Source organism: Lissotriton vulgaris, chromosome 11 (assembly GCF_964263255.1).
Source record: "Lissotriton vulgaris chromosome 11, aLisVul1.2, whole genome shotgun sequence".
Lineage (NCBI taxonomy): Eukaryota > Metazoa > Chordata > Amphibia > Caudata > Salamandridae > Lissotriton > Lissotriton vulgaris.
Genome location: NC_141699.1, coordinates 546324977 through 546397065, shown reverse-complemented (window position 1 = coordinate 546397065; position 72089 = coordinate 546324977). Strand labels below are relative to the sequence as shown.

General features: G+C 45.5%; 1 pseudogene across 2 annotated transcripts; it reads left to right on the top strand.

Moving 5' to 3' along the window:
* Positions 1-37620: 37620 nt before the first annotated feature.
* Positions 37621-48635, top strand: LOC147683122 (protein phosphatase 1 regulatory subunit 3C-B pseudogene; annotated as a pseudogene). Of its 2 annotated transcripts, none has more exons than XR_015300924.1 (2): positions 37621-37729; positions 46486-48635. The product of XR_015300924.1 is annotated as a protein phosphatase 1 regulatory subunit 3C-B pseudogene, transcript variant X1 (transcript). The 2 variants fall into 2 exon arrangements; XR_015300925.1 differs by lacking the exon at positions 37621-37729 and adding an exon at positions 37747-37815.
* The last annotated feature ends 23454 nt before the right edge of the window (positions 48636-72089 follow it).

The following is a 72089-nucleotide window of genomic DNA, read 5'->3' as shown; positions in this document are numbered from 1 at the left end:
CAACTGGTAGTCACCTCCAGAAGATCTTCGTCCCCGAGCCTGCAGTCTTTGTTGCAACCGGAGAATCCCCCATTGAAAATAACAGGGCACCTGACGCCAAACCAGCACCCTGCACCCAGCCGCACCCAGCCACTGTGGGTGTACTTTGGGTGCCAACTCAGATCCCCCTTTGCCTTGAGCCTAACACCAGGAGCTTTGCTCCCACACCCCTGTGGCTTGCTCGTGAGCAGCCACCAACCGGACGCCCCCTATCTCCCGTTGGATAACACTGGGCATCAGCACTCTGTACTCGGCTGCCCTAGTGCCGCTGAGAGTGTTTCAAGAGTGCATCCTTGACCTTGGGGGAACCCTGGTTCTAAACCCAGAATACCAAATCCCACAAAACAGTACTTTCCTTCCAAATCGTTAACTTCATTTTTCTCCATATGAATACATTGAATGTTTTTCCTTGAAAATAGTTTTAAGTGTGGAGTTGGTTGGTATGGAACATTGAAAAACTGTCCATGTACTAAAAGTAAATTACTTACCTTTTGTCTAGGAGATGTATCAGCGTGATATCTAGCCAAATCACACTGATTAGCAAAAGTAATCTGAAATGTAATCTAAAAAGTAACATACATAATAATCTGGAAAGTAACTGAAAAGTAATTTCGAAACATTGACTTACCTGTAATTCAATCAACTGCATTTGAACCTGCTTTCAATTGTAAAACATTGCATAAGATTTTGCAAAGCATTTATTTCACTTAACTGCACCATGCTTGACTTGGTGCTAAGAAATAAAATAACATAATAATATTTTGGATACAAACAAATTGGTCTGAGTTCAGTCTTTGAGTATGTGACTTTGTTTGCTGCCTGAGTGTGTACAACAAATGCTTACCACTACCCTCTGATAAAGCCTTACTGCTCGCCCACACTACCACACATTGAGAGTAAGGCGCTGTCTACTTTTACCTCTTCCTACCTTTGGGGTTCCACTGGACTCTGTGCACACTAAACCTCATTTTGGTATAGTATATACAGAGCCAGCATCTTTCATATACATATGTATCAGTTTACCAATCTTACCTTGATAATATTTGTATATCATTAAGGTAAGTAGATGCAGAGTTAAGAATGGTAAAGCTAAACTGATCTTTATAAACATATAGTGGTAGTCAATAGTCTGCAGATGATATTGTTGCAATGCAATATTAAAAAAATAGCTTTTCTGACATATACCAGGGAGATCATGAAGTGTTAATATTGTGAAATTGACAACGTTTCCAATACATATTGGGTCACACTTATATTAGACACCAGAAGTGAGGCAAGATTTGTATGACTGTCTTCTAAGTATCCTGGAATAGTTAGGTAATGTGAGATTTGGTTTAGGCTACGGTGTGCGTCAAATGTCACATGTATCTAGGTGTGGTTAGTGGTAAGGTGTAAAATAAGAAACAGAGACAGAGTGCTGACGAGAGGGACAAGGTCACCAGAGTTTGCTGTCTGCTGCAAGTAGGTACGTGATCTGTGTTAAGATTAATTAGAAAGTACTTGTTTGGAAAATATATGCCTCTGGTAACTGTTTCCATGTAAAGTCCTAAATAATAATGTGGGGTGTAGCAGATGAAAGGGAGCCAAAAATGGAGGTGAGGGCCTTGAAGAAAGATCTCAAAGCACTTGGAATAGGACAAGTAACCTCTATGGGTACACCAAATGGAGGGATGACAGTAAACAGAGCATGATCAAGGGATGAAAGCTCAATTAAAGTGAAGTAGTGGCTGTAGTGTTCATCAGAGGGAAAGACAATGAGTTTCCCTTGGACAACAATTTTAAATACAACATTCCTATTTTGTGTTTTCCTTCCATCTGGTTTTATGGGAAAATGAAACCATAATTTGTTTATTGTATTTAGCTGCGTGTGGTGATGGTGTGTGTGGAGCCACTGGGGTTCTCATGGCGTACAGTGGTATTGTAACAGAGGCAAATAATGTTGTTTCCCTCTACAGTCTTGCATGCTATCCCAGAAAGCCACCACAATTTTCCTAAAACCCTACATGAAAACTGCTCTTGACTTAAAACCTCTGATTTCCACTTGCCTTTTTCTTAAGAATAACTCTCTCTCTCTTGCTTCCTTTCCATTCTTAGCATGCTCCCTCTCTCTGAGCACAGCCTATTCTAAGTTACATGCATGTTTGCCTTATTCCATATTATTGTTTCTCGCCAAGTTGCCCACACCTCATTTCAAAGATCACAATCTCTACTTTGAAACCGTTACCCCTGCAACCTGACAATACCTAATCTCCTGTAGCAAATCTATTAATATCATCAACCGATGTATGAATTCACTCATTCCCCCCTCTCCCACTTGAGATCACACCTAACTACGATCAGTTTTATCTACCAAATAGAAAATGGCTTAAATGAACGGAATAGTTTCCTTTACAGTGCACGGCAAATCCCAATAAATAACAATTACAAAAATCTCCCCCCCACCTAATAACGCTAGGTTCTGGAGCAAGGTGCAGCCCAGTATAGACTGTTTCCATCCCTCATCAGGGATAGTAAGTGCTACATGATATCAATTACCTTACTGTTAGGACTGAAAAGTCCTCTGCATCGTAAAGATGTGTACCGCTCCCTGAAGTGCCCAACTATACTGCTGTCTGGAACCTTAATGCTGTTTTTTTTCCTTATGCGAACACGGATCACACGTGTGCACCATGATATAGGCCTGTCTCACAGATTGCGATCTTATTGGACAGGAATGGGTGCCCATAGCTCTACCGTTATAGTGGTGGTAGGCTACTGCCTTCACCAGGAGTTAGGCAGCACAAGCGCATTGGTGGCAGCATACCATGTAGTGATCAGTAGTAGTGAACAGGACCTTTCACCCTGTGTCAGTGGAGTGAGGCCTACGGGTTGGCTCCCATTCTGAAAAGTTCTGCTGCTGGGATCTTAACCCCTTCGCCGCGGATGACAAAGCCAGCTCGTCATGGGCGTTACCTGCGCTGCGCGCCTGACGAGCTGGCTTTGTTACAAAAGCCGCGATTTTCAAATTCCAGCGCACAGCGGGAAAACCCGCTAGCGCGCATGTGGTTAACTCATCCTTGGCCTACACCAGGTAGATGTGTAGTGCTGCATAGCGCAGGAGTAGTGAGTCTGTATTAGTTGTATGTGTGCCGTGGAGAGAGTACAGTAGAAGGATGGAGCAGTACTGTGCAGTACATATATGGTCAGTACATGTACTGGCTGTATATATGACTGACAGGAATGCATTACATGAGAGATGTTGCGTTGTGCAGTGCGTACGCAGGAACAGCATGTGCTAGGTGGATGTGTGCGTGTGTGAAATCGAATTTCAATACATTATGGGTGAAGAGTTGTGCAGCACACAGAGTGAGTGCATGTGCTGGCAGTAATAACTCACCCCGGTTAAAGAAGGAAAAGTGTCAGTGTTGAACAGTGCACACAGACTGAGTGTGTGTGCTGAATGCATGTGTACATGTGAGGGTACAATGCATAGAGGTATTGGTGCTGAACAGAAAGTGTTATATGAATGTACACTGTGTAAATGTGCAATGGTACTTTGTATGGAGGGCCCTGACTTCCACTTCGGTAGTCCCAGCCTGCCTTGTAAAGGAATGAGGACAAGAGAAATACTATAGGGAGAAATGTGTATTGCTGCATTTCTATGAGCTGAGTGGGGACACACTGGAGGGAAAAGGGAAAGACTGATTGATCACATGGAGGGGGCGTGGACACATCTCTTGCAGTGAGATGGGGCTGATTAGGGTGGGGGGGTCTGGGAGTAATATTTTGATGCAAATATCACTGTGGCTGACATCTAGGTGTGAACTCTGGTCACTCTCATGAATTGTGTTGTGGACATTCAGCTGCAATGTTGTGTTTGTTGTGACAGACCTCGTTCATGATGGAAGTTCACAAGGAGAAGTGCCCACATCAACAGAACCACAACATAAAACGACAGAGACTCTGCCCCTAAATTACATTTGGTGTCAGGATAAGGACTATAAAAAAGGGAGGTTAAATCCCCCAAATATCTTTCATCTGCAAAGCAGCCAGACAGGGTGTGTGAGAAAGGGGAGCTCTGCAAGGCTTCTGTCTGTTACCAGGACTGAGGGCCAAGGCCTGCTAGTTTGCTTGCTGAGTGAGGGACATCACCCAGGTAAACAAGGACCTCCAGCCCTGGAGCCTGGAGCACAGATCCGGCCTGCCTGCTGTGAGAAGTTAGCCTGGCATATGATGTCCACTATTCGAGTGGGCACCTTGCACCAGTCTAATCGATCCTTATTGATGGTAGTTATAAAGTCAACCTTATAGACAAGCTATCCTAGTGGTAGCATACAAGGTATATATCAAATATATATGTATATATTCTAAACACAACCCCTCTGCACTCTTTATGAGGTCAGAGGTAAAAGTACATCACAAGTTACTCAATTAGCATACGATAAGTTGCACAAATAGAATTATGCCCTAGGAGCCTCACAAACCATATACTAAAGAAGTGGTATAAGAACCACGTGAGAGTTAGACAGCAGGCCTAGGGCCTGTAGAATTGCTGGGACTACACTAAACAACCAAAGGTTAGGCAGTAGGAGGCCCACGGGAGACGCGTGCAGTGTCTAAACACAGTCGCGCGTTACCCATGACTTATAATGGGAAACAAAGAAGTTAAAAAGTTATTGTTTAAGGACACTTCCGGATGGACTAGGATGAAACCCTTTTAAATTAGGACACTTCGAGAGTCAAGACCAACGGAAGCACCGGAGTACTCATGTTACCTCACCCAGGGAAACTGGGTACATAGGTGTCTTTTCGTGTTGGGTTTCGTTGTCGTATAGAGAACTGCAAAGAAGCGCTGCAGGCGACCAGAAGAAAAGTGTCCGGGTGGATCCAAGGGTGGATCAGTGATGTGAAGAACCTGAATGCAGAGGGGACAGAGTCTGGGTCACTAGCCAGTAACCAGGAAGGAACCAGGCGATGTTGCGTGCTTGAAGGTGAAGAAGGTGAGCTTGTCTCTTCAGCCACGAGGTCCAGGATGCATCGATGATGACCAGACGCTGGATTTGAGCAGTCCCACAACGGATCTAGTTGACTGCGGTGTCGGTATCCGGATTGGACCCAACAAGCCTTGGCAACCGCAACCCATGCAGGATGTTGAGATTGGCTCTGTTGCAGACCAGCGAGGTCTGTGGCGCTTCTCCTTTGAAGGAAAGCTGGAGCAAGCCTGGAGCAAACAGGGAAGCAGTTTAGTTCAAAAGAAAAGTCTTCAGGGGGCTGACTAGCCAACAGGCAAGGAATTGGGAAGACACGTCAAGCTGAAATACAAGAGCGGGCCCCACGCGGCACTCGTGGAGTGTGGAGGGCTGAGCTTCGGTGCAAATGGCGCTTGGGTCTGGGGCTGTTTGTACCCCAATGCACAACTGCAAGGGTACCTCTGTAGTTGAGCTGTTAGCAAAATGAAGGTTCCAGGGTGTCCAGTCCCACGTCTCTCGTGTCTGCCACGGGGTTCAGCTTTGCTGTGGATGTGGGTAGGAGTCAGAAAAGTCTGAAAGTCCAGTTTTTGTATCACTGAGTCTTCGGGTTTCGGCTGGAACGTCGACAAAGCAGACCAGCAAGTTACTGGTGGTGCCTGTGTGCACAGGGTGGTCACTCCTTGACCACAAAGGAGATGTCTTCCGTCTTCTAGTCAGAATAGAATGTCGAACGTCCAAGAGTTCTGTATCAAAGTTTCTTTCCAGGAAAATCCCAAGTCCTAGGGCCACAGATCTTATACTTATACTAAGCTAAGGGGCTGGATTACCTGCCTAGGTCCCTCCTATGGGTGGACCTGAGAAGGGGGTGGTTACACCCCTTTTCCTTTGTCCAGTTTCGCGTCAGAGCTGGGGCTGGAGTGCCCCAGCAAATGGTTTGAGCCGGGCTATGCATGGAGCACCTTGTGTGTCCCAGGCAGTGTCTAAAAACCATCTGCCTATTGTCCAGGCCGCCCTTGCCGGAGTTTTCCCCAGCACCAGGTGGTCAGACTCGTCTCTGTGGTAGCAGCATCCATTTTGTGATGCTGAGGCTCTGTTTAACTTTAACCGGGTAAAGCAGTAACATATATGTCTGTTCCTTCTAGAAGGGTGGAATGCTTACCCGCCCCCAGAATTGGCGGGGTGGGTAATATTCCAAAGGGTTTGACACCTTACATGATCATGTTTTGATAAAGCCAAACCAAAGTTAGCATTAACCGCAAGGATTATAATGCACTTAAGAGTATATGGTATGGTTATATCATAGAACAGCTATAAGGAGATGGTTCCGAAAGCTGCAGCGGGGCTCAGCTCATGCTAGGGCACCCTCTCACATAAAACCAAGCACTCTGCCTCCAGGATTGTCGAGGCCTACCATAGGAGTGACTTATAGGTGTATATGTGTCTATATGTAAAGGTAGATATAGGTATACTATATCTAAGTAAGGGGTGATTACACCACCTTACCCAAGCTGAGTGATCAGCATGTGGTGTCAGTTGGGAGGGCCAGCCTGGGGTGGCATAAAACACGCAGCAGCCCCTGGTAGGCCTTGGATGCACTTATGCCCTGGGTACCTAGGGTACACTATACAGGGGCTCACAGAGGTGACCCAATACCCAATCTGGTATGCACCTAAAGTACATGGTATCAATTTAGAGAGAGAACAGCTGGGCTGTGGGTCTGATTAGCAGGCCCACAGCCACATTAAAGTCGAAAAAACAGAGAATCACAGCAAAAAGTGGGGGTGACCATAGGAAGCAGACCCTACTCTCCTACATCTGCCATGACCAGTGTACTCTGTGAGTGAGAGGAGAGCATTGGAGGTAGTGAGGTTCAATGGGGAACCCTACCATGAGGACTCCCTGTGAGAGGATTCAGTGTGCCGATCGGGCCGAAGCCAGTGTGCACAACTGTCCAGTGACCCCCGTATGCCAGGAGTGGGCCACCATAGACTGTGCCGAATATCAAGCACTTTGTGGAGGGTGCCAAGCTCACACAGCTTTGTTGCGGTGACCTTGTGTGCCAAAGGGGGCCACCCATGAAGAAATGATGTGCCAAGACTTGTGAACACCTGATCAACGACCCTGTATGCCGGGAGGGGCCGCCGTGGTGTAGCTGATCGCACCTGTGGAGTCTACGCTACACCAAGAAAGTACTGCTGCAACCCTGTGTGCCAGGAAGTGCTGCCGGGACCAAATTATCAAAGACTTCAGGCCATCACACAGAACTGGAGTGAGGCTGTGACCGATGGGACTATCCGCACCGAAAGATCTGCCCTGACTGATCCCCATGGACCAGGAGGATGCCAAGGAGGATGAAGTACCCTTGCTGGACTCTATTCGGGAGACCAAGGACTAAATTCCCCCATCAATGACAACTTGACTTATCGCACTGCTGTGAGCTGGAAGCTGCTTGGTCGCTGGGGAAAGTGGGTGCACCACTCCGGAGAGTGAGCCTGCGCCTGGCCGTATATTGTGAGCAGCCTGACTTCTCCTGAGCAGGATTGGATCTCTCGAGTACCCGCGCTGAGGTCCCTCATTGTGCCGCCAAACACTTCTGTGCTGCAGGAGCATGTAAGACTTGAACTAGGGCGTTTTGGGCCCCGGGAATTCACTGCTAAAGATGCTGTTGCACCATAGACAAATTTGACTGAGGCGCAGCGTGAGCACAGAGAAGTGCAAGGACGCACCTGGAGCCAGCGGGAGGACTCGGGAGGCGGCGGCCACACCCCCTTGCTACCGGGGGAATACAAATCAGACCTTGCGTCTCCCGCTTCGCGGGAGGCGCAGCGTGAGCACAGAGAAGTGCAAGGACGCACCTGGAGCCAGCGGGAGGACTCGGGAGGCGGCGGCCACACCCCCTTGCTACTGGGGGAATACAAATCAGACCTCGCGTCTCCCGCTTCGCGGGAGGCGCAGCGTGAGCACAGAGAAGTGCAAGGGCGCACCTGGAGCCAGCGGGAGGACTCGGGAGGCGGCGGCCACACCCCCTTGCTACCGGGGGAATACAAATCAGACCTCGCGTCTCCCGCTTCGCGGGAGGCGCAGCGTGAGCACAGAGAAGTGCAAGGACGCACCTGGAGCCAGCGGGAGGACTCGGGAGGCGGCGGTCACACCCCCTTGCTACCGAAGCCTATTTAAGTCAGCCCTCACCTCCGGCCCCGCGGGACGCGCGCACGGGCGGGCGCCGGGCTAAGCCCGGGCAAAGGGCGGGCCCTCTGTGGCCCTCAGAGGACCCGAGGAGGACGGGACGGGCCACCCCACTTGGCCCCATCATAGAAGCAGGTACAGAAAACAACTAACCCTTTTGCTTCCAATTGTCATTTGTCCCTGACCCGTCCAGTGTCTATTTTGGAGCTCTTGCAGTCCTAACAATATGTCTATCTGGGAGGACCTGAATGCCTTGTGTGGCACAAACTACGTCCCTAACATATCAACTCCACCCACATCCGGACCTTTATTGCCTGTAATGATTCCCACTCAAGCTAACACGCTGCCCCAGGCCCTAATCACCAAAATGAACATTGAGGAGATTCCAGCTAATGTTGATCAAATGTCCTGTAGCCCCTCATCACCCCCCGCTATTTCTGTTTCCCCCTTCCAATCCACCCTACTGGCCCACATTGAACGATTGCTGAACGCGGCCCTATCACCCCTGGTCACAAAAATTCAGGATCTGGGAGAAAGGTTGTCCAGTGTGGAAAAAATAGTACAAAGGATTAATCCATCAAATCTAAACACTGCTTCTCCTTTATGTTATACGCCCTCCACCAACCATGAGAAACCTAAGTCTACAGAACACAGAAAAGCACCACCAATTGATCCCTCTTCTAGCAAACTCATCCCAAAAAGATGTAATATTACTTCTAAACCGATTTATGTCCCTTTAATAGCACCTAGGATTCCTCATGAAAGAAGGCATCGAATCAACCTACCCCCTGAAGCCGCCCCCTATGTGACTGTTCTCTCTGGGGTGCCAGAGCTTAGACAGGGCAAATTTGAAACAAACCAGGACCTGTTGAACAAAGCCATCTTCTGGCTCAATAACAATAGACCGCTGCCACCTGACCTAGATGGCGGAATTGTAAGCGTCAGGAGGGTAGGATGGTTGGGTACGTTGCCCAAAAACTGTCCAGGAGATCTGATTTTAATTAAATTCAAACACAGGAACATTGTCCCCTACCTAAGATCCTCTCAGCCCAAAACTGGAGATGGCCCTATTTGTATCTGTGACTTGTTTGACTTTTTTCCTGGCCCCAGAGTATTGAACTATAAAATCCGTTGAAAGGGGGTTCCTGTGTACCATGCGCTTTTATTCTGCACAAGACTGATTCTAGTTTGTTTTAAATAGTCAAATTTATTTTCCCTTTTTTAAACCTGCAATTAATTATTGTGCCTTTTATATATGCATGTATTTTTTTATTTTCTCTGCTGCTTTTATGGTTTTAAACTTATAACCGAATAAAGCTTGATTTGACCTTTGACTGAAATCCTGAAGAGTCAAAAGGGAACTCTTGAGTGCGGCCTGATAGTTTGCATAACCTGGTGCAGCTACCAGGGAATGGGTAATAACCCAGAACACATTACACAAAGGAGGGTAGGATTGGGATTCGCCTGAAAGCTACTAGAGTTCTGATCTCAAGGGGGATTGTGTTTTTACTACCTTTTCTTCTAAAAGCGAGTGTGTGGCCTGACATTGATTTATTGTTTGTACTGTTTCCACTTTGAGTTATGAGTCCTGTTCAACGACCTGTTTATACATCCCTCCTGACGGAACCGTGACTGTGCGGCCACAGCTACCACAGAGAGTCAAGTACAGAAGAGTTAGTTGGCCCAGTTGAGTGGGATCCATGGTAGGTCGGGCCCCGGAACAGCAGGAGTAAAAGGCCTCAACCACTACGGTTGGGCCCAGTAGCTCTTGCTTGCCTTGTGGCTCGCTAAAAGGCTGCATAACAATCCCCTTTTACTGCTTTACAATATTACACTCACGTAAGACAAATCTGCTAAGAGTCATGTCCATCACCCAGTACTGTGCCAGGTCCACAGCTATAAGCCACCCCTAGTCATCTTACCAGGAATAGAATAACTGAAGAGATCTGCCACATGCCACTGGCCAAAGGAAGACTCTAATTTAATTTACCACTGCAAGTCCTGACTAACTACATACTATGGCCACATCTTGACATCTTACAATGATAATCAGATATTGAATGATATTTTTTTTAAAATCCATCCCAGCAGGTCTCCGCCATTTTCCCTTTAATCTATGCCTGCTCAGGCCTATCAACTTTAAACAAAATATCTCAGAATGGGTAACCCAGTGCAGTAACTAACTAAGTAGATTATGAACATAGGAAACACCATAAAGGAACCTGCAGAGCTGCTCAAATCTGCCAGCTTTCAGAAAACCATAAACTAGGAGCCAGTCTCACACCTTCTTCATCCATCTCACTGTTGAACGTTGTTTCCCATAATAGTATAACTGCACCTCAATGGTCCTCACGTATGAAACAGAAACTCTTCCCACAAAGGATCAAAACAAGGACAACACACTCCCAACTACACACCCTACACAGTGTAGAATGCTACTGGTGTATGCAAGTGCTTCAGTGCCCCACATAGGTGTAGTAAGCACTATATAAATGGTACAATACAATACAATACTGTTGGGAGGATGCCCAACCTGACTCTCCTTCCATACCTCACATGGTGGATATGGGTAAGGAAAATATGCATTGGGAGGATATCCTTAAATGGGCCAGTTTTAGTGATACGTCTAATGCAGGGGACTGGTCCTTGGCACTGGTTGACAGCAGATGGCTCCACTGGAAAGCAGTCATCTCTTCCCCCACCTCTAAATGATGTGGGCAAAACTCAGGTTTGGTGCCGTTGGAGCCTTGCAGATTTGCAGTGGTGTCGCCAAACTGACAAACCCTAAACTGAGGTCCCCAGTCTTTTATAGAGGCATCAGTCCCTCTAAAGACAAGAGTTTGCAGTATCTTCTGTCGAGTACGAAAGATAATATTGTTTGGGGTATTCTGTTAGTCTGTCGTTAGTGCGGATAAGAGGTACAGAGGTGCTGTGGTTAATGTGTGTGTTCGGCTGCTTTGCTCTCAGAACCTTTCTGCTTCCCTGCCTTCTCCACTCTAGAGGTTCTAGATTCTGCTTGCCTGCTCACCTCCCACAGCATTCTGTTTTCTACATTGGGTGAGCCCTCTTAGGCTGAGGAGGATAGAGTCAGTTTAACCAACAATCTCCCCTTCCTCCCACCCCCGGGTCTTCAATCTTCTATCCCCAGACCTTCAAGCACCCCCCCACTAGAATCTTCCAGCTCTTGATCCGGAACCTTTAGCTTCTGTTCTTGAGACCATAAAGCTAATGCCCACTTCCAGCTCCTGGCCACAGAACTTTCCAATCTCTGCTCCATGAACCCTTCCATTTCCTTCCCGGAAGCTATCAATTCCTGCCACTTTAAACAATTTTTGACCCTGCTACTGGGAGCATTTCAGTTCCTGTCACACAGATCTCCCAGACTCCTGCACACTATAAACTTACAGCTGTTGTACTTCTAGAACCATCCAGCTCCTACCCTTCTAGAACCTTCCAACTCCACCAGGACATTCTAGATCATGCCAGCCAGAACCTGCCAACTCCTGCTCCCAAACATTTCAGTTCCTGATTTCCTAAGATTCATCAATTTCATGCCGTCATGAGAAACATCAACTTCTCATCCCACCGACCTTGGACCTCTACAGCTCCTGTCCCACTCAAGACCTCCCAGCGCCTGCTTCAGTTAGTGTGTTATGTTCTTGAAGTATTTTTGAGCCATGTTGCTTTAATGTTGGATGTTTAAGGGAAAATTCTAAGAGGGAATGCTTTAGGGAGTATTGTAAGAGATCAGTTGGAAGATCTTACTGCGGGGTCCTGTAATTACTTGAATACTTGTTCCAAACTTCAATAGATCATTCAATGTTATTATCCATAGAGTGGCTTCTTCACTGGAGACTTGGGTGTGCTTGCTAATAAGTTGTGTTCAGAGTTGTCGGTGGTTGATGATGATATGTACAGTGGTGAGAGATTGGTGGTGCCAGAATCCATTCAGGAAAGGCTTATGGAATTATTGCATGGAAGCATGTCAGCTGTGCAAATGCATAGCACACATGGATTTTTGGTGCCCAGGTATGAATAGGGACATAAAGAGGTGTGTAAGGAATCGTGATAGTTGTCTGAATAATGGTAAGTCTTGTGTGATCAGAGAACCGCCCATAAATATTATTGCGTATCCTGATGGTGCATGGAAGAAACTGGGCATTGATATTTTTGGTCCATTTAGTCATCAAGGGTTAAGGGGTAAATTTGCCATAGTAATGGTAGATTATTTTTCTTAATGTCCGAAGCTACATATAGTGGATGAGGTGAAGGCAGAGGTATTGATTGGTTTTTGCAGGGATGTGTTTGCAAGAGAGGGCATTCCACAAAAGATTGTCACAGATAATGGTTCACAGTTTATTTCATGAAAATGTCTGATTTCCTTGAATTTAATCAAATACAACTCCATAGAACTGCATTGTACCATCCTGGGGAAAACTGATAAATTGAAAGGTTTAACAGAGTGCTAGAAGATTGCCTGTAATTTGTGACAAAGAAAGGGTTAGATTGGAAGGAAGAGTTAAGAGCCATGCTATGGAATTATAAGCCTGCACCTCATTCAGTTACTGGTGAATCCTTTGTTATGCTTATCAGGGGAAGGAAACCCGCAACAATAGCTAGTTCAGTGTGGATGAAAAGTGAAGATGGAAGTGGGTATAATGCGAGATGGGTGGCCGAAAGCCTGAAAGCAGGGCAGACAAGTTACTGTCAGAGACACAATTGTGGGTTATGAAGCGGTGCATATTAATTTAATAGACAGTGTGTGTATCAAGTTGGGTACCTCAGTGAGGAAATGTGAATCTAAATTCTCGAGTGTCGAGAAGATAAGGAGGGTTTTTGGTAATACTGTGATGTTGGAAGACAAGGGGACTGTGAGAAGATTAGCTCCTTGTCTTGCTGAAAGAGTAAAGAGTGCACCATGAAAATGACATGAGTGCAGGCAGTCCTGTATGTAAGGAAGGCAATAAGGTATACCTTGTCCGATGAAAGGCAACCCATACATGGCTGAAGGATTATGTTAAGTAATGTGTATTGTAATATATATATATTTTTTTTGTATAAATATATATATAATATACATGTTTTTTTAGTACTAATTAATTACATTTACTTCTTTTTTTTATAAAGGGATGAGATGTGTTATGTTCTTGATGTATTTGCGAGCCATACTGCTTTCATGTTGTAATGTTTAAGGGACAATATAAAGAGGGAATGCTGCGGGGAGAGCTGTGAAAGAGCAGTTGGAAGATCATACTGTGGGGTCCTGTTATGACTTGATTATTTGTTCCAAACTTCAATAAATCATTCTGCTTTATTATCCACTGAGTGGCTTCCTGCTTTCCAATTCTCGTCCCGCAACAGAAGCCTCCTGTTCCTCACTCCCTTCAGAACCATCCAAATATTGTCCTACCATGCTGTGACCCTCTTCTGGCACTTCCTACACTTGTCTGCGTAAACCCTACTCCCATCAGTTCCCAGAACCTTCTAGTTCCTGCTTTCTTTGGATTTTTCAACTTCTTGCGCTTTTCTGAGCTTTCTGCTTGCACCCCCCCCTCCCCCATCCACTGCAACTGGCCAGATCCTTCTTCCCACTCAGGATATTCTGTCTTCTGTCTCCTAGAACCATTCAGCTGTTGTCCGAAGAACCTTCAGTCTCCCGCTCTCAAAATGTCCAGACCTTGTGGCGCAATCTTCCAGTTTATGCCACACTCAGAACCTTCCAGTACCCCACGCAGAATCTTACAGAATCCTTCATTGCATGCAGCTCTTTATTCTTGAGCCGTCCGGCTCTTGCCCAGAAAAACTTCCAGCTACTGCCCCAAAAACGTCCAGTTCTTGCCCACACAGTACCTGCCTGACCCCTAAAACCATGCAGCTCTTGTCCAAAGTACATTCCAGCTTCTGCCACTTAAAATGTCCAGCTCCTGTCCAATGAGAACAGAAACCATACAGCTCTTGTCCAAAGAACCTTCCAGCTTCTTCTCCCAGAACATTCCACCTCCTGCCCCCAGACCCTTCCAGCTGCCAACTCAGAAACTTCCTGATCCCTAAAACCATGCAGTTACCGTCCAAAGAAGTATTCAACTCCTTCCCCCAAAACCTTCCATCTCCTGCTTCAGGAACCTTTTAGCTCTAGCCCAAGCAGAGCTTTCCTGTCCCTTAAAACTGTGAAGTTCTTGTCCAAAGAACCTTCCAGCTCCTACCTCCAGAATGTTCCCGCACCTGCCCACTCAGAACCTTCCTGAACCCTAGAACCATGAAGCTCTTGTTCAAAGATCCTCCGGCTCCTGCTACCTGAACCTTCCGTCTCTTGCCTCCAGGACCTTGCAGCTCCTCCTCACTCAGCACATTCCTGAACCCTAGAACCATGAAGCGTCTGTCCAAAGACCCTTCCAGTTTCTGCCTCCAGAAATGTAGCTCCTTCGCCTAGAGAGAACCATCCTATCCCCCTATCGGAGATTTCAAGCTATTTTGGAATCTTCCACTTAATAATTCGGAACCAACCATCTCGTGTTGTCCCTCCATCTCTGCCTCAGAACTATCCTGTTAGGCTAATGTCCCCATAATATTTCAGAGCCTTGCCCCACAGAATGGTCGCTGTCCAGCCAGTGCTTGAAATGGAAAAATAGAAGTGCAGGTACTCTGTACCAGATAACTCGCTTGTGTCTGAGAAGTGCTGGTACTCGCCAATTAAAAGTATTACGTCTATCTTGAGAAGTGCCGGTACTCTCCCTCTCAAAATGAAAAAGTGCCAGTACTCAGTACCGGGCAGTACCGGCCCATTTAAAGCACTGGGTATAGCTACTGGCCCTGTTTTCTCCTACGCACCTGATTCTTCAGCTATTGCCCCTTACCCCCTCACTGTACCAATGTTGCAAACAATAGGAGCAACGTCTTCCATAGCACCACAGATACAACCGAAAGAACGAGGGTGCAGGGAATAAAAAGAAAACAAGAACACAGCAAGTACCATCACATAGAGAAGAGAGAGGTCTGGACTGTGGTAAAAGCGAGCGAGCTGGATCGTGCAAGTCGTTCCGTTGAGAAACACACAAGCTTTTGCGAAATGAGGGTTATTTTTATTAGATATGGCCTAGCGCTTGCATTAGCGTCTAACCTACAACATGAAAACACATGTTCCCCTTTTTCCTTTAGGTCTCAGTAGGTACTCAACCTCTTAGGGAATTTTAAGGCTTGAACTAGAAAAGGAATGATATGAGAAAAAAAATTCTAAATACCAGCCATTCGAAATGTTTAGTCCTTTTCTTGTTTGTACTATGTATGGTCATTTTGAAGATAGATGTGCTGTGAGCCTTTGATGTTCTTTGAACCATTTTTTAAATCCAATTCTGTATACTATTTTATTGTATTGTAATGTTGTTGTGTAGTTAAAAAAAACATTTCTCTCTGTTCTTGCGCCGTTGCCATTGCTGTGTTTAAAAAAAAACGTTGTTCTTGTTGTATATATCCTTGTTGTTTGCCCATACACTATATATGTTGTGTGTACACGTGTTATTTATATAGATGTTTGTTTGTTTCTTGCTTTCAACCCTAAGGAAGCTCTCATTGCGAGAGCGAAACGCGTTGGCTGATACTCTTAATCAACTGGTTTTTAAGAAAAATCTCTTGATCTAATAAAGAAGATACTTTCCTCATATTCCTACGGTCTATTGGACTCTTTAAGTTGTGCACCCCCATCATTGTCTAAAGTACCGTTGATATATGGAAAAAAATCTTTAAAATATACAAATGCAAATAAATGCATGCTTCCCAAAGAGCAATTTCGGAAGCCCTATCAGGATGGGGGCCACTGCCAAGGAAGGGTAAAATCGTTAATATTCAAAGCGAAATGATGAAAGAAGCAGGCACTCCTTAGCGTGAGAAAAAGTGCAGATTTGTTCAAAACACATAGGGACATATTTACAAGGGTTTAACACTGCCAAAACGTCATTTTTCCTGGCCACTAGCTGATCCTAACACTTTGTAGTGACTTCACAAACATAGCGTTAGGATTTGGCGATAGAGGTAAAACAATTGCCGCTAAGCAGTGCGAAAACTGCGTAGCCACAATTCTTGTAAATATGCCCCATAATGCCATAAACGCATTTCGGTGAACTAATGCCATGCTTACGATGATGCAATAATGTTGTTGTGTCGACCTTGATGTAGTAACATACAACTGTACAACAGGTTGCCACAGCATCGCCTACCACAGTAAGTATATATAAGTAAGTATAGATTTACTAGCCAACTCTACTATTCAGCTGCACATCTACATACCTTGACGATATAGTGGCAGTGGATATAGTGCATGCAATATTTTTGTCATGGAATATGTTATATGAGATATATTGGCTATCACGCTATTGCAGGCTAAGAGCATTAAGTCCATACTTCTCCAAGCAAAACACAGCCTGAATGTAATGCAGGAGTGACAATTATGTTGTTTAAAAAGCTGGAGTGCTGCTGGTATCATGCATGGTTTTTCGAGCCTCCTTGCAGCTGCACATAATGATGGATGAAATTGGACGGAAGGTTGTATTTGTATCAGTTTACATGAGTTCAGTGCAAACATTCTGCCTTCCAAGTCTCTCCACACAGCACCGAGGCTGAACACTAAATACACAGTCTGTTGTAAAGGTCACTTTCTCCTGGCTCCAGCCCAGATATTGTTGTATGTCTGCCCTCTGTGTATCAGGCTCCTGTGCTCCAAGACCCTTTGTTTGTTAACAGCAAACAGTTCTTACAGACTTGGCTGCACCCCATGGCATCCACAAGGCCGTCATCCTGCCGCACACATGCCGAATGTTAATCTCGTTCTAGTTGTTTTCTATCTTTAGGCCTTACCTACCAGCCACGACAAGCTGTTTGGTTGCGAAATACTTTGTGGGCTTACCGAAAACGTCCAATGGGCTTACAGCCCGCACATTTCTTATCATTGAGTGGTGTTACTGTCATCTGTCTTCTTTTCAAATGCTTTCCTTCCTCTTCCTGTGTTTCTTCCTCCCCTTGAGCATAGCTTCTTTACCATCCTTTTGATCTGCTGACTTGAATCCTTCCACTGTTCACTTTTAGGGATTTTTTTTCTTCTTTCTGGTTAAGCACTCCATGAGAGTACATATATTTTCCAGTTCTCTCCTTTCTATACTTCTCTCCCGGTAAAAACATATGCGCTCCCTGTGCACCGTATAGATCTGTCCTTCATTTGTTACTTGCTTTCTCTCTTGTGTGCCTCTCCCCCATCCAGGGTTGGACTGGGAACCCAAAGCAGCCCTGGAAATTTTGATGAAACACCCCGCAGATTGTGTTACTGGGGGCTGATAATGCAGTAATGCTGCAAAATCGGCCCCCAGTAATGAAAACTGCCCCCACCGCTGCAAAATCGGCCTCCAGCCTTCCAGCCCCTGGGGAAATGCCCAATGACTACTACAGCCAGTCCGGCCCTGCCCCGTCAGACTAACTCCAGCACCCCCGTGCGCCCTGCTGCTCTCTCCATCACATGCTTCTCCTCCACCCCATATGTTACTCTGTCGTTTGTGTGCTGCTTTCCCCCTCTCCAACCTGGCTTTATTTTTATCTTATCCTGCTAATTCCCTTTTGCTTCCCCACCTACCACCCCACTGCCCCCACCTCTGTAGTTATTTTAAATATACATTATTTTGGACAGTCTGGCAGCAAACTAACTCCGCCCTCTCCGTCTTATAAAATATAGATATATTTTGACGCTAGTGACATTTCTGTTTGTTTTATTTACCAATCCATTTGAATTAATTTTAATTTTCATCCATGTAGATTGATCAATAAAAAAATGTCACCGGCATAACTTCCTAAGCACACGTATGCCTGGTGAAAAATGCATGCGCAGGTGTGTGGTGCATGCATGCATTCTCTCTAGTACATTGGAGACGAGTCCCAGCCTCCAAGGCACTACCACCGTAGTCCAGGTTTATTTGTGGGTGTTGGAAGAAGGTTGACGAGATGGTAGGAGTTGGAGCCCAGCAGGCTGTCAATCCTACAAATCGGGGTTATCTGAAGAAAGGGATGATTTGAGGAGGAGAGCAGCTCGCATACACTATGCACTCGTGCAAAAGGAGCACTATTTTGTAACATTATGAATACAGCATAAAAAAGTACAAATTAGACTGCTGTATATATATTTTCAGGAAGGCTAATCGTGATTCATGATTTTCTTTGTAAGAAATGAGGTACAGAAATAAAATAAGCAATAAGCAAAAGAATTCATATATGTTTGCAACTGTTTCACAATCTGAATTCTCAGTTGCTGCCTGGTGCCGAAATATATATGCACCATGTACTGGAGCAAAATATGTGGCCATTTGCGATCACAAAAGCTATAAAAATAGTGAAAATAGGCATTTGCCGCATTAATGCACTATTGCAAACTGTATTTAACTTGGTGAGATGAATTGTATGCAAGTTCAGCTTTAAAACAGTTCCTCTGCTTAACCCTGGTATCAGAGTATTTACTTACTTACTGCCTGTTATGCTGGCTGACATGTAGAGCAGCAATGAAGGACCTCCACTTCTGTCTGTCTTCGGTATGGTTCTATATGGTGCCCCAGCTCTGTTTCAGGGTCTTCATTTCTGTTTCCACAGTTTGCCTGTAGGTGTTGTCTGGCATGTCTTTATTTCATAGTTTGCAGTGCCTCATCCCAGATGTAACTTGAGCCAGCTTTCCTTTGTCATACATAATCTGTACGTTCCAGAATCTGATTCTGGACTGGTACTTGGTACTCAGAACTTTCATCATCCTGTTATTAGTTTCCTTGCAGCTTTGACTAGCGTCAATCATGCATGTCTAATGCATAGACACTGGAAGTCCCTTATGCCAAGAATATATAGTGGTTCTTGCTGCTGTTTCCATAACACATACTTTTTATAGGACAAGGTTGTTAGCCTTGTGCCGAACCGCCAACTTGGAGGACCAGTGGATCGGGCCTTAGCTGGACTTTAATCTTTGACGTGTCCGGTTCGGCTACCCTACCAGGAGATTAAGCTCCTGCTGGCCCTCCACGGCACCGGACCAGCATACCTGAACAGCCGACTCAAATTCCACGCACCCCAAAGGACCCTACGATCAGCCCAGCTCTCCTACGCCGTGGTCCCCTGCACCAGAAAGACCAGATCGGGAGGCCGCTCCTTCTCCTTCCTCGCGGCCAAAGCATGGAACGCCCTTCCGCTCCACCTCAGACAGACAACATCGCTCCCCATCTTCGCAAGAAACCTCAAAACCTGGCTCTTCGACAGACCCCCTCCTTGATGGAATGGAACCTGCACCCCCCCCCCCCCCCCCCACCCCTAGTGCCTTGAGACCCTTACGGGTGAGTAGTTGCGCTTTAACAAACTCCTGATTGATTGATTGAGCTTTCCAAGAGACTGAGACATGCAAGCCCCTCAACCACTTCAAGGTGGCGATCCTCAGGAGGGAATCAGATTAGAAACCTACAAAAGAACAAAGACCTTGGACGTTACATAGAGTACACAAGTTGAACGAATCCCTGTAGTCCAAGGGAACCACATGGAGGTGGAGAAGAAGAGGAATACTGTGAACATCTGTTCATGTTTTTCACCAAGAGTTCTACAGCATGAAAAACCATTGTATGAAAGCAGCTGAATCCTCACTGCGGGGGCCAAACCATCATAGCCTAGGACAGGGCACAAGTCTTAAAAAAAAGAAGTGGGGCTGTCAACCTAGTTAGGCAGTATCCAAGTGACATCACGGGGCACGACATCACGGCGCGCGACATCACGGCACACAGCATCACGGCGCACGACATCACAGCACATGACATCACGCATTGCATCACAGGAATTTACATCATAGAAAGTGGCATCGAAAGCCACCACTTTACAGGAAGTGGCATCACAAGAAGTGACATCAGATCTAAAGCCCTCACATATATGTTTAGCAGGTTTATCTACTGTACTTTTGAGCACATTGCGAGGATAATAGCACGTGAGCTATGGAAGATGATATGTGATTTCTACACCTTGCAATCCCCCAGTTTTATGTAACACATCCTGTACATTCATTTACAAACTTATATAATGTATTGTACATGTAATGTGCGCGTGTTGATGTAAAGCGCTCTGACACCCTGCATTAGGATGAGTAGGGCTATTCAAGAAAAAATAGTGGTATTTAAATTATTTCTACGCCTCCTCAGGTGTAGTAAGCGCTATATAAATGCAACTTGCTGTGTGTAAAAACTGGGAAAGACCAACACATCTGACATTCTTACAGTGCATGCATATCTCCTGAAGAGGGATTGAACAAAATGAAAACAAAGCGAAAAGCTGCCTTTCTTAATTAAGTATGTGTGAAGTGCTAACCTTTGTGTCCCCTCCGCTTCATTTGCATCTAGGTGTGAGTCTCCTGACTGCTCCCAGCCAAGAGACTCCCAAAAAGAGGCCTGATGACCCCTCAAATTCGGCCTTTGTTATGGGCCCAACAGGAGTCTTAAATAAGAACGCCCCGTTCCTGCCTGCACATTGTTGCTTGTTGCAGATGGAAAGCAGACAACATGCAGGTGCTGCTGAAAGCATCCCGGTGTTTGGAAATTACCCCGGGACGAGTTCAGCACATTATTCAGTGAGGCCCAAATTATTGGAAGGGTGGAAGACATTCACCCTGTGAAAATAGTGGGTGGACGCTGTACACTCGTGCCCTGGGCTAGGAGGTAGCACATTGGCCGGAAGGTGAACCTTCACACACTAAGAAACAAATCCTGCTACACTAGGAATGAATCCTAATACACTGTAAGGTGTCTTCTCATGGACTGGAAAATGGCTCCTTGGTTGGGGAAGGTGAACATGGTCGGACTGGCCTACAGGGCAACGTGGTAGTGCTAGATGGACTAATCCAACAGGTCCGTGTGTGGTCTGGTATTGTGATTGTGTGTAGTATGGAAAATGTTTCTGACTCAGATTCAGATATAAACAATGCTACACTCCCTAATTTTAATAAGGAGGATTTTCGCGTTATGATCCAGAAAGAAATGAAACCCTGTTTTAGGGAGACCTTTGCTCAGTTTGCTCCTTATAAAAGACCACTTCCTTCTCAAGAAGATGTGTCTGATGTTTTTATTCATGATAAGGTTGGAGCTAAACGTACCAGGAAAAGCAACCACACTGCTACCGAGACGCATGTGAGCACGGGAGGTCCTAGCACCTCTGATATTATTGGTGTCCTTAGCACCACAAATTCTTTGGATGGTCTACGCACCTCAAATAATAGAGATGTCTTTTATGACACACTTCATTCGGGTGCCCCTTGCTGCCCAAATACCTTGGATGCCCCTAGCGGCTCATTGCTTCAAAGTGCTCAGGATTACCATGAGGGTTCAGATGAGGACGAGGATATAGACCCAGACGTTCTGGATTTAGATGATGAGGACGTAGGAATTTTTGAAGAGGAGGATGAAACCCCTTCTACTTCCAAAGATAGTATTCTAAACCCCCTGGGGGAGGAGATGTTCTCCCCCCTAAATCTAAAACATCCCCGTTCCTCACAATGGTCTCCCCAGGACCATGTCTCTAAATTTATTAAAAAAATGGATTTGTTTCCCTCTTGAAAGAGGGACAAGGAATATTGTAAGGGCTGAGTGTTCAAGACCCTCAATTGATGAGAAAGCTTGTTACGCCCCTAATATGGACCCCAAATTAATTAAGTACCTTTTTAGACTTGGGCGCGACCCTAGGAAAGGTCTCGAAAAAGCCTTTAAGGGTTGCCAAGATCCCCTATTGGACGTACTTGGTCCATTGAGCAGAATTCTTGACTCCGCTGAGGGATGTTACCGTAAAGGTACCCAGCTTGATACAGATCTAATAAGGGGCTGAAGTCAAAGAGCCCTCATTCTCCTAGGCAATGCTAATACTAGCATTAACACTGAAAGGCGTAGGCTCATCCTTTTTAAACTAGACCCTAAACTCAGAGATATGGCTGAGAAGGAATCTTCCTCGAATCCAAAAGGCCTGCGCTTTAGTGAAGAGCTTATAAGATCTTTAGGAAAGTACGTCTCAACTTTTACTGCTCTTGATAAGGCCCAAAAGAATATGAAGAGAGTATTCAGTAATAATGTTTTTGGAAGGGCCGGAAGAAGGGGCCTTCCTTCTGGCCGCTATAACCACAGGCCCTAACAGAGATCACGCCCCTTCGGAAGAGGCTCATACCAGAATAATTACTACAACACCTCCAACCGTGGAAGAGGAAATCGAGCAAGAGGTGGAAGATCTCGATCATCTTTCACATCAAACCCTCCAAGTAAGTTCCCTTCATTTACTTTCTCCTTCTACCCCTCCAAAAGTGGGAGGCAGACTGAAACTGTTTTCAAAAAAATGGGAGGAAATAACTCAAGATCCGTGGGTACTGTCCACAGTAATAGGCTTTATGATAGATTTTGTTCAAACTCAGTTTCAAACCTCATTCCCGAGGGATATTCCCATTTCAGTAGAGAAGGAGAAAATAGTAGAAGAAGAGATATCCTCTATGCTCGAGAAAGGAGCGATAATAGAAGTTCCTTTGGATTCTCTAACCTTCGTAAGCTCTTTGTTCCTTGTGGAGAAAAAAGGAAAGGGTTGGAGACCGGTTATAAATTTAAAGGGCCTGAACAAATTTCTCATTTTCAGGCACTTCAAAATGGAAGGAATACATCTCCTAAGAGACCTTCTTCAAAAAGAAGACTGGTTAGTAAAACTAGATTTGAAGGACGCCTACTTCACTATCCCGATGGTGGAAATACATCAACCTTACCTACAATTTCTCTGGAAAAATCATCTTTATCAGTTCAAGGCTCTCCCCTTCGGGCTTTCGTCTGCCCCTTGGTGTTTTACCAAGGTAATGAGAGCTTCCTTCTTAAGAGAACGAGGCGTTCGGCTTATTATTTACCTCGACGACATTTTGATAATGTCACAAGACCTGACTCCGATTTGTATAGACCTGGAAACGGTTATGAATCTGTTGGAAAGTCTAGGCTTCATTGTCAACAAAGAGAAGTCTATTCTAACCCCCTCCAAATCTCTGGAGTTTTTGGGTTTCACTCTAAACACTTCCAAGTGTCTTTTCCTTTTACCTCCTTCAAAAATCTTGAAGATCAAGAAAGAGATTTGTCATGTTTTAAAAGACAGGAAGACATCCCTTTAAGGGAACTGGCAAGACTTCTAGGCCTCTTATCTTCTTCCATTCAGGCGATCTTCCCAGGCCCCAGGCCCTCTGAATTACCAGGCCTTACAAAGGATAAAAGGAAGGGCGTTGAGGTCTGGTCTTTGGTACGAAGATCGAATCACCCTAGGTTCGGAGGCCAAAACAGAACTGAACTGGTGGTTTGAAAACCTGGAAGCTTGGAATGGGAAAACAATTTTCGGGTCAGAACCGGACTTTGTGCTGGAATCAGACGCTTCCCTTCATGGTTGGGGTGCTTGTTTCCTAGACCAGAATACAGGTGGTGTTTGGTCTCAGGAGGCCGAAAAAATCCGATACCGCCGGGATCCCCATGCTACCGGTCCGCGTTCTCAATACAAATCACGAAACAAAGACGCGGGGAACCGCTTGCAGCCGGTTTACTTTAATTGACACTGAAACAGAAATAAAGACGCCGGGAACCTTTGGCAGCCGGTTTATCTAAACTGACAGCATTGCAGTAAAGACGCTCACATCCGTGACGCCAAACCAACTAATTGATACGTGGCATATCCCAACAACTATACCGCTGGATTTTTTTCAAAGATGAGCAAAATTTTCAACTAAGGACGTTCTTTCTAACCAGCACCACCTGGCGCCTCACAGAAAAAATCACTGCAGAGTCGTTTTATACTTGGAAATTTAATCAGCTGCTTCCACCTGTATAACGGCATAATCCCGCTGTACACCAATATATGATGTTAACCGTTATTACTAGTCCATCTAGAAATACGATGGTACAGTCCTGAGGAAGACACACCTGTGTCGAAACGCGTAGACAGGAAACCATCTTTTAATTGTATTGTAAATGTATTTGATAAATGTCTGAACTTATGCATATGCTATAATGCTGAAACATTTTATCATGTATGTATATTAATGTACCAAATTTTTATCATTGAATTATGTTTTATAATAGTAATTAAAATGTATCCAATGTGCAAAAACGTTTGTTGATCACTTTTATTTTATTTTTGTTTGGCAAATGCCATTGTTCATGTGCTAGTGTTTATTAGAGATTTGCCTGGGTAGTATATTCACACAAATTGGTCTCAGGAGGAGTCATCTCACCACATCAATTTCCTAAAATTTACTGCTGGCCTATACGCCCTTATGAGTTTCAAACACTCAATTCAAGGGAGATCGGTTGTTCTGAAAATGGACAATGTTTCGGCAGTGGCCTTCATCAATCAGTTAGGAGGTACAAAGTCTGCCGACCTTTCGAACCTAGCAAGGAAACTCTGGATGTTCTGTTTAGAACACACAATTGCCCTCAGAGCGGAATACTACCCAGGGAAGTCGAACGTTTCTGCGGATTGGAATTCCAGATTCCTTTCGGACTACAGCGATTGGAAACTGAACGTTGCTGTCTTCGACTCACTAAATTGTTATTGGGGTCCATTCGAAATAGACCTATTTGTGACCCGTCTCACCTCTCAACTAGAGCGTTACTTCAGCTGGATGCCGGATCCCGGCGCACAGGCAGTGAACGCATTTCTCCAACCCTGGTCAGGGATCAATGCTTATGCCTTTCCCCCATTCGCAATGATCCAGAGAGTCTTGCAGAAAGCGAGGCAGGACCGATGCTCTCTAGTCCTAATAACTCCCTTCAGGCCATCACAGGCGTGGTTCCCCATTGTTCTGGAACTGACCTTCGAAATTCCATTTCTCATTCCTTCCCTGAAAGATCTCCTTACGGATGTAAACGGAGATCCTCACCTAATGACCCTATCAGGGAGTTTGAACCTTCTTGCCTGGAAAGTGTCAGGCGGACTAACGAAGTCTCAGGACTTTCGTCATCAGCTTCTACTCTCCTGAGAGAGTCATGGGCACCGGGAACTCACTACAGATACAACAATATCTGGAAATGCTGGCTTCGTTGGTGCATGGAGAGGGATTTGGATCCCCCTCAAGCACCTATCGTTGATATAGTGAATTTCCTCGCTGAACTCTTCGACAAGGGATTGAGTTATAGATCAATCAACTGTTATAGATCGGCGATCTCTGCTGGTCATGTCCTCATTAGCGGCAAGTCAAACGGTAAAAATGTGATTGTTTGTAGGGTAATGAAGAGCATTCGTCTAAAGAGAACCCCAAGGCCGAAATATATTACTCTCTGGGATGTGAATTTGATTCTAGATCTCTTCACTTCCTGGCCAGATAATTCATTTTTAAGCAGAAAGTTTCTTTCTTTTAAACTCGCAACTCTTCTTTGCCTTATCTCCTGTCGTAGAGTTTCTGATGTTAAAGCTCTGGAGATTTCTAATAGGTCATATAATTTATTTGGAGTTAAATTTGAGGTCTATAGAAGAACCAAGACCATGTCTGATTCAATCTTCTATCCTCGTTTCGATCCTTCTCCGAAACTTTGTGTAGTCGAATGTATGAATGGGTTAAGTCTGCTATGTCTTTAGCTGGTATTGATATTTTCAAATTTCAAGCTCATTCTCTTAGAGGTGCCATGGCAAGTAAGTCTCTTTGGTCCGTAGGTAAGTTGGATGATATCCTTAAAGCTGCTGGCTGGTCTAATGCAAGTACCTTGGCAAGACATTATTGTAAACCAATTGAACACATGTCTAATGTAGTTTTACAGGGCTACCAACATGCATAATGTAGCCTCCGTTGTTGTAATGAAATTGTGATGCTCCTATTAACATGCCTAGAGAATCTAGATTTCATTAAAGACACGGAGGCTCACATTATCCCACCCAACCCTTCCCATGGTATTGGGTATAACTTAACATGATGTTATTTATCATCCTGATGTTATGTATTTCAAAATGTTTATTATTTATTGTTTAATTGTTCATCTGGATATGAGTCGGATTCCTTTGTTTTTTTAGGATACAATTTTCATTGTCCTCTTTCTTTCAGATAACCCTTCTACTTAATCTACTTTTGACGTGTCATCATCAGAAGGTCGATTGACTGTCTTCTTCTTCTTCAATTTTGCTTCCATTCACTTCAAATCTTCTGGAATCTACTGGATCTACTTTCGCCAAATTTAAAAGAGGCTGATGGTTGCTATGTGTAATGTCTTACTTTATCTCAGTGTTCTTATTGGAACCGTTATATTGTGAGGCGACTGGCTTGGATCTGCAATTAAAAGTCATTGCATAATGTGAGCCTCCGTGTCTTTAATGAAATCTAGATTCTCTAGGCATGATAATAGGAGAATCGCAATTGTGTGTAGGACAGTCGTGCAAACATAAAGACTACGAATCCGGCAGTTACAGTGTGTCAAACTGCGTGCACAGAACAGCAAGGGGCAGATGTCTCACATGGTATGGAAGCTGCATCCTGTCATATCCAATGTTCCGTGGCAGGCAGTGCAATTTCACTGGGCAAGCAGGCTATAGTCACCTGTGCGGCGCAAACTCTGCTGAGGTAGGAAGGTAGAGATACTAACCTCCTGGCAGGTTCTGTCATGCAGTACCTGATGCAGGTGTCTGACACAGTAGTGAACATGTTCCGGAGCTAAAAAAAACAACCAAGATATTGTTTGAGATGCATTTTCTTCCTTTCATGGCTAGAGATGTTTATTGGGAGCTAAACTTTCCTCAGCTCTTTATCAATTGGTTTTTCATCTTCACTTTTTCAATAGTCTCTACACGGATACCCTTGCTAATCCATATTCAAGCTCTAAAAATTCCAGAACCATCCTTCTCATCTTCATTTTGACTCAAAAGAACATGACTACATCAGCCCTGCACTAAAGGCCCTCCAGCGGCGTCCTACAAAAGGAATGATGAAATTTCAGATTCATCTGCCTTGTCCACAAAGTCTTACATGGCCACCCTCTACATTATCTGGCAAGGTTGCTTGCCCCCTATCTACTTGCCAGTTGTCTAATGCCTTTTAATCTTACCCTAAAGTCCTTCCCTCAAACGTAATCCCAGCTAATGAGTAGTTGTTCCTTGATATTTAGCAGTGTTGACCGCCCCTGAGGAGTCTGCAGGTTGATGGAAAGTCACTGAGAAGGCCATTTCATTGCAGGTTCAATGAAAGTGAGGGCCCTGTCAGTCCAGAAGCAGTAACTTGCTATCTGATAGAGATATCCAGCTGCAGATTCCTTACCTTAGAATCCTCCACCAGGCGCAAGACCTTATCTGAAAACTTTTCCACAGGACGTCCATGCATCAGAAGAGGGCACCGCGATGGAGTTCATATAACCTCCTCCGCCCCCTCTGCCAACGCAATGACAACAGTTCCTTCTTTTCCGTGCTTGAAACGTGGATCTGGAGCGGTGAGGGGGGCGTTTTTCAGCCCATCGCTACTTTTGTTTGTAAAAAACAGTGTGCTATTTGCAATGCCTTGAGGGTTTAAACCCTGTGGATCTTGTGACAGACAGATGTCAGTCACAGATCCTCATACCATCTGTTTGTGGTAACTGAGAGACTACCATGATACAGAGAAGTGCGGATCCTGTCAGTGTCTTCGGCCAAAGGCCTTTAGAGAGCGCTGAAGGAAACTTCTGCCTATCTAAAGCACTGCAGCGTTGTCAGTCCTCTTCGAAGTCCAGAGACCGGTCAATGAACCATCCGAGTGAGGGGTTCTCTCTGTCGAGGGAGGCTCAGAAGCACCAATGGTAAAAATGTAAATCGTTTCTGATGCTGCCTCCCAACCTTCAGTTGTAGAGTATTCTTCAGATTCCACCCACGCCTCCCTACATATCCTGGGGCACGGTCGACTGTAGTCCAAATGCAGGATTATTACGTTTCCCTGCATAAAGTCCGTGGGCCTCAATTCCCCTTAGGCATGCTTTTTAGCTCCAAGGAGGTGGGCTGTGCCCCTACTGGATCCTTGAAAGCGTTTTCGACTCGGTGCCAGTTGGGCCCTCTGAATCCGTTATCGGATTTGAGGCGGTGCCGGTATACAGCCCTTCAGAGGTCTTTGGCTTCAGAGTCAAGTCAGCCTGTGGTATCGACGGTGCCAATCGACGCTGCACCAAGTACTCTTCTCAACATCTACACTGCGCCGCATGGCATCGGATGCAGCGCTGATGGAGCCGTCCCCTTTACACAACGCTTCACCTGCCCCTCTACAGCCTGTTTCTGCCCCTTCTACTGGAATGCACAGTTTGGAAAGCAAAGGGGAGACTATAGGGTGTCAATACCCTTTGGACAATACTGCGCAGCCGCCCCAGAAGGCATATTGGCTGACTAACCTGGGTGAGGCTAGTGGTCTTCCGTCCTCCCCAGTTTCAGATTTGCTTTCTCCAATTGTATGGCAACAGAGGTGAGTTCCTCATTTGCTGAGGCATTAAGGAGGGCAGCTGTTGTCTTACATTTCCAGCTCCCATCATGGAATTGTCCACAGACCTTTTGGTGGATGTTCTCCACCAGGGTAAGACGGTAGAGGAGCCCTTACATTCTTATAATGAGTCTCTCCACAACATATTGTTAGGGGCTTGGGCAAGACCGGTAACAGGAATGTCAGTAGACCAGGCTATATCTCATAGGCCTCGGCCCTGGAGACCCTGATTGTCTCTTGAAACATCCCTCCACAAAAGGTCTGGTGGTGCAACTAGCAACAGCCTCTGCGGACCCAAATGTCCTCCCTGTGGTTCCATCAAGCACTGAGTCCAGATGGCTGGAAAGTTGTGGAAGGAATATTTTCTCTTCTGTTAGTGCGGCATCACAGTCGTTGAATACTACATGTATTCTCAGCAGGTTTTACCATTCGTTATGGGACTTATGCCCTGTCTCATGAAGGAAGTCAGAAGTGAACAGCTACAGTTGGTGCATGCAGGCCGGGAGGCTGCGTAATTCACCATAAAATGTGGTATGGACACCACTGATTCTGTTGGTAGAGCTATGGCTCAGTCAGTTGTACTGTTCAGACATGCTTGGCTACATTGGACTGGGTTTTCAGAGACTGTATAGCATAGCCTGAAAGATATGCCATTTGATGGTATACATTTATTTAGTGTGCATGCTAACTCAGCTTTGCAAGGATTTAGTGCTGCACAGTGTGATAAAGACACTTAGGCATGTCTTTCTTTCTAACTAGTGCATTTATTCTACAGTACAGTTGTGTTGTTTACACAATATTCCACACTATTTGGTTTTCTGGATTACTATTACTGCTTGGTGCACAAGTGGTGCCTTTTTCCTTCAGCTGTGTCGTAAACAGTTTTTCAGCTGTTTATTTGTGCTTAGTTTTTGATTGATACCTGGTATACAGGTGTTGCAGTTTGCTTTACTCTGCAGAAGGGCTCAAGCTCAAGAGTTGATACCTTCATGGTATGTTTCTGTACTCTAGGTGGAGTACCTTTTGTATGCTGTGTCCGCATTTCTAAATATACATATGTTGAGTTGGGATTCTCAACTTGTAATCTATTGGAACCTCGTTTGAGTGTACAGAGTACTACCCGTGTCTAGTTATTTATCTGGCTTACAATCATACATTTGTGCAGTTTGGTACCCCTTGTTGTTTTTTTTTTTATATTTGTACCTCCATGGGAGTATTAGTATATATGATCATTGAGGTCACACGATTATTTTCGTGTGAGCCTTCAAACCCTCTGCGTTTTGCTTTTCAAGTTCTGTTTTGTAGCCATTGCTATTTGATTGGGTTTTCCACCCCTTCGTGTAGACATGATTGGTTTGTACATGTTCCTTGGTCAGGATTGTTTCTTTTCCTGGGATTATGTCATGTTAATATTGGTCTCCAGTGAGATGTGTCTCTTCGATTCTACTCCTTCTTTATGAAGGTTACTTAATACTCTTGTCTCTTTTCTAAGAGTCCTTCTTTCTGAAGATCATTCCCCTCTAATGATATACAGTTTCTTATCTTTGAAGGTATTTCTACACATGTCCATGAGTGGACTAGACGTTTGCCTAATAGCTTCGACTTTTTGTAGATGGCTTTTATTCTTTTCTTATTGGATCGCTGCTCTTCTAACTGACATCTCTTTTAATCATTTACTGGACTCTAGTTGTTGTTGTTAGGTTTGCCCTTGCGAGATGTGGTCCCTAAATGACATAGACATATTGATGTTTATTTTATAGATCACTCCAATTTTTTATTATGGAATCTTTTCAAATTCCCAAGTTTCAATATGGGAGATTTTTTCAACATCATCTGGAAAAGGGTCTCTATTCATATTGTAAGATTATGTACTAATCTTGGCTTTTGTTAAGCTTCAATGTTTATTTTGCATTCTTTTCATCTTATTAAACTTTTAACACTATAGCTTGCTGAAGCTGTCTCAGGGACTTTGCATTATGCTGAGGTTTTGGATGGCTGTTGCTTTCCTACTTGGTATAATGGCCTTTATTGTTTCCATACTATTTAGTCAGCCTTGTCTGGCTGATTATTTGGCTTTCCTTTCTTTCTACTTCTTATATTTATCTTTTCTATACATAGGTGGTTATTTATTTATTTAATTACTCCTATGTCAGTGTATTTCTTGGAAATATCCTAGCGGTCTTTGTATTATCTCGCTAGGGATATGAATGCTTCTATACCCCTAACTGCTATTTTCGGGTCTAGTGGCTTACCGAACTATGCGTCCATTGTAGAGCCTGTGTTTAATCTTTTGGTCGCAGTTTCATATCTCAGAGACTCAGCTTTCCTTCTTTCTGAGGTTTATAACTTAGATACCTGTTCCGTGTCTTACAAGTTTCGAACACACTGTTCGATTCTATATACGTACAACAATAGCTTTATTTTATAGAGTTATCATAGTTGTCATACTATCATGGGTAACGTTCTTCCCATGCCTTCAATGTCTTTATGACCTTTCTTGCTGCGGTTCGTTCCACAGTGCTTATGCAGTGAACATGCATGGGTTCGAATCCCCTTAAGGATGCAAATACTTCTCTATTCATCTTGTTGGTTGGCTACTACCACAGTTGTCATACTAACTTGGAACATTTTATTCTCATGCTTCTTTAATGTTTTGTGACTTTCCTTATCTGTGGTTCTTCTACAGTTTTTTTTAACTTGTAAACTTGTAAAGTATGTTATTGCTCACCTACATTATTATGGCAGTCTGGTCTTTTTCTCTGGTTGTAGACTGACATTGTTATAGTTGGAGGCTTTCAGTGGTCGCAGTTCGCAGACTCTCCTCCGGGGATGGTATGCTTTGGTATTTGATTCTAAAGTAAGGCATCTGCAGCCAGATGTCTCTATCAGATGAACAAGTAACTTACCTTCGGTAACGCTGTGTCTAGTAGAGACATTATCTAGCCCCAAATGTCTTATGCATTACCATCCTCGCTGTGCCAACGGAGTCCTTTTTGGTCTCTAAACTGTAGTTATGAGACTTCACCTACCAAACTAAGAAACAAGTGTAAAGCATTTAAACAGCACTTATTATATCCACATACTGAATTATATTCAGTGCTTTTTTGACACAATGGTATCTTTCATTTTTGCACACTTTCACTAGGCAGTTTCTGTATGTGGCTTAACGTTTTGAGTGTGGAAGACAGTCACGGAAGACACTGACGTCAGACTGTCGGTGAGGGGGTTATATGAACTCCCTTGATATCACTTTGCATAGGGACGTCGATACGGATTTGTGCTGTGCCCTCTACCGACCCGCGGACGTGCTGTGAAACAAATTTCCGGATCCAGTCTCTTGCCTGGCTGAGGATTCTAAAGTAAGGAATCTGCTGCTAGATCCTGTATCTACCAGATACAGTTACCAAAGATAGATAACTTGTTCTTCAGAGGACAAGTTAATGAAACTATTATCCGACCAGTATAGCTGCTGGGAGCAGATAAGGAGGACCTATATAATCAATAAAAAATTCCAACCCTGCCAAAGAGGGAGTTGGAAACTGTTACGCGTTAGCGTGATGCTCTTGCTTGTTAATTAATATAACACTACAACACCCAGAATGCATTAGATGGGGGAATTGATTGTGTCCACTTGCAGACCTGTTCACATGACTAACCTGGGCATTAAAGAAAGCGTGCTCCCAAGCACAGGGGCTTGGCAACCTTCTTCCTGGTGGACCACACCTCCCAGCCTATGTTTCTCATTCAGAACGCTTCCTGGATTCTTGTTTCGCTTGCTGGAATTCCTGCCTAGGTTCCTGTCGACTTCGGACGGACTCCTTCCTTGTTGTTCACCCTCATTTGTTTTGCATTTGTGAAAAGCTACTAGCGCGCGTTCGGCGCTTCCTTCATTATCCTCATTTATTTTGTGGCGAGTCTTATCAGGGATTCTTTTTAGCCTACTCGCGCCTTGCTTTTAGTGCTGCGCGCGCACTACCCTTTTGTTAGAACGCCGAGTTGGCGTTGCTGCTTCAGTTGTGGCGGTTATTTCTTTAACCTGGGCGCTTTGAGTGAGTTATTGCGCCTTCATAGCCTTTGAGCAGTCCTTGAGTTCAGTTGCCCTATATTGCCCCAGCTGAAGGATTTCTTCTCTCTCGTGTGGACATTCGTTCTAAAGGAATCCTTAGAAGCTTGAAATGTGTAAATACCTGAACGTTAGTATTCTCTGTGGTTGTGAGAAGTTACTACGCTGATCACTTGCACCTTCCTGTGTGGATTCCTGATCATCCTACAGTGCATCCTCGTTGTTGTCGATGGGGAGTCTGAGAGAGTACAAAACCGGGGAAAGGGTATAGTGCATGGGGGTAGTAGGCATAAAAATTGAGATACTTACAGCTAGTGTTATCTGTTTTTGCTTTCTGTTTGTCTCATATTAGGGCATCAACGCTTATACTTGGTACTCCTGAAGTTCCTGGGAATACCTTGCCTTTCCTTCACCCTGGTGGTCCTGAGCTGACTCTTCTCTCTCCTACAGGTAGTTAACTAGTAACCCGGTTGTAGCCGGATCTGGTGGTACCCAGAGGGAGAGTGGAGGTCCTTCTTCGCTTCCGAGGATTTGGCCATTCGCCGAGCGGATCTAGAACCGCGACAGAAACATGGTGTAGTATATACAACGTGTGATTGCCTTCGTTAAGATCAGACTTCAAAGGGCTTTTTTAATGGACAGACGACAGGTGGCTGCACCTAAAATCATGGAGAATAAGTTGCAGCAATATCCTTGTGAGTGATTTGAGAGAAGCCAAAATTGTCCAATTCTTCAATGTTTTGACTGTACAAATTGAAAGGATCATCTATCTAGATATTCAGTAGTTGGGAGACTTTGCAATCCTACAGCTGTATTGTCACATTTCCCTTGTAGTGAAATCAACAGTGCCACAGCAAGGCTGACAATAGTCAAAGTGAAAGGAAGGAATTATTCACCATAAGGCAACTACTAAACACCACACTAGACACCTGCCTTTCTAATTCCTTGCCTCACCCCTTTCTTTAGATCGCTCCTATCTTTTATATATTTTTTTTCACTCTATCCCATGTTCTTTCCCATCTTTCTATTCATCTGCCTCTCTTTATCTTCGTCTACTGTTTTCCCTGCTGCCTTATTTGCATTTATGATTGCAAAAGTGCGTTGTTTAAAGACCAGTAAAGGAAACTGAAGGAGGGAACAGGTAAAATGGTCCACTACCTACTCTCTTTTTGGGTAGCATGGATAGGGTGTTCATACCTTTGGTGTTGAAGTCCCACACACAGGAAACCTAAAGCGGGAGCTCTCCCAAATGTCACCTTTAGCTACTCCCAGACAAATACATAGGTCTGGCAACTCTCTATGAAGCATACTGGCTCTCCGCACTTATCAGAAAAAGCACAGTATTAGGAATGAGTGATCAATGAAGACCCCATACACACAGAATCCCATCTGACATACTCTGAATAGGGGTGTTTATCCTCCTGTTTCGTCTGGTGTTTCCTGCTTACTTCGCTACAATACATTTTTCCACTCAGAATTGGTTTCCTATATTCTCCTCCTATCTTTTGCCTCGCTCTCTTTTCGTCCTCCTCTTCCTAGGGAGTTTTAGTTCTCTTACTCATTTCCCCACCCTCTCGAACCTCTTTTACTCTTCTTCTTTCTTCTCCATGTTCCTCCTCTCTCCAGTTTCATGTTCTACTTTTATGTCCAGTGTATCTCTTTTCTCACACCTTTCTCTCAATGTTCCTGTTTCACACCTTGCTAAAGTTTTCTTCCCTATGGGCTGCAGCATGCATTATGCCACCCTAAGGAACCCACACAAAGACTACATGCAGACTGCCATTGCAGGATGCATGAAAGGGTGCAAGCCCTCCAGAAAGCACATTACACACACCCTGTGTGCAATGCCCAGGTACACTGCATGTCTTTTATGTAAGTCACCCCTACAGCAGGCCTCAGAGCCCTATTGCAGGGTGCACTATAATGCATGTGAGGGCACATCTGTATGAGCAGATATGGCCCTGTGATGTTTAGTTTCGTTACTAAGACATTGCAAGTTATCAGGAAGCTATCTCAAGTATATGTACTAGCCACTGGTCATTACGAGTTACCTAGCTATATAATGTCTTTACTGAAAATAATGGTGTTTGGTATAAAACACCTTGTCTCAATAAATCTATACTGATGTCAGTATCGGATCTATAGTGACAAGCACCCAGAGGGCACCTTAGAGGTGCCCACTGAGAACCTATTAGTCCTCTAGTGTGTTGACTGACTGGCATTGTTCAGTCTGCCACCACACACTCGTTGCTGACCACCAGTAGGTGACTGCCCATGCTCTCAGTGGCCAGAAACATCTCCTCCAGCAGGATGGCTAGTGAATTAGCATATCAAGACAAGAGCCTTCAAAGCGACAACCGCCTTTGATATGTGGCAAGGGATTTCCCCCAGACCTGGGGAATGCCTGCCCCTGCCCTTTGGCCCATTAAGCAACAGAGCAGGTGGAAAATGTGATAGTCAGTAACTGTGTTGCACTTTCAGGCTAGGCATACCCCTAAGTTGACCACCTGAAGTGCACAGCCAAGAAATGTCTCACCATTTTGGATTTGGAAGAACTAGAACTCTGGGTCAGGATTATGCCTATTCTCCACAGGAAGTGGTTATATAGGGGACTTGGGTCCCGTGCTCACTGCGCCACTGGAGTCAGGCTATCCTGGCTGAAGACGGCTGATAGCCAGAAACCAGTCCTAGGATGCTTGATTCCGGTCCAGGGAAGACATGGCTTGGCAGTTCGGTCTGGACTGTTCCCATGAGGCTCAGGGTCAAGACTGATTTGCAAATGGCAATGTCTGAACTGGGGTGGCTTGGTGAGCAAAATAACGATGGATTAAACCCAGATCTGTGACTGGGGGTGAATGTTTTGCCATTGTGCAACTTTCTGTCCATCAGCTTGTGTGTTTTGCTGTTCACCCTATGTGGGAAGGGTATGCCCAGACGTGGGTCCCGTGCTCACTGCGCCACTGGAGTCAGGCTATCCTTGCTGAAGACGGCTGACAGCCAGAAACCAGTCCTAGGATGCTTGATTCCGGGCCAGGGAAGACATGGCTTGGCAGTTCAGTCTGGACTGTTCCCATGAGGCACAGGGTCAAGACTGATTTGCAAATGGCAATATCTGAACTGGGGTGGCTTGGTGAGCAAAATAACGGTGGATTAAACCCAGATCTGTGACTGGGGGTGAATGTTTTGCCATTGTGCAACTTTCCGCCCATCAGCTTGTGTGTTTCGAATGTCAGTGCCCCTTACCTAACACACAAAGAGACAATACATCAAACAAATCTGTAAATCAGTGTGCAAGAAATCTTACAAAGGTTAATGAAGATTATATGGGGTAGAAGTCGCATATTGTCCATATTTGTATATATTACATGTTAAGAGTGCATAATCGAGAGAATCACAAAGTCAGGATTTAAGAGGTAGTGCAGTGATTGAGGTTGTCTGTACTGCCCAAAGGAATCCGTCTTGCAAACTTAAAATAACAATAGATTGAGTAAAAACAATAAGGCTCTCATTCTATGACTTGCAGTTTGCTTGCAGGTCCTTGATGCAGGTTCATAGCTCACTGTGCTATATTAACAACGCAACTTATGAACTGGAAATGACAAAAGATCTCTGTGCCTAAAGCAGCAACCCACTTTCCTATCTACATAAAATACAGTTCTGTGATCTGCGTGTTACAATATGTGCTTTGCAGCAGACACATTAATTATCTGTAATTTCTTAACTTGGAAGGGATAGTACCAGCACTTCTCAGTACTGCTCCAATTGTTTTAAAGGAAGAATACAGTCACCTCCCAGCAGAAAACAGGTACTCTGGGGCAAGGAGTACCTGCACCTCTGTATTTCAGTTGTAAGCACCGTGCAGCATGTGTCTTAACCCTGTGAGAGATTTTAAACGCAGCCTCTCTGGGAACGAATAAGCTGGAACAGCCAATTTCTTTTCTTTTAAATAAATGTATTTGTTGACTGTCAGACCCTGATTTCACCAGTCTGCCTCGCGAGAATCCACGCCCTTTTCTCTGCTGCACACTGAAACCCAGTGTATGGTTTTTCATACCCTTCCAGCACTGGATGTGACTCAGCAGCCCTGTCCCCTCTCTTCCTATGAGGCGCTGCGGCTCTTGCCGCTTTGTACTGATGAATTTAGGAAACAATATTACAGCAGAGATTTGGAAATGTTCTATAAGTGCTACACTCGTCACCAGACGGGAAAGGATGACGCCTTCCACTCCAAACCATTGGCTCACATCATCACTCTGTCATTGGGGTGACACGTGTGTGTTAGTGCAGGTCTTTGTGTGCATGCTTCGTGAACTATACAACCCCCCCCACCATCATCTTTTGTTTTATAAAGGTTTAGCCACCCTACTCAACGGAAAAGGGTGTAGGTACTTCGTGACAATTTACACACGTGTGGTACACATACACTGAAACTTGTCCTTATACGTGAACTATTCACTGCGTGTACACAGTGATACTGTGTACACACCCAAATGGAGCTCACAGGGGGAGTGCGCATTGAAGTTTAAAGCTCACACTGTAAGTATATTGTACAGCCTATAGGTTGTGATCACACTAATAAGAGTACAATGCTAGCGGCCATATCAAAATAGTGCACAGGAGCTAATAACTATACCCTCCGAGCTGCGCACATGCCTGTGCCTCCTGTGGGGTTTCTTCACACTAACATAAGGGATGTTTTTCTCATCCACACACTGCTAAAGCGAGTTTACAGTGCAGTGTTGTGCACAGCCATAGTTACTAAACAGCAACACGACGTCCACTATAATGATGAAGGTTACGACTTGTGACCCTGAGTTTAAAACTATCTTGGAATGTTCTGGTCGAGCCCCTCCCCCCTCCTCATAACATTGCAAATGGCTCCGCCCTCGGGGGGTCTGGATTGCTTGCTGTGGGCGCAGGCTCTGATTGGGCGGCGGTCGAACGTCACGTGACGCCTCCTCTTGAGCCCAGCGGTCCCGCAGTTCACTCTATCTGCCTCAGAGTGCGCGGCGCGGGGCGAGAGCGGGCGCAGCGGAGGAGGTGAGTGTGGGGGGGGGAGCTGCGAACGGAGGCTGGACACTGATAGCAGAAACGGGGCTGGCTTACCGGGTGTGCGCGGGGTCCAGGTATTCGAATGGTATTGTCTAATGTGTGAGAGAGACGGGTATTTTGCCTGGGGGGTGGGTGTGAGTATTTGGACTCAGAAAGAATCATTGAATCCCTGGGGCTCTGAGTAAATTAATTGTACATTTTAAAAGCGGGCACTTCACTGCACAAAGCTATATGCGTCACACCTAACGAGTTGACCAAAACCTTACTGCCCGCGAGTTAATCGAAGGGATACAACTAACAACATGTGGAGCCGGATAAGTTTTCTTTCAGTACCAGGATGAGTATTCTTTAGGGTTTGTGGTGTGAGTTGAGGTGAAGTGGCCAAGAGAAGTGCAGTTGTTTTTTTTAATCCTGTAGTAATCCGGTGGCTTCCAGTGTTAAGGAAAACGTTCTGGAAGATGACTCTCGTCGAAGCGAAAATAAGCAACTTATTTTAGACTCATATAACCCCCCCCCCCCCCCTATCGCCAAAATACGGCATTTCCCACATTTGTTTCTAAACTTTTTTTAAGTACCTAAAATCATCTATCCAGAGTTATTTGGCCATCTACAGTGAAAGATGGCGTGCTTTGTTGCCCCTATCTCTTCCGCCCGAGGACTAACCCGTATTACCGATAACTCCGAAATACCCCACAAGCCTGGAAGTGACACGAGTGGCAAGCGAAGGCCCGCGAGGTTTTCCAGAGCTACCGGTCCCTTTATTCCCCTGAGACCTGAGTTTCTTTTGAGATCAGGCGCTTTTCTATCTGAACCTCGTTAATTTTCTGCTAATTGTTTCATGCTCTGCTCCTGCCCCCAGTAAGCCAGTCGGGGTTTTACGTGTGTAATTGATTGGGGGAGGGCTCTGTTTAATTCCCCCCCCCCCCGCTAGTAAAACATATTGTGAGGGAAACTCCGTCTGAACCGGAATGACCTGCTTCCCCAGTTTGGTGCCCTGAGGTACTGAATATCACCCCTCGTAGAGATTGACTGTATGGGGGTTGTGGTTGTTCGTTTGTTTGCCCGGTTATCGGATTGCTGACTGTTAAGAATAGTTCAGAGACGGGCGTGGGACACACTACAAAACCGCCACTTAAAAAAAGCCTCCCACACGTCCAGTGTGGTCTTATCTTCAGCTTCGGCGTGGAGCCACACGGTGCCCCACCTGAGGAGCTGCCCAAACAATACAGAATTTAGTACTTTTCCAAGAAGAAGCGAGGTACAGACTTTGCTTAATGGCAGTAATGTTGACTGCTTTAAGCATCAATTTTCACTGATTGCCAAGTCACTGGGATTGGATCTGAACACCAACCTCGCCCTAAAGGCAGCCTGGTAAATGCGCTCTATTAAAAGGAAACCGTTTCCTCCAGAATGATTTCAGAGGAGGAGTTAAAGCTCACATACTCAAAAGTGTGAAAAGAAAAGACAATGTGCCTTTTCCAACCATGCATCCATGACCTGGAATCGACGTCCCCATTATGTACTCAAACGAACCACGCATCTTAGCTCTCGTTCCCTTAATGCTTGTCTTGGGTCCTCTATAGCGATCTGGGCTTTAGTTGCACCCCTGGCCTGGCCCGCCGGTTATGCTGTGACTGGATTTGGGGCAGCGTCAAGGCCTGGTCTGGTGCCCCTCTATTACCTCATCAGTATCCAGGGTGGCCGAGAGTTCTGGGCCGGGGTGGCGCATGAGATGGTTGTGATGCGGAGTTTAATGGGATACTCTATTTTGAGGGTTCAGGGGGTATTTAAATGATTTGTAGTAGTAAGGCGGTTGGTCAGCGAATAGTGGTGAGCTGTATTTAAATGGATGCAGTCAATGCTGAGAGGAGGGGTGGGGGCTCTTAAAAGGGGCTACTGGCGGAGTTGTCGAGGAGGTGTTAAATGGTCTGCGTGGCAAAGTAACCCAGGGCCTGAGTTCTTCTAACTGGGGGCTCAAGTGTTCCCATGTGGAGGCAGCAACCTCAGGACAAGAAACACCATGCTTTCGTTTAAAAGGATAAACAAAGCGGCTTTAAGACAGTCTATAATGGTCTTTCACTAATAACGTGTATGTCCTGACTGGGAGGAGTTTGTTAAAGGGAGAACAGAACTGCAATGTTAAAATATACATATTTAAACATTGCCAAAGTAACAAGATAATTGAGGGGAGTGTGACTTTTTTACAAGACGTTTGAAGACTACTGCTGTTGGCGATATCTGCGATCGGAATAAGTGGTGTCACTGAAAAGAGGAGCCTGCAGGGGCGCTGATTTATCATTGTGTGGGGGTGGGCGTCCTCCTGCTCCGGAAGGGGAGGGTCGGTGCATCCTGGTACCATGACGACTGAGTGTTACTTTTTCGACTCTGAAAAGATGGAGAAAGCACCCAGCCAGAATCCCAGCTCTTATAGGCAGCCAGTCCCTGGGTCTTAAAAAGGTGTGGGGTAGTGCAGTCCACACCCGGCACCCACGCACACAGGATTCCTTGATGGAGTAATGCGTGCCTCTCTTCCCCTAGAAGGGCAGCCCTTGGGGCCTATTGAAGCGGAGGAAGTCTGAGGCCCCAAGGGCTGCCAGCGAGGCTGGTGGGCTACTAGGTTCACATTTAAGCATAGTGCTGAATTTGGTAGAGCCACTGAGGTGCCTCATTCATTACTAAGGGCAAGCTAAGATGACGTGGGCAGTAGATAAAATAAATCTGGTTGTCTTAAGCGCTACTAACACGTTTGGGTCATGTTGGGGGGGGGGGGGGTAGAATCTGAGGTTCAGTTACAGAGCCATGTCTTGCAGTCCTCACCGAATTGGGGCAGTGACTGATTGCCTGATATTTAGAGGCATGGCGTTGCAGATCTGCGCAGCGAGGTAGGATAAGGGTCTAACTCCAGTCAAGGTCTGGTGTTCCGATGGGATGGTAGCCAGGGCCAGTTGAAAAGGGATGTCTGGGGGGCGTGTAGTAGAGGCAGCGCTTATGGTATGGTATGCAGGGCCGGCCTTGTAGGCATGCACGAGATAATGGAGTGCAGCATGGGTTTCCAAGGAGGACAATCGTGCCCTCGCTCTTCCCTGCACAGTTTGAATCGGGAGGCCTCCATAGTAGGCCATGCCCGTAGGCTGGACTTCTCCTGCTCATGTTCTTTCTGTAAGGTAAGCTTGTGTTGCTGCCCCAAGACATCGTAGTAATTTTGTGTGAGGAGCACTACTTATGCACCAACTGTACCCTTTTGTGTTGGAGAAGCTTGCACTGCTCCTGCCTGTTCAGATTGGGAGGGCTGATTGTACAAGTGCCTGTAACCTTCCGTTTGAAGGGAAAACGCACATTTTTTTATTGGCTTATTTTTAGCACCAAACACCCCATAACTTCAAATGCAACCTGGCAGCAGTATTGAAACTTCACCATTATGAACAGTTTATCTTATTTATTTATTTATTTAACTTGTAAGGCGCAACAGCTACCCAAAAAGGGTTTCCCAGCGTCAAAGGACACAGCACAGATGATGGAGAACTATCAGCTTAGGTCATTCGGGGTTATTGATCGGACAACCAGGTTTTTATTTCTTTCCTGAACCTGGAGTAGCTCCCCTCTTTGCGTATATGGAGAGGTAGTGCGTTCCAGATGGATGGACCCTGATGGGCAAAGGATCTCCCTCCCATTCTGGAGAGCTTGAATCTGGGCACGCAAAAAGTTGCTGCTGAGAGTGACCATAGGTTTCTTTTTGGGATGTAAGGATGAACTAATGCCTGCAGGTATTTGGGTGCAGTGCCTGCTTTTATTTTAAACATGTAGTTTAGGGTCTTAAATCTAATGCGGTTTTCCACCCTGAGCCAGTGAAGTTCACGCAAGTAGGGGGACACGCGGGTATTTCTAGGTATATGGCAAAGAATCCGTGCAGCCGCATTTTGTATCATCTGAAGTCTCTTTATGATTGCTTTGTTGGCACCTAGGTACAAGATGTTCCCGTAGCCAAGCCGAGATGTAACTAAGGCGTTGACTACTGTTTTCTGCGTGGAGATGGGCAGCATCCATAGTATCTTTGTTTCACCATCCTAAAATGGCTCAGAGTCCAACTACTTTGCTGACCTGTTGCTTCATGGTCAACGAGTTGTCCAAGATTACCCCCAAGTTCCTAGCATGGGAGACTGGTGTAGGAAGATTTCCCATCTGGGAAGGCCAATGTGAGGCATTCCATAGATCGGGCTGCTTACCCATAAGGAGGATCCTTGTCTTGTCTCCGTTTAATTTCAACTGGTTCATAGTCATCCAGTTGAAGATGTTCAGGAGACCTTGTTTGAGCAGAGACGGAGATGATGGGTGGGATTCTGACAGCTTGAATATGATCTGAGAATCATCTGCGTACGTCATAAATGTCAGTCCAGATTTTTCCACTAAGTCCGCCAGGTACTCCGCAGTCTGGCGAAAAATGTCTTAACGGAAAGGTCCACTGGAATTGTGTCGTTCTGCAGCTACCAGTTTTACCGCATTGGCCCCAAAATCCATCTCAAGAGTTTAAAAATACTTTCTATCTCAAATGTATCAGAAGTTACAATAACGGTTAGAGTTCAAACTTAGTGGAAGGCCCTCCCCAAAGTTTGACAAGTTATTTTCCAAGTGTTTATTGCTGGTTGGACTAGTTCTAATAAGGGAAAATCTTTGCCCAGACAATTTGTAAAGATGGTAGTTATGTGGCATACTTCTGCACAATTTGTAATATTACATAAGTCCTGCTGCTTTAATTGGTCCTTCTCTAACGCGTAATTCCTGTGGTCCTGCCTAATCTCTCAAAACCCAAGCAAACCTAACTACACTTTCTAGGAACATTCTAGAATCCCTTATGTTGGTTTTGTGATACAGGATTGGGCGTTGAGAATCTTTTTTTCTTTTTAATTTTGGGGTGCAGGGGTTGTATAAATATACATTTAGCTATGCATGACTCTGCATATAGTTTAAAGACCTGGCGTTCCGGGAGTAGTTAGATTTAGCAAATGGATCAAGTCAGAACGTGTTGGGTGGTATATGATTTAATTTGTTCGCGAGCTGGGCTGACTCAGTGTTGCGTAAAGGGTTGTGCGCGATGTGGCATGGCGATCCTGGTCACTGGGTTGACGTCCATCTGAGTCCTCTCTGTGCTGGCTGAATTCCAGTCACCACTGTACTACTCGCCGCCCAGTATCAGTCACAAGTCCATCCTTTCGGGGTTGAGAACTTATCCTCTGGAGGTCACTTATGTACTCTGACAAGACTCGCTGGCTCTAAAAATATTGGTGTTGGCTGTGCTCTGGGATGTCTTCTTCCTGAGCAGGAACTGGCAGGTATAGTCCCTCTTTGATAGCCACCAGACGCAAGCCATACTGGTACAACCTTTCTATGCCGTTTTCACAATGCAGCAGTACTGTCCTTTGGTCCTTCTTCCCATCCAGTCGAGATCTGAGTTTAAGGTGCCCTACTTGTTCTCAGACAATGTCCTTGAGCAGAATGCAGTTGGTAGCCAGGTTCCCTCCTATCTGGTGGCCATTTCATGTGGAGTGTGGCACATTCTGCCCACTTCTCGTACATTGTGTTCCCTTTCCTGGCATGTGGTGCTCCGAAGCCCAACCCAGAGGTGTGGCTACATACACTTAGAAAATCAGTTTGGCAACTAGTTTCCCCTCTCTTGTCCTAAGTTCCTGACTCTGCTCAAACAATGGAGCATCCGATCTCCCAAGCAATGAACTGGATTTTTAGCACCATGGTGCCCCTTAAAGTGGCAAGAATAGGCACATATTTTAAAGCTGGGCAAAACTCCTTTACAAGCTCGCAACAAAGCATTGAGATGATCGTGAACCGATAACTCCTTGGGTTTTGTACCATGGACATTGGGTATTGTAGAGTGGTCATTTTGCACTGTTTAAGATGGACGTGGTAAGTTATTTTATCTCTTATGAAAAAAACAAACTCAAATTGGATCAAAAATAAGTTTGCAAATACTTAAACTATCCGAAATGTAACTAAAACTGCTTGTATATTTTTAGATTTTAATTTTCTTGGGTACTATGCGTTAGCCCTCTTGTAGGGACTTGCAAGGAATTACCATTCTTTGTCATTTTGTATATTATGTATTTTTTTTATTCTTTTAAATGTTTTTTATATTATGGTTTTAAGTGATGTATACAATAAACTTTGCATTGACTTGGAGGGAGCAGCCACTCTCTCTCGAGTCACTCATTTGCCCTGCGAAGACAGCTTTTCCTTTGTAGCATGACTTTTGGGCCAACACCGTGTGGCTTCCTGCAGGAGGTTGCTGGCACCTTCCGGAGCAGGCGACTATTGAATCTTTTCTTCGGAGTATTTGGTATGTCTCCCCAGGAAGGGAGACAGCTCTCCTGGCGACATGGCCCTGTGTGAACAGTATGGGCACCGTGGACTAGAAGTATTAGTGGCAACTTTGCTAAAGTTACACACTAACTTATATTAGTTTCAGACTTGTAATCAAATTATGCGTCACTTTACAAGTTGTTTGATAACTTGGATGACCCACTTTGGTCATCCAAGTAAGAGGTCATGTTCTGCCCATGGGATATGCTGCGCCCTGCCATATGACTCTATAGACCTGCAATGGGGTTAACATGCACACATACCAGGGGGGAGTCTAGCTTTGCTATCACTTAAACTGCTAGCCCGACTTTGGCATTTAAAGCTGCTCTTCCAGCCTGCAAATGGCTGACTGGGAGTCTCCTTTTACTCTGGTCACACAACCAGTGTTTCAATTCCTGGAGGGGACCCTCTAACTTAAAAGCAAGGCTCTCCGTTTCTGTTATTACCGAGTTTGACAGATAAATACAGGCTGGAAACATTTTGTTTTCGGTCTATTTATTTTCAAAGGCAGAAAAATACTGAAAATTATGCTTCTTGTGAGTGACTCGCAATGCTGTCTTTTGTGAATTCCAGGACAACAGCTGAACAGATACACAGAATAGGAGCTTAAAACATGTTTCCCTAAATACAGGCATATATTAACATATGTTTGTGATATAATGCTGATATGTATCTGTCGGTGTAGTTGCTATATTTGGCTGCTTAATTTGCTAAAACGCGGCAGGCAACGTATTTGTGGATGTTTATCGGTTAAGTAAATGTGGAAATATACAATTTTACAACTCCATTTATTCTCAAAGCACAAAATAAATATGGATAAATACAGACCAATGTAAAAAAAAGCCTAAAACCGTAGGCACTTATAAGCCCCGTGTACCCATTTACTAGGGACTTAGTAATTGAGTAATAGCCAATTCAACATACCAGCTTACGGGTAAGGTAAGGGCGCAGGCCCGAGGGTCCGGTTAGCCTGCTCATAAAAGACTGATGTACACACGTTTATGTTGTGGTTGTGAATGTGTAATTTTGAAGGTTTTGTGTGCTTTGACAGCTTTACTGATTAAACTAATGTAAATATATACCTAAGCTTGAACTCTTTTTGTGGGCTGTATTCTGGGAGGAGTGTACATATTTATTACTCTTTAGCTCAAGCCTACCAGGCACCTCTGCTGTCTGGACGCGAAAGGCCTTTTGTTGGCTTTTTAGGGCCATAGTCCTGCAGCCGCCCGTTGGTTGGCTTTATTGTCACTCTTATTTGCTTATTTTATAGCTTGCCATGGCCATCTTGTCTGTCCCTACATTGAAGCATGCCCAGTTTACTTGTATCCTTCCACAACTTACTTATATTGTGTTAAACACAAGTGTGCATGTTTTCCAGCTGTCTTCCAAGTGTGCCTCTCTTGCACTCCAAGCTTGAATGGTTCTCACCTCTGCATTTTCTTTCTGGCCCATTTCACTCCCCACCCCTGGCTCCACCTATGGTCTCCAGTTTTTTTCCTTCCCCTTCATCCACACCATGTTTCTTCTCGCACCCTCTGTGTTGAGTCTTTGCATGTGTTTCTCTTTTTGCTTGACAATACATCTGATATGTCAATGGAAAAAGCCCACGCCATTTTGTAAGCAAGTGTAGTACGTGTGCCTACAAAATGGCACTGTTGACTGCGCCATAGACTGTTCCTTATACTTTAGTCCTGCTCACAGCATGGCTAAAGACATGTTGGCTTTGCCAATGCATTTTTTGTGTGCATATCTTTTAGCTGCAATCTGTTTTCCACGTGATCCTCTACATCCTTCATGTCTCTATTACTCCCATGTGTACTTACTTGGTAGTGTTTTGTGTTAAGTAGTCTCCAGAGAGCAAAATAAAAAGGTGGCATTGTTTCCAGTAAATGAAAATAGCCTCATCGGCTCCAGTAAGGAGGGGGGGACGGTGTCTGACAAAATAAAGCAAGACATAGTGTCTTGCAAAGATAGTCAGGCTTTTACATAGGTTGGTCCAAACTTTACAGCTTCCGACGCCGCAGAAGCTCTTTAGATAAAGCTTGTTTGACCAGTTTGGAGGGTTACTGTAGAGCTGGGGTCCTTAGACTGGATCCAGGTTTCATGAGGGGTTGGAGTTGGTAGCGAGGCCAGCCTCGTCTGTGATTAAGATGGTCTACTCTAGTTGGTGGATATGGTCTACTCTAGTTGGTGGAAAATTTAGTGATTATTGGGAGGAAAGGTTAAAAGCTCTGGCACAACTTCCTTCTGGTCGATCCAGAGTTAAGATGTGTAGCGTCTCGTATTGTTTTTTTGGTGCATTAGTGGGAGCTTGGCAGATTGCATAGTGTGCTTGTCATAAAATGCCATTAAATGTCTGTCCTATCTCCCTCCAGGTTCAGTGTTATCCCACCCTGGTTCCAGCCATGCCAGTAGACTTCGCCATGCGGATCTGCCTCGGGGGCTCCCCACCCTTTCACCGGCTGCTGGATACATATGAGGACCTAAAGGGTGGGAGACCGCGGAAGCCTCTGCGCCCCTGTCTGCACCCCAGTTCGATCACCGAGGGCTGGGGGCATAGCCGCCAGAAGAAGCGAGTGGTTTTCGCCGACATGAAGGGCCTCTCCCTGACCGCTGTACGCATATTCTCAAAGATGGAAGAGGATTTCTGTGACCTGCAGCTTGCACTGACGCACCTTCTGACACCTAGTAAGGGACTGCCTCGCTCTCCCAAACCATATGCATTGGACTTTCCACAGCCCGCCTCAGACTACCTGGCGTTTCGCAACCGGCTGCAGCAGGATCAGGTCTGTTTGGAGCAGTCCCTGATCCGGGAATGCTCACTGAGTGGCACTGTCCGGGTTCGTAATGTTGGGTTTGAGAAAAAGGTGCAGTTGCGGGTGACGTTCGACTCGTGGCACACCTTCCACGATGTCGCCTGCCTCTACATGCACCACACCTATGGGGTCGCTGATACAGACACATTCTCCTTCCATCTGGAGCTTCCTCGTGCACCAGCTCCACAGGGTGATGTGGAGTTCTGTGTCTCTTTCCAGTGTGGTCACACAGTCTACTGGGACAACAACCATGGACAGAATTATCGCATCCGTTATCGGGGAGGTCTTTGCTTGGGTGCCAGTGAAGCTCAAACGCACAGCGACAACACTGGGGTGGCCCTTGGTATGTTCTCCCATTGGCCAAAGTGGACAGGTGCTCACTGCATTGGTCCTTATTGGTAGGCTCTACCAATGCAGTCCCTGTTGCCAGGCTGAGAGGAGGGAACTATCTTACATTTGACCTTGAGGAGGACTATTCTTGAAGTCCAATAGAGCAATATTGTTATGGGTGGGTGACGCAGGTCTAAGTTGGAGTGGGTTCTGGTATATCTACGAGACACATCAAAGAGGGAACATCTTGATGTCTGTGGGTGAAGTGTATTGGAGACCGTGTTGGCCCTAAGTGCTGATTACAAAGGGAGGCGGGAGGGGTGCGGTCTTGGACGGGGCCTAGGTGTGCCGCTAGGCATTGTTTACAGGGTGGGGGTTATAAGAGTGTCCTTCGCTGTGATACCTGAACAGTGCCTTGTGTATGAAGTCGGTGTGTTTGATGTTGGTATTGAAGGGGTCAAATGAGATGGGTTATAAAAAAAACTCTCCCACCCCCAGGATTGGTCTTTATTGCAGTATTTATTCAGGGTCTGGTTGAAGTGTGTTCCTAGCTGGATCTTCATTGGGAGTGCTTGGGAATGGTGCAGGCAGCCATGTTTTCCTCAGGGAGATGTTCAGATAATGTTGTGACTGTTTTTCCTTGTGGGCATGCCTGTCGGCATGTTCTTTTCAGAGCCTAAATCTGAGACCCGACCCCCCACAGAGTGACCGTGCTCTATTCAGGCAGGATCCTGGCAGCAGTGCTTCATCACAAGTTGGTAGTGGAAAGTCTGGTATCTCTTCCTCCGGCATGGTCTGGGACCCCTTCTCCATGGAATGGCCTAGAGAAGTTCTGGACTGTAATTTCCTCAAATAGTGACGGCAGCAAGAGCCATGGGAACGATTCATGGAGGGTCCTTGCTACAATGATTCCCTATACACGTGGGTGAGGGTGGTGGGCAGGAGAGTTTCTATCGAATGTTAGGCTATACATTCATCCTTCTGGGTGAGCTGAATTCCCTGGGCCACATACTCCACTGCAGACTGCATTCGTCCACTTCGTTGGCTCTTCGATTCTGCCTTTTACATACATTTCTTTGTCACTGCCGATGGCGTTTGCTCGGGTTCCCCTGGTGCAGCAGGCTTTGTAAGCTTCTTATGGGGTGTTTGAAATGTCTGAGGATCTGAGTGAGGAGACTGTCTGCCCTGGGTTGGAAAGGGAACACGCTTTACTTGGGCATAACATCTAGAGCTGCATGCCTGCCTGTATTCACATCAAAGACCGGAGTTTTCATTTCCAAGGGGGGCTTATCTATTACTGTTGCTGGTGACAGTTATGTGAAAGAATGTCTTTTTTGTGACTTCAATGACGTAAAAAACAATAAACTGATTTTATTTTTTGTTGTTGCTTCTCGTGTTCTCTATTCCAACGTCCGCCCCACCCACATTTTGTTTGTGTGACTAAGCCAGAGTAAAATATCCAACCTTTTGGCTGGTGCCAGGTTGACCTGATGACTCTTTTCTTTCACAATACTTTTGATTCCTAGGGTGCGAATTTTCATTTGCTTATGAGTTTGTTGTAAGTGAACATGAGGGCGGGGGAATGTGTAGAGCAAATATCCAGTGTAAGTCTTGACTTCAGTTTTGCTTAGTGTTGTGTCGGATGCGTATTCACTTCAGGTTTTGTAGTTCTAAAATGTGTGAAAGCCATAAAACTCGTGATCTGTGTTTACGGAAACAGCACACTTTTTTAAGCAAAAGGGTGGCTGTTGCTCTTGTTTGGTTTTTTTTTGTTCGACATTCACAAGTTTGCTGTCCTTTATTGGCTTTTAATTTTTTTATTTTTCTGCCTGAAAAGCTCTGACATAGGAAATGAGTGGTCAACATATTCTTCTCAGTACACTTGAGTTTTTTTTATGTATTAACTTTTTTTTTTAGGTTTCTTTTTACCCTGAGCGTTAACTTGTATGTTCGGAAACATTCCAAGGTGGCAAGAATCCCTTCAAGCCAATCCCCTTTCATGAAAAGCTTATAATGTAATGTGCGTTTTCCTGAGTTTTACGTTCGTGATGGCTCTAAATGTTAAGCATGTTTCAAATGCCGATGACCAACTCCTGAATGAGTTTACATCGTGTCCCAAAACGCATTGTCCATTAAATTAGTGAAGGTTCGTCAAATGGCGCTACAGTTGAAAGGAAACCAAAAATGTTCTTATGTAGAAAGTGCTGCTGGCCCATAACTGCAGTCAGTTTGAAAAATATATCGGTGCAAATATGTACCTTGGCTGCTCAATCATGCATGAGCTAGAAAGATCCCAGAATCCTGTGGCCACTTGGGCTCATCACTTGACCATCAGAGCTAGTGGTTAGAACCTGTAGGTGAGAATGTGAACTACACTTCTCAGCATATTTGGGCACTAGTGGTGTGAAGATACTGCAGATAATACTTTATTTGATTCGTAAAAATCATAAAAAGGTGGATCTTACCACCATAAGATAAACGTTAATATCTTTGAATCCGCATAGAGGCAGCGTAAAATCACATAAAAAAATGGCACAATAAAATGACACAAAGCGTTAGCAACTTGCACAAATATGCAATCAATGTGTAGAATTAAGACACTAGTGTAGCTGAGCAAGGGGATGACTGTCTCATTAAGGCTTCAAGACAACAAATGAGTATTCTGACGAGGGGTACAGAATGCTTGGGGTGTTAAATGTAACTTGATAGATATAACACTTATTGACTCAGAATGAAGTGCATATGCTGGAAGAGTGGAAAAGAGGGTATCTATTAGGGAAATAAAGGGGAGTCCAGGGCCAGCCGTGGGGAGACCAATTGGCCCAGTTTGTCTTTAATTGCTGCTTTGTTTTCCTACTCTTGGGCAGCGAGAGCCACGAATGTTATAGTTTTGCAGGAAAGTTGTATCCAAGACCCGCTAAGGCATTTTATCATGGCCGCCCTGCAAGTTGTAACTTGCGCTTCTCTTAGGAGTGGTAACAAGAGCGTCTTCCTTACATTTTGTAGTGCCGGGCATATACATAATAAGTGCAATAATGACTGCACCCTTGCCGCAGAGGCGACAATCTGAAGTTGTCCAGGTCCGTAGTCATTTGGGGGTAAGGTCTATACTCTAGAACCAACCCAGCCTCAGAAGACTTCGTTTCCTCTTGTAGTAATCCCTGAAACATTCTTGCAAGTATGGCTGTTTAAGTTGGTTATATGTTGGCAGCACGATCCAGGCGTGGCTTTTGCCAGCCACTGTGCCGTTGTCCATTAGCAGCGATGCTTGTTTGATGGCTTTGTTAGTAATCTGTTTAAAAGCATTGTAAGACATAGGTGAGTGGGCCTGTGCGCAGGAAGGCACGGCCATATCAAACTCGAGCCAGCCTTAGATGTTACAGATGGTGGAGGCAGGCCCGTAAGCGTTATGTCATGCATGGCTCAAAGGAGGCTGTGAATGAAAGACATGCATGTCACAAAAGGGCAGCCTTCTTGTAATCCGTGATGACGTGGACAGAATCATAAAGGCTCTTCCATGCTACGAAGTGGCGGTCATTTTGTGTCTTGGCGCAGTATAATTGGTTACTTGGAAGGCAGTAACCTCAGACTACTGGGAGCTTGCAAGAATCACGCAGGCTTATAGTTTGGCACTAATCCGACAAACACCAGAGGGTAAGCAAGTGAGGTTAGATCCTATTCCTTTGCTACCGGAGCAAATTTGCCTAATTGAGTGAGCAAAATAAGCCACTCAAAGAAATAAAGGAATTAACGTACACAAAAAATGGACGCCCATGACCTGGAATTTAGACTTGTACTGGTCCCATCTTTAAACCAGAATAAAATGTAAATTACCCCGCGTTAACTAGAAGACATTATTTAAGTGACCCGACTACCTTCACCAAACAATCCAGTTTAGACTTTGACATTGGAGTGCAATCGCTTAGCATTGGTAGATGCTACGAAATAAAACTATGGCAGTCCCGTCAGAGAGCCTGCCCGACACCCCCAAATGTGGCACAAAGGGGGGGGGGGGGGGGGGCACATGGCAATCTATATGCGAGAGGTCCTTGGACTTGGTTGTAAGCCTTGAGCTAATTAATTTCCTTGAGTGCTTTTTTTGTGCCGAAGGAGCTTGAGAATCGGCAGCAACATTTTACTCAAAGGTGGTTTGAAACTATCTTAAAACGGTTACAAACCATAAGGTAATGGATGATCCTACTAGTGTGTCGTTTTCCAGAGAAACCGTGTCTGTGCAGACATCTGAACTAGAACAGGGGGATAACTCATGAATGGAAACTGCAACAATTTGTAGAATAACATATTTGTGCTTTGGTGGAGGCCAGCCATAAGCACATTAATCTGACATTTTTTTTTTATAATCGCAATTACCTTCTGTATGGTCCGTGAAATGCCGGCATGTATACTACAATCTTAGAGATACATATGGGCAGAGTGGTAATGAGGGAACAAAATCTCATACAGAAGGTAGTTTCTCCTTTTTATTCAAATCAAGACTTCATTATCTACCTTCTTCCGAACTGTTACAAGAACAATAATATATTTTGATCATACAGTTTTTTTGGTATCCATTTCACATACTTATCGGGAAATCGGTTTAAAGGGATGGATGCTAGATGGTTTGAGACAATCCTGCTATTTTACTTGCTTCCTGTATAGTTGTTGGTGCCACGGCCGGCAGCACGTTCAATGAGAACGAAGGCTGAATTACTGTCCCACCTAGCAAATATATTCTTAAATGCGGTTTGTACTGCAGGTATATGATAATCAATACACCCTTTTCGGAAACGCTACAGTATGGATATTCGAATATAGCAGGAAGTAGTAGCACGACTGACCTTTTTAAGGCATACGTTTGCAGCTATTCACAAGTTAATGTCCTGTACTTCAGGGGTGTGAAGAGCATCGGGGTACACCTGCTGCACGAAATATTAGTAGGAATTCTAGAATGGTATTCTTATGTAAGAGACTAGTAATCTGTGACTAGTTATTCAGTTTAAAGTTGTGGATTCACAGGCAGCCTCTGCCGCCGCCGCTCTGTTGAAGGGGAATAATGGAAACGTGCTGCAGTGCAAAGAGCGATATGCGCTTGTTAAACATCAATGCTAGGGAGTGGGAGAATGGCAGCCGCATGCTGTGACGTATGATTTGTTGCTAGGACTGTATGTAGGACTAATGCACTGCAGAATAGCTTCAGACTGCAAATCTATTGTTGGGAAAGTACTGAGTTTCTTTGTTATGTTCTTGTGGGCTTTGCCGATGCATTTGGTTGGAGAATCTACCCATTAGATAGGGTCTATTGGGCTGCGACATTCCAACATTCTCTGGACCTAAGCAAGGATGGGTGATGTGCTTTGTAGCGTGAGCGTTTTGTCGAGTGGTGTTTTATAGTGGTGAGTGATCTTGTGACTATAACCATCATCCATGCGAATAAAACAACCTGTCTCCCTAATGTAGTACTATAAAAGGGAATGTGTGTCTTGGAGTCCTCCACTCAACTGTCATTCAGGTTATTGTAGTCTTGCGCATGCAGTGAATCCTTTCTAAGTCACTCAAGTGGTTGTGCATAGTTTTTGTAGTGAATTATTTTTCCCCACAATGCCTTATTAGCTTTCTTGCGACAATATGGCACGAAGGGCCGAATACATATTCAGGTAGGCATTCAAATATTGACATGGCATTATTACCAATGTTTGCTTATAAAGAACATAAGAGTGCGCTTTGTCCTAACGGTGCCACAGTGCCTACCCAGCCCCTGTTCTACAGTCTGCCAAATACTGAAGTTATGAAGCATTTTTTGTGTAGGCTATATTGTCGAATCTATGTCTAAATTCCTGTCCGCAGAGGCAATAGGCTCCAAGATCAAATCTCGGTAGTCCACCCACCGCTGCCAGATTTCGGAATGTTTTCGGCATACCCTTGCTTAGGTTGCAGTTATTTCTAGGCCAATACACAAATCCATGCCTTTCTTCCATGCGCCTAGCAGGGGCGGCGACTATGTCTTCCAGAGACTTGCTATGTTGCGCATAGCGAGGGTAAGACCAATGAGCAGCAGATGCTTATATCTGTTACCACCAATCACGTCCGTGCTATGTAGTAGAATTAATTTCGGGGACATGGAAAGATCCCAGACCAAAACCATGGCCAGGTATGCCACAATTCCACCCCTCGACCCCTGAACTTAGCAAGAGCGCTGCAAGCCAATACTGTGTGTAGAATGGTACTGTCTTTGACCCGTCACAAGTGGGGGAGGCAACAAGTCCCACTCTCAAAAGCCTGTACTGTAGGCACAATGTTGATATTTAAATCGAATTAGACACAAACAGGATGAGATTGCAGCCCCATGAGGGGACTCTAGTGCCTCGGTCCGTTTGTCGTCTTCTCCAATTAGAAGCATACCTTCCAGTGGATTAATTTCTGGAAGGCATGTCAGACCATTAGTGTAGGCTGTTAAGGCATAGCGAAGTTGTAGATACTCGTAGAATTACCTTTTGAGACCTGGAGAATTTGGATTGTAGTTGTTGAAACAATTTTAGGGTTAGGCTGTAAATGACCCCCCCCCCCCCCCTCCCTCCCTCTAACAAGGAAATGCTGATATTATCTCACCCTCAAACACGGCAGATCAAACACTTGGGGAAGAAGTCTATGGTGCCATAATGGAGTCTCTCACGTGAGTCTCCCCGCCACCACATCCGATGCAAGGGCTGTCTCCACACCAGAATCACTACTCTCACCACAAGGAGATAGTGCATGTACATCTGGTCTGCTATATGAATATGTACAATGGGAGATATCTCCCATTATCCAGCGCTCAACTGCATAGGCTTGGTCATCCCTGGGCAATAACATCACTCGTTAAGCAGCCAAGTTGGAAGCCCCATGGCAAGACTGGATATCTGTGACTGCAATGCCTCCACAGTAGGTGGATTGGTAACAAGTACGCAGAACTACTCGGGAGGTGCTTGGCCACTGAGATAAATTTCGACGTTCTAGAATTGAATGAACATAATGATTTATTAATAGCGTGATATTTTACTGCAATGTATTAATGAAATTGTTTTAGAAGTAATTTGTATGAATTTTGTAATATGAATTATGTATTTAGAGATGATATTGATGCGTTTTAAACTTCTACCAATCAAACATTTAAAAAAAGGAATATTAGGCACCTAGTCCAGCCTCGGTGGCACAGTCTGCATTAATTTTCTGTACCCCCACACCCCTTGAAAGATTCGACCCTGGGTGGCCAACCACACTCTCCTGGCCTCCTATATTAGCACTGCCTGGTACTGCTATTGAGCAAAAGCCACTTGTCAGCAGGCCCATCCAAAATTCTAGCATCCATCTGAAAGTTTATCCCTGCGCTGTTTGCGCTTCGCCACGTAGAAACCAATGTCAACACCACCTGAACGTTCCAACTGATTACACGGAGCCTCCCCAGTGGGACATTGACTTTTACATTGGTCATCTGGGTATAAGATTAGCACATGGTGAACTATCAGTATATGGGGCAACCACAGGGACAGCATCCAAATTGTGCATAGGATAATAAAGAACCTGAACTATGCAACCAAACCCCCTGTCAGCCCACCCATGGCCCACCCAATGGATCCCCAAACACCCCTTCAGCACATTGTCTGGAAGGTTGAGGGTACAACTCTCCAGATGTGCAGCCTGTGTAAGATGCAATCATGGCTGTCCAGCTGTGGATGCTGTGGCCTCGTACCCACAAGGCTTGATCTTCACTACCAGGGTATGTCTGCCTGTTCCTTGTCTCGGGCTGGGAGGGCCACGACGAATGCAATCAGTGTCTGTTTCTCTTCGAGCTTGGCCTGTTGACATGGGTCACTGGAGAATGAATGAGTCATTGCACAGTGTTCTATGAGGTTTCCCAGGGATCACTTAATCAGTGCAGGCAAAGACCGCCTCAGTGGTATCAAAGAATAGTGTGCAGGTGTTATAGATAAGGCATAGGCAGGCTGGAAGTTAAAGCATGTAGGACATTATAAGGTCCCGGATGTGGGTCTTTGCTGCCAGAAAGGACTGGCACGGTTGCTGCACCGTTTTGGTGTAATCTGGGATGGTCCTGATATGACTAAAAGGGATTCCTGTATTCTCGCCAGCCTGAGGATAGTGTCACAATCGTTGAAATTGAGAATCCTATCTATTGACAGGCTGTGGCCTGGTGCCAGTGGGAGGCTTCTTCACCATAGCTCTACGAGCACATTTATTATGAAACTGGGAAAAAGAGTCTGGTGGGATCTAATTAGTAATCCACTGACCAAAAATTTTGCCCCTATCTTTGCAGTTTCAGCACTTTGGGAAGTGTTTCTGCGGGCCTTTCCTTTAACATCTTCCACATGCGTAGTCAGGCCCCTGTTGTGAGTCACCATGGTATCCACTTTCTTTTGGAGTGTGGGGATGACATCTTTGACACTGGACATCGGGTAACTGCTCTACTGTGTTGTGGCGATCTTGGGGCAGAAGCGTTACATCTGATCCTACTGCCTGATCATAGCATCTGATATGTCCCTGGACTGGGTAATGGTAGCCAGCAAATTTCCATTATCTAATGATGCGTGTGATGTTTCTCTGTTATCTGCGGCTGTTACACTTGCCCCAGTCAAGTGATCCATCATGCTCTGTTTAGAAGTAGGCCTCAGAGGTTTGTCCTTCATCACTGTGGTTGATTGTTGTTGGTATTTGCTGTGGTGACCCGGGTTTCCTCTCCTGTCTGGCATCTATGGTGATTGTACTTGGTGGATGAGGATGTTGCATAGACCACACCAACTCTAAGGCTTGGTCCAGCAGGTGTAGCAAGTGGGAGGGTAGCACCACTGCTCCCTACCATGTAAGGTGTGGGGGCCCTGCAGGCTGCACCGGGGTGGGGCCTGGCCTCTGAGTATGCCTCCCTCTTCCACCCACATGGTCGCAGGTCATTACAGACCTGGCCAGGCGAATGCGCTAACGCAGCAGCGGCACTTGCCCAGACCTCCTGATCTCTTTCTGGGACCCTGGCAGTGACACATGGGCAAAGCCACTCCGAAAGGACCTGCTACACACTTGAGTGCTGGCCCAAGGCCCCAGCACAGTCTCACCGCAGCGAACCAAGCACTGCCACCACCGCCTGACACGGCTGCTGAAACCCACAGGCTACATGATCTGGAGACTTCGGGTCAGCTCCTGGTTGTTACCCTGCCACATTGATGGGTGCTGTTACGTTCCCCAGGCCAGTGTGAGGCAGAGTAGGGGAAACAAGGTAGTAATACGGATTATATCGAATGCTGCTGGAGCTCGCCTAAAGTGTGTCTGCCTTGTTAGACTGCTAGGCCATGCCCTCTTGTAGTGAATTGTTTGACTTTCATGCATGGGTGTTTGATGCCTGATCTAGGTTCCATACAAATCAATGTCACCATAATTTGTGTCTCTGGACAGCTTTGTCGTTCTCTTGACCGTTTTTTAGGTCTCGTAGCGAAAACAGCGCGTAAGCGCTGTGTCTCGGCAGAGATCTTTTGTCACTGACTGTGCTTCCCAGGAGACAGTGCCGGCCTCGCGCATTTCCTGTTGAAGGAGGCGATTTCCACGGGTCACGCTCTCGCGAGCGCGCTCAGCCGCTGTCTCCTGAAGCTTCAAACACGCATGTGCATACACACACACATCCACCTTTTGTCTCCACCCGAGTCCTTCCTCCAAAAACAGAGCCCACCAATCCGAGAGCCCCCCCCCCACAGATGCGCACCTCTAAACTCTCCAGCAAACGGGGCCCCTTATGCCGTTGCTACTCCGCTAATCTTGTGGGAAATGCTCTTCACCTAGCTGATCTTCAATTGCCCACTATCCCGGCACCTCTTGCCCCCCTTCGCATGCCGCCCAGTGCCTTGCCCGCTCTCTCCTTTGCCCACTATACTGCACCCACCCCACCCCACCCCTCCCCCACCTCGCCTCACACTGTCTACACCGCACCTCTTCTCCCAAGCGCCCATGCACGCACATACACAAACACGCGCGCACACACACGTGCACCAAGGCCCCCCATCGCACACACACAAGCCCCCCCCTCCCCCCCGCCGCCCCCCTACAAGTAAGGGCACTTACCGCCACTCCGGAGATCTGCAGCCCCGCGTCACCGCTGCTCCTCGGGCAAGGCATTCGTGGGTGTGGGCTTTGCGCACAAAGCGGAAGTCCTGCCCCCACCATAGCTTTCGTTTTCAGGACTGGCGCGCGCCGTACATGTATGCAGGTCAACAGGGAGTGTACTACAGATCGATAAACGGTATGGGTTATTAATTCCAAACAGCGGCATCATCAGTGTCTTCAGATTCGAAAGTCAATAAATAGTCACGGATAGGCAGCCGAATATCCTTGGGTAGATTTTGCTGGTAGTATCACAGAATGTTAAGCAAGCCCTTCAGACAGCCACTGGTAGTGGGGACCCTGCTACTGCCCCAACCAAGGGCTCATTGCGGCTTAGCCAGTAATGGAGCTATGGCAGTGAAGCGTCTCAGTGCTGGACTCAATGGCTTGATATACCCCAGAATCTGAATCTATCGTATGTTTAGTCAGGGTGGAGATTAATGCAAAAACAGCCCCTCAGAATCCATCAACGGCAGTACAGTTCCAAGCTACGTGTGCAGAATTGGCATGGTCAGCTGGCCCTTTGGGACACTGATGTGACCTCGCAGGATCCAACCTTCCTACGGCCTTGGATGTGGTGTCCGTGCGGTGCAAATACTTATAATGGAGCATCTTGTGCCTGTGGTTGTTAGAGACCAATTTGGTCTGCGTACAGCAGTAATGCCAGGTGTTGTCTGGTTTACACACACGAGCGCACATGCAAATACATACAAAGACACCCCCCCTCCCCGCAGCAGCACACACACACACGCGCACACACACACATACAGAGACCCCCGGCTCCCCGCCCATACACAGAAGCGCACCCCCACCCCCCCCTACAATTAAGGCCCACTTACCGCCACTCCGGACATCTGCAGCCTCTGTGGGGCTCTTTCTCTGGCCAGGCACTCTGTGGGTGCGGGCTTCACAAAACGGAAGTCCCGCCCCACGATAGGTTTCGTTTTTGCCAGTGTGCGTGCGCGCGCACATCTTGTCTCTTCAGGCCGGCTTGCACAACTTCCTGCGAAGCAACGCGGCTTTGTGCAAAGCTCTGGCATTTTCCAGGTCTATGATGGACGAGCTCATCCGGTCAAAGATTTTGCTTTGCTTTCTGACACTTGCAGTCCTGTTACTGCTGTATTAGAATTCTGCACTACACGTTCCAGAATGCAAATCTGCGTTCTACAGCACAGCACCTTCTCTGGGGCATTGCAGAAGCTGGAAGCTCTACTCCTTTGGTACATGTGGTATGAGTTTCAAAATTAAAGGCACAATTAGGGCACCCTTCCAGTTGCACACATAGTTTCACTTTAGCTCCCCCGTGCTGCAGTGTGTACAGCCCATGTGATTCCTCTGCTGCACACATGGTTCGTCTGAAGAATCTCTGGATACTCTGAGGCTGCAGTATCTCAGGGCGACGGAGGTAAGTCCAACTTTGGGAAAAGTGCTTTTTGTTTTGAGGGGATTGCCATCTTTGTGTGATCCGCAAAGAAAGGTATTCTTTTTACTCTTTTGTCCACTCAAGCCGCTGGCATTACATGCACTTCCCTTTATGCTTCGCTGCCTAATGTTGTCATTTCCACCCCTTGGCTGACCTCTTTCCCTACTTACACCCAGGTCTCTGCCCCCCATACTGTTTAGGTTTCTGCTCTGCACCCCTCTCCTGTCATTCTTTCTGTCTCCTCTTCATCCCCCTCTGGATTGCTCTACATTCCGCACCAACTTTTTTTTTTTTTACACTTTGTGGTCAAACACTAGCCCAGTTATAAATACTAATTGACACCCTGTCCTCCACGCCTTTTATTTGGTTTCACTTTATTCACGTTGAAGTCTGCATCAGAATGACCGGATGCAGCCAACTCAGCCCCGTACCGGGATTTATACAATTTAAATTCTGCTTTGCTGGTGAACATGAATTCATATCCCAGGAGACGCTGACTTCTAAATATTGTGTTTTCAAAACATCCTAGTAAAATAACCAAAATCAGAGTAATTAGGTAAAGCTGCGTGTCGCCATTTGGCCACTTTGTAATTCCCCAAAATTTTTGTTTGAAACCATACCTTTTTTGCTTCAATTGGGTTACTTATAATTCCTATGTCCACCCTTTGCTGGAATTACCGGGCAACGCCCTGAGCACTCACTATTGGTTAGAAGGTGGCATAGGGAGAGCTACCTGCAGGGCTCATACTCAATGTGACAGGCAAATAATTGACTGTCTCAATGAAATGTTCTTCCTAAATCCATTATTTCACTTGTATATTTGTACTGAAACAGTTACTCAGCTGTCCCCTACATCGTCAATATTGTAGTACAATCTCTTTTCAGCAGGACCGCTGTAATCATAATGTCCAGTGCAGCCCCTTTCAGAAGTGATGCTCTACTCGTAGTGGGCAGCAGTAGCCCATTCCAGTATGGCTCCCACTTTCATGATAATATTGTGGTCTATGATTGCCCAATACAGCCCAATCTTTTAATAATAATAATACTGGATTTTGTAGAGCGCGAACAGCTACCTCGCTAGGAGGTGTCCCGGCGCTAGTAGAACACAGATGACCTGGGGCTAAAAATAGGGAAGCTAACGGGGTTGGGTGAAAAGCCAAGTTTTCAGTAGTTTCTTGAAGCAGGGTTCAGAAGGAGCCTGTTGAATTTCTTGTGGCAGGGTGTTCCACAGAGCGGAGACGTTTGCTGGAAAAGTTTGACCGCCTAGTCGAGCCTTTTTCGTGCGTGGGACTGCCAATTGAACACGGCAATTGGACCGCAATGCGCGGGTTTGGGAGTATCTCGGGAGGCGGTTTTTCAGGTATTCTGGACAGGAGCCATGCAGAGATCTAAACGCCAGCGTCAGTGCTTTAAATTTTATTCTGCTGGCAACTGGCAGCCAGTGCAGGGATCGAAGATGCGGAGAGACTGACTGCTTGAGTGGGATTCGCAGTAACAGTCTCGCAGCCGCATTTTGAACTACCTGAAGCTTTTGTGTCAGGTATTTTGGTAGGCCTAGGTAGAGTCCGTTGGCGTAATCCAGCCGTGAGGTAACAGTAGCATGGATAACCGTTTTTCGGCAGGTCTCCGGGAGGAGTCTCAGGATTTTTCGGAGATTTCTCAACTTGCTCAGGCAACAGCCGGCGACTTGTTGGATGTGGGAGGTAAAGGACATGCTATCATCCCATCTCACTCCAAGATTTTTTGCCGTGTGACTGGGTGAGGGGGCAGGGCCCATCTCCGTCGGCCACCAAAGTTCTGAGGCGGGGGTGGGACCCTTGCCAAAAAAGATAACTTCGGTCTTATTGGCATTTAGTTTTAATTTATGTGTTCATCCAATGTGCTATATCTTGGAGACAGCCTTTGAAGTTTGGAAAGGACACTTGCGTCATCTCAGAGTACGGAAATACCAACTGGGTGTCGTCGGCATACGAGATTGCCTTGACACCCCAGTTTCTGTCATAAAATGCTGTAAACTTCAGCTGCTACTATTCAATATAATGATACTGAATTCAATGACGTGGGAAGGCTGAAAGACTGAGTTGGTACTGCTAACTATAAAAGTTTTTATGGAGGTTTATCAGTCCATACCAATGGAGCTTCCATAATTTCTGCGAGATGGTACTTGCATGTCTGCTGCACTGCCTTATTTATAATGAATTGTTATAACTCTTGCCTGCAGTGCTGTTGTATTTTAAATGCAATAGTACCACTACTTTTATGCAGAAAGTACATCTTTAGTGCCTATGTAATTATAAATGCTCAGTATTTTTACACCTAAAATGGTCAGGCGCAAATATGACAAACCTTAAAAAGTTGCTTATCACAAATCATTTAATTTAAGCAGAAGACACGAATTATAGAAAATACCTTTCAATTTATTAGTACTTTATATTGTGCTGATAAAATGTCAAAGTACAGGAATTTACTGTCCAGCCCTACATTTCGTTCCCCCTCACTCAGTGCCCTTTAATAAAATATTGTGTCTCGTTTTATGTAATGCTGTCCGTTTTTAGAGTGTCTTCATCACCCAGCTGGCGCACAACGCCAAACAGCTCACCTTCTCACTTCTTGCACATAAAGGTATCAAAAACACTCATTAAGGAGCTAGTGACACACATAAATTCACCCGGGAGTCCTGGGATGCTACTTTTCCAGCACACTGTGAACATAAGGTGTAAGCATACTCGTGTGGTTGTTGGTATTTTTAGCTGCATAGAATATGTGAAAATATGTCCATAACACAGAAAATGTGACTACTGAGCATATTGTATAGTAATATGTACTCTGGAACCTTTCTGTCTATGGTGATCATTTTTCGTGTGATTTTCTCCTACAGTGCTCCCTAGTTTTTTTTAGAATACATTTAGTTTACTACCAATTCTTAATTTGTTCTCCTCACACCCCCCCCACACACTCACTCTCCTATCACACATATAACACACTCCTTTCACTTATACATACAGCACACACACACTCCGATCACTTACACAAAAACTCAGTCCACACACACACACGCATACACTCCTATCATTTAGACATACAGCATTCACACAAAATAACGCACCGATTATGTTTTGGGAAACTGAAGGCAGTGCATTAAGCTGCAAGTGTGGCTTGGAAAAAAGATGGCTGCTTGTCGTTTGGAGGTACTAGGCCTTGTGGGCGAGAAACTTTAGTAACACCAATACAGACTTTGCTAAAAATTTAATGCAACCCATTGTCATATACAATGCTAGTAACTCAAACTTTAATGCTGCGAGACCTATTGCATTGCAAATGCTTGGATTCTTTAATATTTTGTCATTTTTGTCTGTTTGCTTGGACGTTGTCACTGAGACTCCCTCTAACTGAGGTGTAGCTTTTACTTGTGAGTTTGTCCATGAGGTATGAGAATTGCATCTAAACTGATTTGATTGATGTAGTTTGTCTAAGGGTAGACTGAATGGAAACAGAACCACTATGAGACCCATCAGTAATGCAAAGCTTAGCTCTTCTCTCTGTAACCTGGTGGGTAGCGCCACTGCCTTTGGCAGGCACAGAATAGCTCTATCATTAGCAACAAGGGAGCAATACAATGGATTGTGTGATAACTCTGCCTCAGTGAAGTGTTTTCTTTGAAGTCCCTGTCTGACCATTTGAGTCTGTTCCGTAGTTCTGTTTTGGTGTGTTCTTTGAGCTGTCCCCACGTAGACTACAAGGATAGGCAGGACATTTTGCACCTTAAAACTCATGGATGCATTGACCTTGCAGAGCCCAGCGACCAAAACAAAAGCAAGAAGAGCTAAAGTGCATAATTCGCACACTCCCTTTAAAGTTCAGGTTTGGAGTGGGTAGGGCAACAAGGTACCAGAGGAAACCCTACCTACCCTAATCTTGTGTTAAGAGGCAGGCACTAGGCAGTCTGTCCTGTAGACTTTGGCATACGATATTAGTGTGGCTTTGCAGAGAGTCCGTAATGCAGGTGACAAAGAAGGGTATGGATGCCTTGGAGTATGTATGGGACACCATCTATAGTGAAGAATTTTAATAATTTCACTCCATGATTTTAAAAAACTGATACCAGCTGCAAGTCTTTTAAGTTAACAAGCCTATGCATTCATGTCTGGGCTTGTATCTAAGCTGCTCTCTTGTGGCAAGACTGTCTGGCCCATGAGTCTATTCATAAATCTTGGTTTATAAGGGACCAGAAGATATCAGATACTGGCCTTTGGACAATGGCCTCCCTGTTCTTTGATGTAAACTAGTTTGAACCAAACTGTATGCGTCGAGTCATTGAAAAAAACTGTCAACTGTGAACTCTCCTTCTTCATAGATTTAAACATCCGCGACCCCTCCCAATCAGGCTTCAGGAAGAATCACAGCACCAAAACTGCCCTTCTCCCTGCGACAGACATTCTCTCCCTCCTCGACTAAGGAGAAGCTGACCCTAATCCTCCTGGACCTCTCCACTGCCTTCAACACAGTCCACACAACACAGGAATCCCGAACAAAGCCCTCGATTGGATGCACTCCTTCCTCTTTGGCAGAACGCAATGGGTCCGACTCCCTCCCTTCCTCTCGGAACCCACACTGATCACCTGCGGAGTCCCCCAAGGATCTGCAATCAGCCCCACCCTGTTCAACGTCTACATGTCCCCTGCTCGCATCCATCGTCAGACCACACAGACTCAACATTGTATCATATGCAGATGACACCCTACTCATCCTCTACGTATCCAACAAACCCAACATCTCCAAACACAACTTTCGAGAAGGAATGGAAGCAGTCACCAGGTGGATGATGAACAGCTGCCTTCAACTCAACACTGACAAAACCGTAGTACTCGTCATGGGCCCTCACCCTGATGTTTGTAACGACACCTGGTGGACCCCCACCCTAGGTGACTTCCCCCCCCCCCCCATATGGACCACACATGCAACTTCTGGATCATCCTAGACTCTGAATTCCAAATGGATCGCGGATCAACACAGTCACCTCTTCCTGCTACCGCACCCTCTTCCTCTGAAAGACCTTAAACTGGATTCTTCTTAAGCACAGGAAAACCGTCACCCACATCAGCTAACACCTATGGACACTACACTGGCTCTCTGAGAAGAGAAGAGTATCACGTTCAAACTTCTCACCTACGCCCACAAAGCTCTCCACAACACCAGACCCCTACATGAACCACCGCCTCTTGTTCCACGCACCCCAAACATCACTCTGATCAGCCCAACTCTTTCTTTTGATGTTGCTGTGCATCAAGAAGACCAGGACTGGAGGATGCTCCTTCCTCTCCACCTCCGGCAGACACCAACACTTGGCAAGTTCTTGAAGAGCCTCAAGACCTGGCTCTTCAATGAATCACCGTAAATACACAGGAGCTGCCTCCCGCACCTTGAGACCCTTCTGGGTGAGTAGCTGCAGTTTACAAACTTACGATTGATTGAGGTGCAGTAATGCAGAAGCTGTTCACATCATCCTGGTAGCGACTTTGGCATGGCCAAACTAATGATTGCCCCCTTCTGAGCCATCACTCACTTCTGCATCACCATCACAATAATAGAGTCCAACCACCAATCTGGGAACCGTTGGTGATACAGTGGGCATAGTCAGTTTTGCTTTGACTTCTTGGGATTTTACAACAGAAACCAGAACTGTGCAGCTGGATTGGGATGCAGATGGATTCTTGTAATGGGCTAAATACTTTGATTGTGAGCTGTTATGCTTCTGCTGAAAATCCTGGGAACGGATATAAAGATTTTTAAATGTATTTTTTTTTTTAGGTCGAGCGTAGCGAAGTACCTATTGTCGGCGGGTCCGGGGGAATGTGAGACAGCGTTCGGCCACGCGCCTCGCTGTCTCATATTCCTCCTCAAGGGCGCGCACGGTGCCGTGCACGTCCCCTGCCTGCCATTCACATGCTCTCTCAATCACACACAGGCAAAGTCACGCATGCGCACACACATTCCCACGCGCACACACTCACCCCCCCCCCCTTCCAGGCATACACACACAGGCACGCACCCCCCTCCCCCACCACTCACGGGGCTCACGCGCGCACACACAGACACACATATCCACTCACTGTGCTCTTTTGACGCGTCCTCGCTGCGCTCCTTTTCTCCGGCGCATCTCCACACGCGGGGCACTTGTCTGGATCTTCACGATACCGCGGGCTCTCCCTCCATGATGGGAGCCCCGCATCAACGAGCAACACTGGCCTCTTCCGGCCGCGTCACAGGCCCTGCCCATGTCACGGGCAAGGATGCCTGACTTCCTGGTTTCGCCCCCGCCGGCAACACTGCTTCTTCAGCGTGAACTGGGTGGCTCGTAGGTTTCGTTTTTTTTAGGTGTTGGCACCACTTGTTAACTATAGAAAACGAACAGGTAATATGTATTTAAAATGGTTATTGCCCCCAGTCTTTCAAACTGAAGTGCGTTATATAAATGGGAGTACAACCCAGCGAGTTACTGCCTCAGTTGAAAATTGCTGTGGTTTTAATGCTCGTTATTTTGACAGGCGGTATTGTTTTTACTTCCCCAACCCCGGATTACATTTGGTTCGTCTCTAAAAAGTACGTAGTCCAGGTTTACAAAAGCTTCCTAAATTCTTCCGCATGCTTAGGTCTCTTCCTTTCAGAAAGGGCCAGGATTCGCTGGTTTACTGTTAGTCATGAAGGCGGGACTAACAACAGCACGTGCTATTTGTGAGTCGAACCGGAACTGCCCCAGGGGGCAGCAAGCATGGTAGATTTTAGGAATAAAGGATTCCCATTCACACTATGTAAATGCATGTTTGTGTATATTGTGAAAATGTGCCATTAATCCGGACACTCGAAAAATGTGACTGGCTGTGCCGTGTTAAATAATGACTGGTGCCATTTTTGGACCACTTCCCCAGGTTGGACTGTTTAGATTTCAGAATTCGAGGTTCCCTTTTAATAAATACTACAGGAAACAGCTGGGAAACCGAGCGGAAGGGCATGGTTCCTTTAACACGTCAACCAGAATTAAATAATAATGCGTCCGAGAGTAGATGGCATTGTTGTTGCTTCCTCCAGAGCTGTTAAAATAGCAGCGTTCGGAAGTGGGTTATTCCCGCCTAAGAATGTGATCTCTTACTTGGTGTGTTCAAGGTACAGTCCGGCAGCTTAATTTGAATTTACTGCGTGCTTTTTTTTTGAAAATCATTATTTGGATGAAGTAGAGCGTGCCTGTGGGTACTGTTGAAAGGGGGCACACTTGCTTGCAAATCAGGGGTGTCCAGTGTATGGCAAGAGGGCCAGATTCCTGGATATCAGCTTTGTTGCAATTATATAGCGCATTCCCGCTCTTTGTATGGTCCTGAAGTGCTTTCAGAATCCAAGTTCCAGTTACCGTTCTGGGATTTTTCTGAAGCATCGTCAGAGTGGCTTTTTAATATTGTTTTGGTTGTGTTTTGCAAGGCTAAGGGGTGAATCCTATTCAGTAGTATCCGGGATGGTTGGAGTAGACTAATGTATTGTGTAGTGGTGGACAGCACTTGGGTAGATCCTGTGCTGCATCTGTGTAGCTCATGCAGTACCTAGAGGCATGTGCCATGTGACATTGACGTTTGTTGTGTTCAATTGTCCTTTGCTTGGTTTCAGGTAGATGCATTTCGAGAAATCTTTTTATTTTGTTTGACTTTGGTACCATATTGCGTGTATCTGGAAGGTTTCATTTTACTTCTCCAGAATGGTTGGTATATAATCTGGTAAGAAGATGTATTGTATGCCAACATAACTTGTTAATTAAGTTTGCAACATCTTCTGTACTGCGGAAACATTTGTATCTGAAACATCACACGAACAAATGAATAAGGAGGACATTTATTTGCATACCACCAGGGACACTGCACAGCCTCCGAATTTTTAGAGAGTTTGACTTTTTAGCTTTTTCAGAACAAAGAGGGGGTGGGCAGTTTTAGATGTGGACGTGATCACCGCACGCTACGAAACTTCCCAACAAATGCCCTCGCTCTGTTTTCATGATTTGCGCTTTTAAAGACTTTAATGCACAAACCCCATTGAATGTCGTAAGTTATATTTAGATTTAGTTGCATCTCCAAGGTGAGAGGAAGCGGATATTCGTGTTGCTAAACCTTGTTCCTTAAGTTATCACTCCATTTAAAAAACATACCTAAAAACATTGCAATTTTTTTTTATTGCTGTCTCACGTAATTTAGAGCCGATTAGCTAGCTATTTTTGCAAACCCAGTTACAACCCAGGTGTGCTGACAGTCAAATTTGCATACGTACATTCTCAATGCCTGATCCATACAATCAGATTTTCTATTGAATGTGACAGTTTGGCATTATGGCTTATGGCTAGACCAGTCGACTTCGAAGCTCTGAAAACCTAGTTCGAGTCTCGGCAGGGAAGCTCAACATCCTGTGATTCTGGGCAAATCACTTCATCTCCCTGTGCCTAACAAAATGAATGTGTCTGTTTGTAAGACAACCGGTGCTCACGTAAAGCACTCAGATACATCCAAGTCTAGTTCCCGCTATATAAAACTACCTTCCTCTGACCGCCCCCCACCCCCAAAAAAAAAACTGCACACTTTGGGTTAGGCATATGGTTGTGGTCATTATGGATGGGTCTGCCTGTAAGATTGGGTGTATACCCTCATATCCCCCTCCATCTACGTGTTTACTGACCTATCATTCACAGCTAATTGACATTCTTGCCCTCCTCTTAGCACACAAGTTTCTGCCTCAACGGTATCAACATAGGGCCTGTGACACTCCCAGTGTGCTTGCCATCAAGTTCCAGCACACACGTTTATCATCACATCAAAGCAGGGCTTTAAGTGGGATGAAAAATCGGGGGGGGGGGGGGGGGGGGGTCTGGCAAAGAGGCGTGGCCAATGTTATTCAGGGTGTGTTACACCACAACCTCTATTCAATTAATATGGGTACAACCCCGAGCTTGCCCCGGAGGGCACAGTAAACCTGCATTATAAGATGTCCACAAGCTCTACACAACGTGCCGTGCTTTTGCTTGTTTCTCTCAGAGCTTCACTACGAAGCTACAGGGCTCAAATTGCTGGCACGCATTATTTAAGAGCCGAGCTGTATGTACGAGCCAACAATGGACCTATAAGATGCACCGGACTGTCACCCGCTTGTTTTAGAATGTTGCTCAGCTAAACAATGATCTAAATGTACCATAAAATCTCTCAGTTCTCTCTTGTTTAATCTGTATTAATCAATTGATATAACCTTTTACTCAGTTTTAGTTGAACTGATCTCGTGTTGTAAATCAGTGACTACATCTAAGAGTTAAGATAATGTGGTATCCAAGTACAAGGCACAGGTCGGAAAGAGAACTAGGCAGTCTGTCAGGGTGCACTAACCTGGAACTCAGGATCCCACATGAGCAGGAATATTTTCCATTATTCATCACACTCGCAGCTAACTCTACAATACTATTGAGGAGTTATACAGCAGGCCTGGGGGAAGGGGAATGATAAGAGAGTAGAGTAGACACTGGATACATTCACAGGCCAGGTTGTATAGCTAAACTTAATCTACACTTCTGAAGTGTTCATCTCTTAAAAGCAAAGGACAGCTTTAGTATAACTGTAGTTTGAACATTTGTTTTATCTTGAAGTGTTGTCTATGATATAGCTGCTGGTACTCTGTATTCTCACTCTGTATTCAATTTGAAACTAGGCCATTCTTCTAAGCTCTATCTACCGCCCTCCCTCTAACTATATATCTACCTCCCTCCCTCTATCTATCGCATCACCACAGCAGCACTCAGCACCACCACAGCATCACTCAGGGGCACCACAACATCACTATGCGCTATCACAGCATCACTGAACGCCAGAGAATCACTCGTCGCCACGACATCACTCAGCGCCACCACAGCATCAATCTGTGCAACCATTCAACAACTGGTTCAAATATGTTCTCTCAATGTTTCAAGCTTTATTATAAATGTCACAAAAAGATGTTACTATTTCACTTCTGTTCTTGGATTTTCGTCACAATAAAATACAATGAACATAATCTTCACAAAAGTTAATTACAAATGTTTAAGCTTTTGCCATTATAAATTACAATAACCTTTATTTACGTATTAATTATTTAAAAAAATTAAAAGCCATTGTTATTTGTAATAGCAATACATCTAAGTCACGTAAATACAACACATATTGCTTTACAAATGCTATAGGTGTCACACTTGCGAAAGTTATAACTATTGGCTTTGTGAATGACAAAGCTATTAATTTCGCTATTTTCAAAACCAACACATAAATAAAAAAGGTGTCATTCACAATACCAATAGCTCAAACTTTACTAATGCGAGACCTATTGCATTGCAAATGCTTGTTTATTATAGACTAAGGTCACCCTCGCAGGTTTGTGTCCTTGCTGCCGAGGCTCCAGAGGGTTCCTGGCTCTACAAGATTTTTTTTATTAAATAATTTTTCAAAAACCTTTATTGACGAATGTCACATGTACAATTTGCACTTCAGTATCAAATCAGAACATCGTACACAGCAGGTCGTTAACACAATATCATAGTCATAATAATAATACAATCATAATTCTGTGCAGCACGGAAAAGGCACCACCAGGAACGTAATGCTAAAGGAGATGATGTCACTGCTATAGAAATAGCGGCGGGGTATGTCACCAGGGGGCCCCATATATTTGTTGGGCAGGATCATGCAGGTATTAAGTCCCAAAATTCTGGTAACAGAGTCTGACATCTTGAGGCGTCATCGTGACAATGGGTGAACTGAAGCGCCGGCCTTAGTCCCCAACGCATTGCCACCCTGCGCTTAGCCAGAATGAGCAACACAGCAATTAGGCGTTGAGATGGGTCTGGACAGAATTTGACAAAACAAAGCAGTCACAACGGTGGGTCCGGCTGTACCGGGACGGAGACAATGTCAGAAATGGCCAGCCAGAACTCTGCCACCTTAGGGCACAGCCATACCAGATGAGCAAAATCTGCGGCAGGGGCAGCGCAGCCCATGCAACAGTTGTTGGGTATAAGTCCCAGTTTATGGAGCTGAACAGGAGTGCATAATAGTCTATGCAAATATTTAAAATGTATAAGAGAAGGCGATAATTGGGTGGTGATTTCTTCGTCTGGTTGCAGAAATAGAGCTAGTCAGCCTGGGCAATATCCTTGCCCCAAGCCAAGCGTGCTAGGACAGTAGAGATGGGGGTGGACGACAGCGTGAAGGCATATCATTTAGTCACTAATGTACAAGGAGAGGGGGGTGCATATAGGGTACAAGGAGAGGGGGATGCATATATAAAATCAAAGGCTGGCATTGTAGGAGGGGGCTGGGGAAACGTTGTGTAACTCCTTACAGATGGCGCGCAGCTGATTTTAAAAAAAGCAATGTGTTCATAGAACCAGAGGAATCGGGAAGAGAGAAAAACGTGTCACCCGGATAAAGATCCACCAATGACGTCGGCCCCAGGCAGATAGCCTGTCAAGACATGCTGGTTGGCTGGAGAGGAGGGAAAGCGGGATGTCGTATATTCGGCATGGCATTAGCCGATTGCATCGGAGCATTGGAGAGACGGTGCAGTCCAGACCAGGCCCAACGCAATGTCTCGACTGTGTTCACCTCAGCACGCAGGTGACCAGAGCGGTGGTCAACAGCCAGGGAGCTGCAATGTCGGCCTCAACCGCCACTTGTGGCTGATAAGGAGAGGGGTGAATCCAGAAAAGGAGGAAACTGGCCTGGGCACTTAAAATGTAACACTTGAAATTAAGGGCACCCATACTGCCAACTGCCATGGTGAGGGTAAGGCTTTCGTGGGCAATCCAGCCCAAACAAGAGAGATGATAAAGGAACGAAGTCCACAAAGGAAATGGGCAGTAAGAAGAATGGTGATGTTTAAAAATAGATAGAGGAATTTCGAGAGGACCACCATCTTGGCAATGGCTATGCGGCCAGCGAGGAGTAGTGGAAGTCTGTTCCAGTGGGGGTATTTTAGACTCGAGCCACTCCACTGCATGCCCAAAGTTGGCCCTCCAAACTTCATCCAAGTCCCTGCTTAGCCAAATGCCTAAATAGCAGGTGGGAACAGAGGCCCATACAAAGGGAAAATCAGGCGTAAAGGGTTTAGTGGCGTCGGTTAGAGGGAACCGCACTGATTTACTCCAATTCACCTGTAGGCCGGGCAATCCGCCAAATCGTTTTCTCTCTCGCACTAGTGGGCTGAGATTGTCTTGGGGATGGCGGACATACAGTGGGATGTCGTTGGCATACAAGGAGACCAGGAGGGAGCGGCCCGAAAAGCCTATGCCCTTCTGATTGTGGTGTTGCCGAAGTCTGGCTGCAAGAGGTTCTATAACGATGGCAAAGAGGATAGCGGGCATCCCTGCCGAGTGCCGTGCTCGATCGAAATGGGGTCTGTTATCTGACCATTGATGCGCGGAGGGTGGGTGTAATGGAGGGATATCTTCCATATGAAAATATTGCTAAATCCAATACACGGCAGGAGGAAAAATAGGAAAGGCCACAACGTATTGAACGCCTTGGTGGCATCTAGCAGAGCGGCGACAGCGGGAAGGCTAGGGTTGATGTGATGAAGAACCAAACATATGGTCCTGAGGTTATGCGCGGTGGCTGGCCAGGGATGAAACTAGACTGGTCAGGGAGAGCGATGAGGGACATGGGGGGAAGAAGGCGGGAGGCCAATAACTTATCAAAAATGTTGTCAATGTTAATAAGAGGAGTGGGACGATAAGAATCGTAACAATCAGCCGGTTTGTCTGGGTTGAGGAGTAATGTTATCATTGCATCGCGGAGTGACTGCAGTAAAAGGCTGTTGTCAAAGGAGTCGTTATACATGGCCACCAGATGTGTGTCCATGCTAGTAGCAAAAGTCTTATAAAAGGAGGCTGGAAGGCCATCGAGACAGGGGGCCTTATCACTAGGTAAACTGTTTATGGCAGCTAGTATCTCCTCCTTTGTGAAGGGCACATCCAAGTATTTGCAATGATAGTCCTCCAGCCACACCAAAGCGAGGAAGACCTACAAGGGGAGGGAGAACGGGGGTGTAAAGCTGCGAATAATAATCCATGAAGCGAGACTTAATATCGTCGGGAAGGTGGCTCTACTAGGGCCACCGTCTCGAAGAGCCACCATATGCGAGCGCGGGGAGGGGCATAGGAGGTTGGCTAAGGACTTCTCAGGTCGGTCGCCTTCGCCAGAACGACGGGCTCAGGCGTCCCTATTAAGGAAAG